Below are 71,086 nucleotides of genomic sequence, written 5' to 3' on the forward strand. Positions count from 1 at the left end.
TAAGCTTCACTTCTCCATTCATCTAGAGAACTCAATTGCAGCAATATTTTCTTACCGGCAAGTTTAGGATCTTTATTTAGTTCTCTTACAGCCCAATAAGCTTTGTGCTCTAGTTCTAAAGGTAAATGACAAGCTTTCCCATAAACCATTTTATACGGTGACATACCCATGGGATTTTTATAAGCAGTTCTATAAGCCCATAGTGCTTCTTTCAATTTAATAGCCCAGTTTCTTTCTAGATTTATTAACGAGTCTTTTGCAAGATAGATTTAATCTCTCTATTTGATAATTCTACTTGCCCACTAGTTTGAGGATGATAAGCGGAAGCAATTCTATGATTAATACCATATTTAGCAAGAGTTTTTCTAAAACCACCATGAATAAAATGAGAACCTCCATCAGTCATAATATATCTAGGAACTCCAAATCTAGGAAAAATAATATCTAAAAGCATTCTTAGAGAGGTCTCACCATCAGCACTTTTTGTAGGTATGGCTTCCACCCATTTAGTAACATAATCAACAGCAACAAGTATATGAGTGTTACCTTCTGAAGAAGGGAAAGGACCCATGAAGTCAAATCCCCAACAATCGAATGGTTCAATAACAAGAGTATAATTCATAGGCATTTCATTGCATCTGGAGATATTACCAACCCTTTGACATTCATCACAAGATAAAATAAACTTTCTTGCATCTTTGAAGAGAGTTGGCCAATAAAAACCTGATTGTAGAACCTTTTGCGCGGTTCTATCTCCGGCATGATGTCCTCCATAAACACTACCATGACACTTACTCAATATCTCTTGTTGTTCATATTCGGGAACACATCTTCGCAGAATACCATCCACTCCTTCTTTATATAAGTGTGGGTCATCCCAAAAATAATGCCTTAAGTCATAAAAGAATATCCTCCTTTGCTGACCTGAAAAGGTTGGAGGCAAGTACTTGGATACAATAAAGTTAGCATAATCAGCGTACCAAGGACTATCTCGCGAGTTCACCTTTATTACAGCCAATTGTTCATTTGGAAAACTATCATTAACAGGAACATGATCGTAAGCAATATTTTCCAATCTAGACAAATTATCAGCGGCAGGATTATCGGCACCTTTCCTATCTATAATATGTAAATCAAATTCTTGCAAAAGAAGTACCCATCTAATAAGCCTTGGCTTAGCATATTTCTTTTCCATAAGGTATCTAATTGCAGCATGATCAGTATGAATTGTAACTTTTGAATCAACAATATAGGATCTAAACTTGTCACAAGCAAAAACTACAGCTAATAATTCTTTTTCAGTTGTAGCATAATTTCTTTGAGCAGCATCAAGAGTTTTGCTAGCATAATGAATAACATTTAACTTTTTGTCTACTCTCTGTCCAAGAACAGCGCCTACAGCAAAATCACTAGCATCACACATAATTTCAAAAGGTAAATTCCAATCAGGAGGTTCAACTACAGGAGCAGTTGTTAAGGCTTTCTTTAGAGTTTCAAAAGCTTCCTTACAGTCATCATCAAAAACAAAAGGTACATCTTTTCGAATAAGATTAGTAAGAGGCTTTGAAATCTTAGAAAAATCTTTAATAAATCTCCTATAAAACCCAGCATGACCAAGAACACTACGAATACCTTTAACATCCCTAGGATAGGGCATCTTCTCAATAGCTTCAACTTTAGCTCTATCAACTTCAATACCTCTCTCAGAAATTTTATGTCCCAATACAATTCCTTCATTAACCATAAAGTGGCATTTCTCCCAATTAAGAACAAGGTTAGTTTCTTCACACCTCTGCAATACTTTATCAAGGTTTCACAAGCAATTATCAAAAGAATTCCCATAGACAGAAAAATCATCCATGAATACCTCTACAATATTCTCACAAAAGCCATGAAAAATAGCAGACATGCATCTTTGAAAAGTAGCAGGAGCATTACATAAACCAAAAGGCATACGCCTATAAGCATAAGTTCCATAGGGACAAGTGAAAGTGGTTTTCTCTTGATCTTTAGTTTTAACGACAATTTGTGAAAACCCAGAATAACCATCAAGAAAGCAAAAATGAGTATTTTTAGACAACCTTTCTGACATTTGATCAATAAAAGGTAAAGGGTAATGATCTTTCTTAGTAACTTCATTAACTTTTCGATAATCAATGCACATTCTATACCCTACAACTACTCTTTGAGGGATGAGCTCATCATTATCATTAGGCACAACAGTCATTCCTCCTTTCTTAGGAACACAATGCACAGTGCTAACCCATCTACTATTAGCAATAGGATATATAATACCAGCTTCAAGAAGTTTTAATACCTCATTCCTTACCACATCCTTCATCTTAGGAATTAGACAACGCTGATGTTCAACAACAGGCGTTGCATCATCTTCCATGTTGATAGCATGTTGGGAAATAGAGGGAGAAATCCCCTTCAAGTCATCAAGAGTGTAGCCAATAGCTCCTCGGTGTTTCTTCAATATTTTCAATAACCTTTCTTCCTCAATATCTGAAAGCTTAGAACTAATAATAACAAGATATATTTTCTTATCATCAATATGAGCATACTTAAGATTACCAGGCAATGGTTTTAAATCAAAAACAGGATCTTCCTTTGGTGGTGGTGTTGTACCTAAATCTTCAACCGACAAGTCATGTTTAAGAATAGGTTGACGAAGGAAAATTTCATCAAGCTCATTTATTTCTTCCCTAAAGACTTCACTCTCACTATCCTCCAAATGTTGCTGCAAAGGATTATTAGGAGCAAGAGCAATAGACGCACATTGTTCAACTCTAAAATCATTATTAGGCAAATCAGCTTTATAAGGAGTTTTGGCAAATTTAGAGAAATTAAACTCATAAGATTCACCAGCAAATTTAGTCATAATTTTTTCCTTGCAATCTATAACAGCTCCACAAGTATTTAGAAAAGGTCTACCAAAAATAATAGGACAATACTTACTAGCAGACGAGAACCAAGTACCAAAAAGTCAGCAGGATATTTAATCTTACCACATAGAACTTCCACATCTCGAACAATACCAATAGGAGAGATAGTTTCTCTATTAGCTAGCCGAATAACCACATCAATATCTTCAAGTTCACAAGAACCAATTTCATGCATGATCTCCGTATAAAGCTCATAAGGAATGACACTAATACTTGCACCAATGTCACATAAACCATAATAACAATGATCACCAATTCTAACGAGAGAGCATATGAACACTGGCTTTCCTAGACTTATTAGGATGCGAAACAATATTAGAAGCATCTTCACAGAAAATAATATGACCATCTTCTACATTTTCAGTCACAAGATCTTTAACTATTGCAATAGCAGGTTCAACCTTTATTTGTTCTTCAGGTTGTATAGGTTTCTTTGCACTTTTATTAACCGCACTAAATATAACAGAATACTCCTTCATTTTAGCAGGGAAATGAGTTTTTTCAATATAAGCTTCAGGAAGAATATGATCAACAGTTTCAATTATAGCACATTTATTTATAGATGGATCAGTTTGATCTTTATACGGTTCATGATACTTATCAAAATTCTTCCTAGGCAATTCAAAGTGAGAGGCAAAAGCTTTATAGAAATTTGCAACGACTTGAGAATCAAGACCATAAGTAGCACTCATATTACGAAATTTATCAGTATCCATAAAAACTTCAATGCATTTATAATCATAGTTTATACCCGACTCTCTATCTTTGTCGTTCTCCCATCCTTCAGTATTCTCCTGGATCCGATCAAGAAGGTCCCTTTTAAACTCTTCTTTGTTGCGTATAAATGATCCAGTATCCAGCAAAGTCTTATCTTGAAAAGACAATCTTGCATAGAAATTATCAATAATAATATTACCAGGAAGCTCATGAATGGGGCATTTGAGCATTAAAGACTTCAATCTCCCCCATGCTTGGGCAATACTCTCTCAATCATGAGGCCAGAAATTATATATGCGGTTCCGATCTTTGTGAATTTCACTTGGAGGATAGAATTTGGAATAAAATAAAGGCACAATGTCCTTCCAATCAAGAGAATCTCTATTCTTCAGCAATTTATACCAATGTGCTGCTTTACCAGACAGCGATATAGAGAATAGTTTCTTCCTAACTTCATCCATAGCAATACCTGCACATTTGAATAACCCGCATAATTCATGAAAAACAGTAAATGATCACCAGGATGGACAGTTCCATCCCCTTCATAGCGGTTATCCACAACACGTTCAATAATTTTCATAGGTATTTTGTATGGAACCTCTTTCTCACTCGGCGCCTCATCCACTATCTTTGCAGTAGTAGTAGATTTTCCAAAGAGGAATTCAAGAGAAGACCCCTCCATAATGAATTATAGCAAGCAAGCGAAATAAAAACAGCACGTACGATAAAAGTTTCCCTTACCAATTCCACTTACCAATAGCGCTTCACTCCCCGGCAACGGCGCCAGAAAATAGTCTTGATGACCCACAAGTATAGGGGGTGTATCGTAGTACTTTCGATAAATAAGAGTGTCAAACCCAACGAGGAGCAGAAGGTGTTGACAAGCAGTTTCAATGAAGGATTCACTGTAAATGCTCACAGACAAGTATTCAGGGGGTTTTGATATAGCAGATGAATAAAGTACAAGTAAGTAAAATGCGAGAGTAATAATTGCAGCAAGTGGCCCAATCTTTTTTTAGCACAAAGGACAAGCCGGTTTGTTTACTTATAATGACCAAACGTTCTTGAGGACACACAGGAATTTAGTATAGTGCTTTCGCTTCATATAGCCGATTAATCTTCATTGTTTTGATAATTGTTGTGTGGGTGAACCTATGCTAATGCACCGCCCTTCCTAGGACTAATACATACTTGTGATTATACCTCTTGCAAGCATCCGCAAATACAAGAAAGTAATTAAGATAAATCTAACCACAGACCTTAAACTGCGAGATCCTCGCTATCCCTCCCGCATCGATATACCAACGGGGGTTTAGGTTTCGTCACTCCAGGCAACCCCGCAATTAGCAAACGAATACAAGATGTATTCCCCTAGGCCCATAAATGGTGAAGTATCATGTAGTCGACGTTCACATGATACCACTAGAAGAATAACACCACAACTTAAATATCATAACATTGAATACTAACCAACATAATTCACTACTAACATTTAGACTTCACCCATGTCCTCAAGAACTAAACGAACTACTCACGAGACATCATATGGAACATGATCAGAGGTGATATGATGATGAATAACAATCTGAACATAATCCTTGGTTCAATGGTTTCACTCAATAGCATCAATAACAAATAGAAATCAATACCGGGAGAGTTTCCCCTATCAAACAATCAAGATCCAACCCTAATTGTTACAGCGGTGATGAGGTGCAGCAGTGGAGATGGCGGTGATGATGATGAAGATGATGGTGATGATGATGGAGATGATGTACAGCTCGATGACGGTGACGATGGCGTCGATTCCCCCCCCCGGGAGGGAATTTCCCGGCGGATTTCAGCCTGCCGGAGAGCTCTTTCTCTCCGGTGTTTTCCGCCCCGCGAGGCGGGCTGTGACTCTTCGCGACTATCATCTCGGAGCTTAGGTTTTCGGGACGAAGAAGTATGCGAAGGAGAGGAGGCCGAGAGGGGCCGTGGGCCCCCTCCCCACATGGCGGCGCGGCCGGGGCAGGGCCCGCGCCGGCCTATGAGGGGGCCCATGGCGGCCCTCCTCGGCTCCTCCTTTTGGCTACCTCCATCTTCCGGAAAAATAGGATTTTCGGTATAATTCCCGTCAATTGCTGATCTTCCGAAATATTGCATTACGACGAGTGCTTTTCCAGCAGAATCCCGACTCCGGTGCGCGATTCTCCAATAATCATGAAACATGCAAAATAGATGAAATAACATAAGTATCATCTCTAAATATGAAAAGATATCAATGAATAACAGTAAATTATGATATAAAATAGTGACGCAAAATGGACGTATCAGCGCGCACGACGGTCAAGCGAAATTCGACGGATCAATGATATTTAGCTCATGCCTCAACTCAATGAAACGCTTCTCATCCAAGGGCTTCGTGAAGATGTCCGCCAATTGCTCCTTGGTACCACTGAAGGATAGAACAATATCTCCTCGAGCAATGTGATCCCTAATGAAGTGGTTCCTTATCTCAATGTGCTTCGTCTTGCCATGAAGAACCGGATTGTAGGCGATCTTGATTGCGCTCTCATTGTCACACAAAAGAGGCACCTTGCTATACTCGAGTCCATAATCTCGCAAGGTTTGCCTCATCCATAAGATTTGAGCACAACTACTCACCGCGGCAACATACTTGGCTTCCGCGGTAGAGACGGAGACACAATTTTGCTTCTTCGAGGACCAACACACCAAGGATCTTCCAAGAAAGTGACAAGCTCCGGATGTAGACTTCCTATCAACCTTGTCGCCCGTCCAATCAGAGTCGGTGAAGCCAACCAAAGAGAAGTCCGTGTCCCTTGGGTACCATAGTCCGAAGTGTGGGCTATCAACTAAATATCGAAAGATCCTCTTTACCGCCACAATGTGGCTTTCCTTCGGACTTTGCTTGAAACCGTGCACACATACCTACGCTTAACATTATGTCCGGACGAGAAGCACAAAGGTAAAGAAGCGAACCTATCATTGAACGGTAGAGCTTGGGATCCACCGCCTTGCCGGTCTCATCAAGGGAGAGTTGACATTTGAGATGCATCGGGGTTCCAATGCCCTTGGCGTCCTTCATGTCGAAGCGCTTGAGCATGTCTTGAGGTACTTCGCTTGATTGATGAAGGTGCCTTGTCGCATTTGCTTGATCTCAAACCCGAGGAAGTACTTGAGTTCACCCATCATCGACATCTCAAACCTATTAGTCATCAACTTAGCAAACTCATCATTGAACTTTGTGTTAGTTGAGCCAAAAATGATGTCGTCTACATAAAGTTGGCATATGAAGAGATCCCCATTGACTTTCTTAGTAAAAAGAGTGGGATCGATTTTCCCAACTTCGAAACTACGGTCTACAAGTAGCTCCTTTAGATGCTCATACCAAGCTCTAGGAGCTTGTTTGAGACCATATAGGGCCTTTTTGAGCTTGAAGACATGGTCCGGGAAATGGGGATCCTCGAACCCCGGGGGTTGCTTCACATATACCTCCTCATGTAAAGGACCATTAAGAAAAGCACTCTTAACATCCATTTGTTGTAGCTTGAAGCCATGGTGAGTGGCAAAGGCCAAAAGGATACGGATGGACTCAAGCCTTGCAACGGGTGCAAAGGTTTCGCCAAAGTCCACGCCTTCAACTTGAGAATAGCCTTGTGCCACCAATCTTGCTTTGTTGCGGATGACGATGCCGTGTTCATCTTGCTTGTTCTTGAAAACCCATTTGGTGACGATAACATTGCGGATGATGATGCCGTGTTCATCTTGCTTGTTCTTGAAAACCCATTTGGTGACGATAACGCCCAATCAGATTTCTCCTGCCAACGTCGATCCAGGTTGGCTCGCTCCTTGGCCAGCCGAGAGCGATTCTTCTCGAAGATAGCGTGGTAGGCGTTGAGGGTGCATGCCAATACACTGACAGGGAGGCTGGTGTTGTTGACCATGGAGTCGCGTGCAGCGGCCCACTCCTCTATGGAAACAGAGAAAGTGCTGTTGATGTTGATGCCGCTGGCCTCGCCATCTCGCCGCCATTCGATGTTGGTGCGTGGGGTGTTACCACCCGCAGGGATTTCGACTCCAGTTTCAGGGCCGAAGGTGGCACAGACTTGGTAGCATGCCACCCTTGCCATGGACAAAGGGATGATGTTGCCGTGTTTGCTGAAGCTTTCCTCGTCAGAGGGGTATTTGATGCCACAAACGAAGCGAGGGGCGTCCGAAGCGAGCTCATGCCTGGTGTCACAGTCGATGCAGTACATAGTATGACGTCAGATCCGACGACTCAGAGTCATCAGACCCGACATACATTGTAGACGCGGTCCGGCGCAGCGACGATGCCGATGGTTACGACAGAGCCGACACGATCGGTATTTCTGATGCAGTAGTCGATGAAGTAGCAGCCGATAGTTTGGCCATGGTTGGTGAAGAAGCGGAGGACGTGGCAGTCGATGAAGTTGCGGCTGTTGCAGGGCCCGGAGTGATCGGGTCAGGAAAACGTAGAACGCCACCGACGCTCTGAGGTGGACGCTCCCAAACGCCATGTCCATCCCGCCGTGCAGGCCTGAGAAGGCCGAACGCGACACGAAGGCATGGGGGTGAACGCGAAGCAGATCGGATCCTCCAAGATCGGCGATTGTGGAGCCGATGATGACGATGCCGACGAGGATGTAGCTGGCGCGATCGAACAGTCGATGATGTGCCTTGAACGAGCAGTTTTCCCATAGACGGCGCCAATCAACGAGGGGCTCCTCGGCAATGCCCACCATGAGAGGCTTAGGGTTGATGGAATCCTGCAGGTTAGCAGTAGACATCAGATACCAAATGAGCAAGATGTGAGATTTACCCAGATTTAGGACCCTCGATGAGGTAAAACCCTTACTCCTGCTTATTTGATCTTGATTATCGATGAAAAAGGTTACAATGGAGCAGCCGATAAGCTGCGTGGTGGTGACCTCGCCGAGAGGCAGGGTTTCTAGGGTTAGGTGTATGCGTGATTGTGTAGATTCTATCCATGCAGGCCCTCTCATGGTCTTTATATAGGATTCGACTAGATTACAGGTGAGATCTAATCTATCTTTCCTTTAAATGATGTCTGCTTGCCTTGTTCACCAAGGAATCGTCTCCTTCCATATTTCCATTGTTGCAACCGACATGTTGATTCACCTCAGGCTGCGGTAATTCTCATGGGGCCTCTGTTAGGCCAAGGGAGGTAGGCCAATGTCGGGTACCCGTAAGGTAATACCCACATCAGCTGGCCCAGGTGGTTTGTCGCTGGCGTCGACATCCTTGGCATGGTGGCGGAGCTTGTCAACTCGCTGCGGTGGAGAATAACCTCGAGGACATGATCGTGTTTCCTTCATTTTTTCCGAGGGTCTAGTGCAAAAACTAACATACACCCTGGCTTGGGCTTCGGTTGCTGGTGTTGTACAATGGACTTTCCCTAGTTGTTCAACATGGAGAGGAATGAAAAAGGGCACACATCGAACTAAGCATAATTGAACTGAGCATCTTCGTCTCACATGGCTTCTTCCTCCTCTAGTCTAGATTTTCATCTTCTTCAGGTTCGGTGGCCACCAAAAAATCCTCCTTGTATCGATCTCACGTCTCAGCGATCGCCGGCAGCAACAACGTGTCATCTAGATGTAAAAGTTAAGGTCATCCTTGTAATTGTTGTTTTCTTGCTACACCTGTTTGTAAAATGTATGCCCACTCCTGAGTGCTGATGAATGAAATCTGGTTCGCCCGTCATCGTTCAAAAAAAAAAAAAACTGCTAATGCCCTTGTTTGGCAGCGACATTCTTGTGGACATTTCGCTCACGCCACATCCCACAAGTCTAAGAACAGTGTCACGGTGATAATAAACTAGACGTGTTGATGCGGTCATGAATTTATTGCAGATCGTCATAAGACAAAATTTGCAAAATACACTGCTGGTGTTGCGCCATGCTGATGTGTCCGGTTCTTCTACAACGGTGGTTGCGGTGACACGGAGCGACGTGAAGCTAATTGCACGTCGGCGGCGTGCAACTATTGAGACGCCGACCGGCCGACGACGTGTAACCAACCTACGGTTCTTTTGAGCGGCTCATGAAACGTGTGGTCTTTCGTTTCGTTTTATTCGACGCAAAGCCGATCGAGCCCAGTTCCATGCAAACGTGTGGGTTATGTACTAACGCGTGCTCATTTCATCTAGCTGTGTTTGGATGTTCGAAATTTAGCTCGGAATTGAATTGCCCTGAAAATTCCAAATCCAAGTTGGAAAGGAATTGGCCCCCATTTTCAATTCCCTTGTTTGGATGTACATAGAATCCGTTTGTTGGAATCATAGGGAAGCACCAATTCCAAATCCTGTTTGGATGGTCAAAACATGGAATTGAATGTTTTTTTTTTCAGTTTTGACAATGTAAACTTCTATACCTGTATGAAAATAGTATATTGTATATTTGATGTTAATATTATTATTTTTCACACATTATCTCATTAAAATATCAATGATTAATAATATGCTATCTAACAAACAGCAAACACATGCATATATCACAAATTCACAGCAGAAAACAAACTAGGAGTAGAGCAAACGAAATTAGTACCTTCAATTGCTCGCAGGGAATTATGCTACCTCTCCTCAATACTGCATTTCATCATGATTAGGCAAACAAAAAAATTGACAGAGAAGGGGAAGAGAAGGGACATGGAGAGGAAAAGCTTGGGGATGGATGGGGAGGGCTGGTGAGCCGCCGTCGTCCCACCATACCGCGGCCGCGGCCGCTTCCCCTGCCTCAGGCGGCCGCCGTTCTCCCCATCCCATGCTCGATCTAAGGTTAGCAGGGTCGGGGCGGGTGCGGGGGCGTGGAGGGAAAGCAGCGAGGGAGTGCCATGGGCGAGGGGCACGGCGGCGGTGACTACTGCGGGGAGGGAATATGAACGGCGGCGGGGAAGGGAGAGAGGATGGAACTCACCGCTGGTCGCCTCGAGTGAGAGCAACAGAGCCAGGAGCGAGAGCGAAAAGGTACGGGGCCAAGTTTCCGAGCAATTCCGACCTCCTCAGCTCGGAAACTCTCGAGGGCGAAAAGGTACGCGGGGGGACTCGCCTCGGAAAGTTTTTACGTTTCCGCGTTATATTTCCAGGGCCACCCCAAACAACGGAATTCGGGCTGGCAATTCCAAACGAGCGATTCCGAGGTGTGTTTCCGACATCCAAACACAGGGTTAGAGAAAATTCTTTATTGCACAAATTAATTATTTTATGTGTCTTGATAACATGTCGTCCACGTTACTGTGGTGACCCGGCATACCACTGCATGGTGTAGTATGCAAGTCTGATATAACACCAATGAAACACCGTTCCACTAGTATTATATCGCTCAGAGTGGTACAACAGAAACATATGCGGGTCCAAGGCATGTTTATAGAATTACAACATTGACTCTGTTACATAAGATCATCACAGCCTCCTACTTTACAATGAGGTAAAACTGCAAATAAACTCCAGAAGAACGACTCGTAGTCTAATCTTATCACGGACTCTATTTGTAGAGTATTTAACTAACTATAGAGGCTATGAATAGATTCTAACTAAGTAGGAGCTAGGTTCACGGAGCTAGTCCCCTTCTACTGCTAATCTAGGTTTTCTCCTTGTCGGATGTGGTATCTGACTCCTCTGACATGGTCCTGTCTCTTGAAGTAGTTGTTGACTCCTCGGCCTTTGAGTTGCACTGTAGATCCTCCTTCTATGCCTCCCTATCTAAGCAGGGGATTTAAGAGTGGGATGACTACGAGCATACTCAACAAGTTCATTATAGGGAAGGGGTGTTTAATGCACTAGCTACGACATTAGACCAGAAAGTCTAATACCAATGCAGGTTTTCATAACCATTTCTTCAAAAGGTTGCTTTTATTCAGAAGAACTATGTCCGTCAGCCTTCACCGGTTTACTAGAACTTCATGGAGTTCCTTTCCGGCCGCGTTCGCGAGTTCCATATCCCGGAACGAGGAGTGACAGGTCACGATTCATTACACTCTGCAGAGGTGTGTTGCTTTACCCATAAGAGATCTTAACCTTGGTGCCAACCGGGCAATTTCCCCGTCCACACTTCCTTTGGTGTGAGGCCCGGTATAAGGTCTAGCCAATCATGTTCCTCCGCTACCTCGCACACCCACCCTTTGTTGCATACCCCGACCCTGGGTCCTCGCCGGTCCTCTTATACCAATTAAGGATGGACCCCGACCACGACAACAGTTTGGGACTCGTTAACCAAACTCCTTCGCCGATAGCTGCAACCCATCATAGACCACTTACCGTGGGGAATTAGAATGGGATCCCCACCCCACCGCTTGCCCAACCTGGGTCAAGTGTCTACGGTAAGCGCATCCGTTGATGTACGAGAGGTGGAAACACTTTTGACTACTCCGTCCCACTCCGGATCTTATGGTTAACACGGGTATTACGGCACAAGAATCACTGGCGACATTTGTTGTTTAATCCTAGATGGATGTTAACCCTTGCAATGGAACCTCCACCATATCAACACAATCCATGGTTCCATTGCCCACCACATAGTCATATTCATAGTTATGAAAATAGTGGTTTTGGTTTTTATGCCATAGTGATAACCATAGTACTTTGCAAGTAATTTGATAGAAGTACTCAAATGACATGAGCAAGCGATGAACTTGCTTTTCTTGACTGCAAGATTATGCAGACAAGGTCTTCGATACGCAATAACTCCAAATTCTGAAATAGCATCATCGTCCGGTAAGGACGATGTTTAAAAGATTGCCAAGGATGCAATAATGCATAAGTATGAGATGCAATCGCTCTAAGCGTGACCTAACCCCGATGATTTAGATTTAGTGAATGGTAATGATTAGTTTAGGGTGTGTTGTACTTTTAGAGTGATTCACAAACAAGGTTCTTATTCGGGGTTGTGTTGTTTTAGAATCATAAGCGAGGTGGTAAAATGCATATTAACAATCATACACACCCAGGAATAGTAGTTGTATAATAAGTAAAAAGTAGTTGTTAGTTTTAAGTCCTATATTGCATGGTTGATGATTACTTATTATATATTTCAAAAGAATAACTTTTGAAGAACATGTTCTTGAATGAAGAACAAGTATGATAATTAGATTGGTGGGGTTCTATGGTTGACTATGGTTTTATCTAGTTTACGGAGTAAGTATTAGATGGATCACAACCTAGTTGGATTCATCAACACCAAGGGCTTGTAAGGTTGAGTTAAGCCTAGGCATCTTGAGCAATTGATTATAAATAGGTGCTATCAAAGTTTGTTATATCTTATTGGTGATAGATAGCTAGGGTTTATAGATCCTATTAGGCGGGGTTGTTGGCTACTTCATATCTTCTTCAAAAGAATAACTTTTGAAGAACATGCTTCTTAATTAATAAGAAGTGTAACAATTAGGGTTGAGGTGGTCTAGTCTTTATTATGGAATCCACTTAAATAGGGTATAGTTGACTCCTGGATACTATGGTTCAGAAGTGTCTAGTATTAATAGGGTTTAGTGGAATATGGTTAGGTAATGCACAATATTTGGCATAGTTGTTGTTAGGGTTCATCACAATGGTGTGATGTTAGTCAAGGTTAATTAAGGATGAAATCCTAGGTAATAGGATCTAGGGTTTACACCTGGCTGACCCTACTTGATTGTCTAGGTCTGATGAAGATGAACACATGGGGTACCCATATATTAGTGATAGGTCTTCTACATTTTATGTGGCTATGACAAGTATCTAGGTTCTAAATGGTTGTATGATTTAAAAGAAAATAGGATGATCACATGGTATAACCTAGGGTTTAGGTTAGTGGTAATTTAGGGTTCAAATGGATTAGTGGAGCTAGGGTTCCTAATGAATTAGGGTTTTAGAATTCCACATAAAATTATGAGGTTGTGTTCTTTATTGAATATGGAACTAGGTTTTCCTAATTGTGATGCAATTCTTTATGTAACCATTTGATTATGGAGTTGAAGTTGTTAAAAACTTTGAATTGAAAATAATATTGGACTATGGCATTTTATTATTTTTAAAGAATCAATAATTAAGATAATTGTTAATTAGGGTTTAAATCCCTCTAATAAGGATTTAATAACAAATAAAGAAAATTTAGTTTTCAGGTTTTCTTTATTTGTTTACTGGTTTTTATTTATTTCGGAACTTTTCTTAATTATTGAATTTTAATTGAATTTTGAATTAAAATAAAAGACTTAATTAATAGGTATTTAAGTAATTAGATTTTTGTTTAAAATAAAAATTTCATATTATATTTTTATTGGATAGGATTTTCTTTTATAAGAATTTTGATATCTTATTTTCATTTTTCTAAGTTCATATGAATTTCCTACAAATTTGCAAAGTTTCGGATATTAATGGAATTTGAATTTGAAATGAAATGGTTAAACACACCGGGCTAGTCTACACATAGACACCGACTGGTGGGCCTTAGCCATGTCAGCTGCCACGTGGTGCCGATGTGGCAACCATGTGCTCTGCCGGCGGCCAGTGGGACGTCGCCGGCGATACAGGGTTCCCGCGGGGCCGTATGGATGTGCGTCGGAAAGAGGACAACGAGGCGAACACGATGGTGGTGGCGCCGCTCCAAATTGGTCACCGGAGCATGCACGGCGGCGAGGGGCGGTGGTAGTGCTCACGGGCTAACGACGCAGCGGTGCTACGGCATGCAATCGAACGAGCCAAGTACTCCTCGAGGTTCAGTAGCTCACCAGGAGCACGATGAGCTTGGTGGCGAGGCGAGAGGAGGTCGCAGTCGCCGGGATTGCTCGATGCCGGCGTCGGAGAAGACGACCTGGCGCGGTCGATGGGAGGCGCGTCAGCTCGATTCCTCGCGTACGGTGACCATGTCGAGGACAGCGGTCCCAACGGTGCGCACGGCGAGGCCTGGGGCTTCCCCAATCGACGGCGATAGTCGGAGTCCGAGCGCGTTAGGGTTTCGGTTTGGGAAGGAATTGGGCGAAGAGAGGGGAATTGGAGGTTCTCTATGCCTTTTATAGGTGCTCCGACGTGTGCTGGCGGTCAGCAACAGCGGCGGCGACCGCGGGAAGTGGCGTTGGCGTCGCGGTGGCGAGCTCCCGCGCGTCCAGTGACGAAGACGAAGACAACGACGTCTCCTCGTCTTTATCCACGCGAAACGGTAGGCCGGGCCGCGATGGGCTGTGCTTGGGTTGAGGCTGCTGGGCCATTTGGCGGGCTACACGGCCGGGTAAGGTCCGGGTAAGTCTTTTTCCTCTCCTTTTCTTTTTTCTGTTTTTATTTCTTGTTTTCAATTCGGTTTTAATTCAAATTTGAATTCTTGTACTGATTTTGCGGGTTTTTTACAATTTGGTTTTCATGAGGTCTAATACAAGGATCATTGTATTACTGTGTTGTTTTTGAATAAACATGAATATATGTGAGCCTTGTTGAAATTTTTAATTAGACAAGAATTTAGGTATTCATTTTAATTGTTTTTTCTCATTTGTAATATAACTCCCTGTTGGATAATTAGAGTTGATGATTCTTATTCCAAATGTTTAGGAAGTTATTTATTAGGACTTGGCTTCATATTGGAGGAATTGGTCAATTGCACATGATTTTATGTGAGCTCAATTGTATTAGGGTTTTATAGTTTCTATCATAACCCCCCTTATTAAGGTTAATACTATCATTATATTTGAAAGTATCTAAGTAGTTATTGTTTCCATCATGGTTTATCTGGTTGCAAAGATAATGGGTTGATCACTCCACATATGGTTTAATTATAGGACTTAGCATTAGGTGGCTCTTATGTTTTAATTGAAGCATAGGATTTAATTAATGAACCATTAGAGTTCAAATGCTATTTACCTAATGACACATGGGTTGGATCTCAAAGATGGTTTAGGTTTCTTAGTTATAATCACTTAAGTGATACACAAACTAGAGTTGAGATATAATTCTAGGTTGTAGATATGAGATGATACCATATTGCATTGACTAGGTTTACTCTCCCCAATGCATGATAAAAATGGTTACTTGCTTAATATTTCATGTGCTTCTTTAGTTACTAAGGATCTATGAATTGGTTTTATCTTCTACCAATATACTTCTTTTATTATCCTTAATTTATCATTTAGAGTAACTAAAATGTTTATGGTTCTTTTTATAGTTAACTTTGGTTATAAGGATGAATGGTTTCTCACACTACCTTAAATATAGGGTTTATCTTATGGCTTATTCTTCTATTTCCCCAAAGCATGGTCATGGCATCATCATGAGCAACTTATTCTTACTGTTTATCTTCTACTCCCAATTCTTATTTTGGAATGGATTATTCTAGGTTTCTACTCAAGGAATGATGATGTGATTAACTAAATATGTGGTTTGCCTAAGAATTCTACCTTGCTAGCTTCGTAGCTTGTCCTTCAGGAAATCGATAAACCTGCATCTTGTGGCATGCCTCCACCTCCTAGTCTGCTTCATCTTGATCCTAACTATTTTATGGAGTGGCTCAATGTGTTGGTCTTCTTGCATCAAGGTGCAAGATGATGAAATGGATGAAGTGTGAGGCTCCTTTTATAGGTTTGGGCATGCTCTAGTAACATGACACATGGGTGGATGACTCTTGCTTTCATTTGATGAGTAAGGTGCTTGGTTGTCATGCTCTCATCCATAGCAATCCTTTAAGCATGAGGTGGCATAGCTTAGGATTCAAGCAATGTAGATATTTTCATCCTATGTGGCATTGAGATTATCCTCTCATGTGATTTATTTTTGGATAGCCAAGTGGCTTTTGTTACTAAATATCTTGTGAATGATTTTATGCTTGTGGTTGAGTCACTATATCATATGTGATTGTATTTATATTATTATTGGGATCAAAATGTCAAAGATAAGGATTATACCCCAATTTTGAATGGTGATGTTTGATTTCACCGAGGCATGATCATATGAGTTTCAAAATACTCATAGTTTATTTTATTCAAATAGTTTGAACTATAATTAGTAATGTAAACGAATTTAGTTTTGTGATATTCCACATATTTAATAAGTTATGATTGAAATCAGAAGGTGTGGCTTTTATGCACTTAGGTCCTTATGTTTTGCTATATTTGGTATTTAGTTTTAAAGTGAATTCAATTGTACCTCAAGGTAGTTGCTTAACTTTTAAGTGTTAATAATTTAGAGTGTGCTTCTTATCTCTTTAATGATTATATACCTCTCCCATCTCTAGGGTTTAATGATAAACTTTTGTTGGTGTTAAGTTCAAGAATTACCATGAGGTTCATGGTAAGAACATGGGTTAGTTTAAGACATGGAAAAGATAAGTGAAGAATGGGTTCTCCATTATTGTTACTTGATTTCCAATTGAATAGATGTTCTTATGTTATGGCAAGGAATACCATGTTATGATCTTTTATAAGATCAAGTAGTTGATCCTTGATTAAAGGGTTGTTGTGTTAGTTTTAATTCCATTTGATCTAACCCCTTAGATCAAATTATCTCTACCCAAAACAAGGTTTTAGCAAAGTCACATTGAGGTTTATAGCGCTTGACTTGATGAGCTACTTCAATTCCACCAAGGTCAAGTGAAACTTCGATTCTTGTGATTGTTTTACTTTAAGGCGCGAAAATTCCCAGATTTTCTATGCATGAATGCAATGCACACATACTGTTTCCTCTATTTTGTAACCCCAATACCGGGATATTACGGTCTCTACCCCTTAAACTAAACTTCGTCTTCGAAGTTTGATCTCTCTCACGTTTCCGAAGTGTGGATCGACTTGTGCGGACCAAATCTTTTCTCGAACTCCATGGTGATCTTCTTGGATATAATTGAATATATCCCTTGTCCAGATTCTTCCCGGAATCCGGTAGGGTTTGTCTCCGAACATTAGTTTCTTACTCCAGTTCTCCGATACCTATCTACGAGCCATGGCTTCTAACTTTAATTATTTAATATCTTTCAACTCTATAAGCTTGTTTCCTTTTTCATTGAAGAATCAATGATGGGACTTCTTCTGGTCTTGCTAGTCTTAGCTGAAGACTAATTGGATAACATTCTCCTCTTTGATAAAATAGGTCTTTGTTTTCCCTTAGTACCAAAAGCTGCAATAATGGTACTAAGTAAGGTATTAAACATGGAAATGATCATGATGGTTTATTCCTCTAAGAATGGATTAGACTAATATAATCCATCCAATCATGGTTTATAGTTGATACCTATAACTATTTTGGTTTCTTTAGGTTCCATGAAAGGAATCTTTCAAATAGACTTTAGTTTTGGTATGGTCAATCTACTTCAGTCTTTGGTCTTCTTGAGCTGTATTTGGTCTATGGTATTTTCTTCGTCCAACTTCTTTATGCTTAACTTACTTGAGCTTTCGTACTTCTGAGTAAATACTACCCACTTTCTCAAGTTATAGTCCACTTCTTACTTCCTCAAGGTATGAATCTCTGCTTTTGGTCGACATCTTTACGAAGGTAGTGTTCAATAATCTTATGAAAATAAGATCGAACTTCCTCTTAGTTCAGACCTTCTTCTATCTTGCTTAAAGTATTGAGTCATTTTACATCCAACTCAATCTTTACTCTACCCCTTTAAGTTTTCTTATGGTCTTCAACTCCTTTTCTTCCAACTAGTAGACTATGGTTGGAATATTGGTCTGGTTCTAACTTATGGGCTTTACTTCTTCTAAGGTCTCGCGAAGAATGTTTGTGGTGTATCCACTCAATTGTGGACATCCAATGTGAATCCTTCGACTACATGTTTATAGATCTAGCTATTTTGCTGACAAGAGTTTTATTTGGTCACAAACTTTTGATACAAATAATTAAATCGTGGACTACTTGTAATACCCACTGATACCAGCTGTGGTTATTATACCAACTGTGGCTATTTGATATCTAAAAATGGATTCTATTATAGGTTCTGATCAACTGGACGAGACATCTTCTACTTTATCTTGCAGTATTAATATTATACCAATTGTGGTCTTCTGATATCGACTATGGTCTTCTTATGTCTGCTATGATTTCATATGTCATCTTCCTTTCTTCGAGGGTTTATTGTTGCAAGAAAACCACTAGCTGACACTATGAATATAGTATCCTAAGTGATTTCCCATGCATTCCCTCTTCCATGCTGACTATGGATCTGCTTCAGCTTCACCATAATCATTATATTTCTCACCTTCATGCTTCTCATGTACTAAAGTACTCCTCTGTTGAGGTAAAGCATGAGTTTTGGTTGGTACTTCCTTCTGAATATTGTGGTTGCTTTTCACAACTTTACTTCTTTCTGCTGATGGACCTTCCTCATGTCTTTAAGACCTTCAGAATTCGTCACTTCCTCACACGAATACCATAACCCTCTAGATCTATAGCATCAAGTAGGAACTTGATATTGCAACATGCATTTGCATATCGAAGTCAAACTTCATGTATGGATCTAGTCAAACAATGAAAATCCAATAAAATCCAAGAAGATCCAGCTTTGTGTTTATAATACACACCATCATAAGCCTGAATATGATTGTTGAGTAAGACATCTCTAAACATTAGGCTCTGATGTGTAGTATAGAACACCACATAATATAGGTTTATATCGTGATACTTAGCACGAATATAGGGAATTCTACTATTTGTCTCAACCTTTACCTTAATTGCACATTTGCAATGAGATAAACTTGAAACAAAGTGGTCTAGGATAGTTGTGGTTAACCTAATTTTCTTTGGAAGTACTAACAAAGTATTATACCATATATAAGTGTTATTGAGGACTATTTCCTATGATATGTCTAGGTTCTAACATTGCTACTCTAAACACATAACTATGAAAATATAGCTCTTATACTTCCAAGTGTTTATACTATCACGAGACTATGGACATGATGTGCTTGGCACACTTCCCATATTTTTGGAACATAATTCTTACACTATTGTTTAGCACTTGGCTTCTTATTGTACTCCTCCAAAATACTTATAATGTTCTATTCCATCACATAATGATTCTCAGGTGAATCATATATGATTAACAACTCTACCATGTAAGTAATCATATTTTATTCATATCTCTCTTCCTTATCTCCCATGATTGACTCATCATGGTCTATGCTACCTCACATGGCTCATAGTTCTCACTTGTTATCAATTGTTTTACAAGTTTAGATATTTTACTTACTCATTACTTAGCTTGGTCTACATTCTCTATTAGGGTATCTTAATTATATTCATCACTTGATATTACTCCTATTACAGGTCTGGATAACTCGTACTTAACAATAACATATGTTGGTATACATCTTCCAATAGGATATCTTCCTTATGGTTGTATCCTCTCTTTGGACTACCATGTATTGTATACCAACTGTGATCTACTCATCTATTATTTTAAGGACTTATTGATGTGCTACATGTTTTGCATTAGCTAACTAACTTCACTTAGGAAGGATAGGTAGGAAATGTTGACTCAAGTGTGTCGGGATTATTCTCAAGTGAATATCCATCTCAAGTCATAAGAAATATTTGGTTTACCTAGGACAACTTCCTATAGACACTACCAATCCTATAGGTCTCCTTTAAAGGGTTTTAATCCTAGGGTCAAAGCATTTGCTCTGATACCAACTGTGGTGACCCGGCATACCACTGCATGGTGTAGTATGCAAGTCTGATATAACACCAATGAAACACCGTTCCACTAGTATTATATCGCTCGAGTGGTACAACGAGAAACATATGCGGGTCCAAGGCATGTCTATAGAATTACAACATTGACTACGTTACATAAGATCATCACAGACCTCCTACTTTACAATGAGGTAAAGCTGCAAATAAACTCCGGAAGAACGACTCGTAGTCTAATCTTATCACGGACTCTATTTGTAGAGTATTTAACTAACTATAGAGGCTATGAATAGATTCTAGCTAAGTAGGAGCTAGGTTCACGGAGCTAGTCCCCTTCTACTGCTAATCTAGGTTTTCTCCTTGTCGGATGTGGTATCTGACTCCTCTGACATGGTCCTGTCTCTTGAAGTAGTTGTTGACTCCTCGGCCTTTGAGTTGCACTGTAGATCCTCCTTATATGCCTCCCTATCTAAGCAGGGGATTTAAGAGTGGGATGAGTACGAGCGTACTCAACAAGTTCATTATAGGGAAGGGGTGTTTAATGCACTAGCTACGACATTAGACCAGAAAGTCTAATACCAATGCAGGTTTTCATAACCATTTCTTCAAAAGGTTGCTTTTATTCAGAAGAACTATGTCCGTCGGCCTTCACCGGTTTACTAGAACTTCATGGAGTTCCTTTCCGGCCGCGTTCGCAGTTCCATATCCGGAACAGGGAGTGACGGGTCACGATTCATTACACTCTGCGAGAGGTGTGTTGCTTTACCCATAAGAGATCTTAACCTTGGTGCCAACCGGGCAATTTCCCCGTCCACACTTCCTTTGGTGTGAGGCCCGGTATAAGGTCTAGCCAATCATGTTCCTCCGCTACCTCGCACACCCACCCTTTGTTGCATACCCCGACCCTGGGTCCTCGTCGGTCCTCTTATACCAATTAAGGATGGACCCCGACCACGACAACAGTTTGGGACTCGTTAACCAAACTCCTTCGCCGGTAGCTGCAACCCATCATAGACCACTTACCGTGGGGAATTAGAATGGGATCCCCACCCCACCGCTTGCCCAACCTGGGTCAAGTGTCTACGGTAAGCGCATCCGTTGATGTACGAGAGGTGGAAACACTTTTGACTACTCCGTCCCACTCCGGATCTTATGGTTAACACGGGTATTACGGCACAAGAATCACTGGCGACATTTGTTGTTTAATCCTAGATGGATGTTAACCCTTGCAATGGAACCTCCACCATATCAACACAATCCATGGTTCCATTGTCCACCACATAGTCATATTCATAGTTATGAAAATAGTGGTTTTGGTTTTTATGCCATAGTGATAACCATAGTACTTTGCAAGTAATTTTTTTGAGGGTAAAACAGTGGGGTAAAACCCCACTGCAATTTTTATTATTTAATAAAATATATACAAAGGTACAAAGGTACTAAGAAACTACAAACTGTACAAGGTGTACAGAGAGGAAAAAGAGAAAGAAAAAACTAAACTAGAGAAGAAAGGAAAAAGTCTAGCCAAGCTTTGTAAGCAGTAGCATGTTTTTTCTTCATCCTGAAAGAAAGGAGAATGAGTTCCTGTCTGAAAACTGCCTTCCAAGCACCTAAGGAAGGAGCCTGATCTTCAAAATTTTTCCTATTTCTAATAATCCAAATGGCCCATGCTGCAAGAATGATGATCTCTACTGCAAAAGGAGTAGATAAGTGCTCTTTTATTTCATATAGTGCCTCCAGAACTGAAAGTTGATTTATGACTTGGGGGCAAACCAGGGCCCAACACGATTGTGCAAAAGGGCAGCTCCAGAATAGATGTGCTAAAGTTTCTTCCTGAATACATTCCAAGGTGGCACAGTTAAAAGTTGGCAAATGCATATTCTTTCGCCTAAGAAGATTCCTTGTATTCAGTCTGTCATGTAGTAAGAGCCAGAAAAAGAACTTGTGCTTGGGTTGACAAGAGGAATCCCAAAGCCAAGTGAAGAATTTTGGAGCATGTTGTTCCCCAATCATGAATTTATAAGCACTTATAGTTGAAAACTTGTCTGAACCCCATATGTATGTCCAAGAATCTGATTGTTGTGCCTCAGTTTGCACATTATCACATAATGATTCCAACTGTTCAAACTCATCAAAAGCTTGTTGTGAGAGGGGGAGATGGAAAAGATCCTATAGAAATTCCATGTGTATGACCTTGCTCACTGAAATATCAGTTCTCTTGGCAAAGGAAAGGAGATGTGGGAATCTTTGATGTAAACAAGAATCTCCCCAGAGATCAGTCCAAAACAGCACAGTTCTACCATTACCCAGGTTGCATCTTGCCATTGCTTTGTAAGTATCAATAAGCTTAAGATGTGCTTTCCACCAGAATGATCCTTCCAATTTAATACCAGGTGGTTTATCTTCATTATAGTAAGAATCTCTTATTAGATGTACCCAGGGAATATCCAAGTTATTGTAAAACTTATCCAGGTTTTTGAGTAGAAGTGCTTTATTTTGGATGTCAAGGTTAAGTACTCCCAAACCACCCTGATCTTTAGGTCTGCAAATTTTCTTCCAAGAAATAAGAGCACTTCCTTTGGCCTGGACATCAGAGGTCTTTTTCCTCCAAAGACAATGTCTCATGTATTTTATCACTTGGTCTTTAATAGTAATAGGGACATCAAGGCAGCACATGAAGAAAATAGGCAGAGAAGCAAGTACAGATTTGACCATTTGTAGTTTCCCTCCATAATTTAGGAAATCTGCAATACCACCAAGTCTTGTTTGAACTCTTTGTACAATGGGGAGGAAATATTCCAATGATGGCTTTGTGATACTAAGAGGCGAGTCCCAAGTAAGTGAAAGGGAGAGTTCCCACTTTACAGTTCAGGGTAGCAGCAAAATGAGCCAGTCTTTCAGGAGTCATGTTAATTGGCATCATGCTAGATTTGTGATAATTAACTTTAAGCCCAGTGGAAACAGCAAAAGATTGTAGTATGGATTTCAAGCAAAGCAATTGAATAGCATCTGCCTTCATGACAAGAAGGGTGTCATCGACATACTTGAATCACGGGGAAGTCCGGGCATGGTGGGCATGGTATTGGCTTTGAGAGAAGATTCGACTCATAGCTTTGTTTAAGACTGATTGAAGAAAATCAGTTGCAAGAACAAACAACGGGGGAGATAGAGGATCTCCCTGTCCGACCCCTCTACGCAATAAAATTTCTTCCCGGGAACCCCATTGAGCATAACAGCGAAGTCCCGAATTCAGTATCATAGCAATCCAGCTAATCCATTTATCTCCAAAACCTTTAGCCTTAAGGATTTGGAGAATAGTTTTGTGTTCAATTTTGTCAAAAGCTTTTTCAAAGTCCAATTTAAGAATAAGAATCTCTTCCCTTGATTGATGACATTGAAAAAGATATTCAAAAGCCCATCCCGAGCAATCTTGGATAGATCTTTTCTTCAGGAATCCATATTGATTTTTATGTACCACAGAAAGAATGATACTTTGGAGCCTATTAGCCAAAAGCTTGGTGATTATTTTGAGAACACAGTTAAGCAGAGATATAGGCCTAAAGTCTCCAGGTGAGCTTGGGCTATCTATTTTTGGAACCAAAGTAATGAAAGAAGAGTTTATGGATTCCAGGTTGATGTTCCCAGAGTGAAAATCTCTTATCGGTTGCTTGACATCAGCGAGCAATAATAGACCAACGAGTTTTTGACAAATTCATTGTTGAACCCATCGAGGCCCAGGAGATTTATCATTTGGTAAAAGTTTGACCACCTCATCAATCTCTTTGTACGAAAAAGGGGCCTCCAACATCAGGTTCATTTCTTCGAGAGATGCTTGATTCAAGGATGGTTTCTAGATTAAATTGCATCTCCGGGTGATCCGATTGGCCCATTCTATCCTTGAATGCCTTCCACAGAATTGCTGCCTTTCCTTCATGATCACGAGACTTCCACTTGATCCGAATTTTGAAGCATAGGAATGTAGTTGTTCCTGTAATTTATAGTGGCTTTGGTGTGAAAGAATTTGGTATTTGCATCTCCTAACTTGACCCATTTAATTTTTCCTCTCTGCTTCCAGTAAGAATTTTGGTTCTGTAAAAGACTAATAAGATGAGTTTTGAGAGTGTCTCTGAGATCCCATTCTGTTAGAGACAAGGTTCTGAATTCTTCTAACTGATCAAGCCAGGAAATGACTTCATTTACTTTCTCAATAAGATGTTTTAAGCAAGGCAGATTCTTTGCCCAGAGCTTGAGACTCCTTCTTAGGATTTTAAATTTAGCATTAATCTTTTTAGCACTATCCATATGTCCCACGGGAATATTCCAAGCATTCTGAACCACTTGTTTGAATTCACTATGTTGCATCCAATGATTCTCAATTCTGAAAATCTTTGCTTTAGGAATTTTTGTATTGAAAACCACAACACATGGTACATGGTCAGATGTGGGCTTCACAAGAGGATAAACAAAAGAGGCTGGGTATGAGAGTGTCCAGGAAGGTGATGTGAAAACCCAATCTAATTTTTCCATAAGGGGGTCTTTCTGCATGTTACTCCAAGTAAATTTTCTTCCTTTCAAAGGTAACTCAATAATACCCAAATTACGATTGCTTCATTGAACAAAAGCATATCATTTAAATCCCCACCAGAGTTTGTTTCTATCCGAGGGACTTCGATGAAGTTAAAGTCCCCCATTATGAGCCAATCGGTGTCTTGTGGCATGTCAATGTTGGCAAACCAGATCTATGAAAATGGCTTTCCTATCGGCTTAGCGGGGCCCATAAATATTAGTAAGAATCCATGAATCATTAGACAGGTTACTCTTGAATTTTATTGAAAGTGAAAACTCATTGTGGAAAGCCGAGTTCACCATTGAAAAGAGATCCATTCCAAATAATAATTAAGCCACCGAAGCTCCCACTGAAGGAACATACTCAAACTTATTAAATCTCTTGGGACAGAAATTTTTGATGTATGCCAAATCAAATAACTCTCTCTTAGTTTCTTGGAGGCAAATAATATCACAACCAGATTCTTCAATTTTGTTAGAGAGAGCCAACCATTTCTTTTCTGAATTAATACCTCTCAAGTTCCAGTTTATAATTTTCCAAGATTTGCAATTATCCATAGACATCATAAAGGTTGTTGCATAAATAGCCCTTAGTAAAATATACTTTAGGCAGCCATCTTAACAGTAACATACTTATTACATCACAGGTAGCAAAGGAACTTAGCAAGTGCAAATAGGACTGGTACAACTTGCCAAAAGCAATCTTTACAGGGTCCAGAAAGTGCAAAGAAATCAGCCCAACCCTAAAACCAGCAAAAGCACAACCAAAGCTTAACATTGGGAACTAATTGGCTGTCTTCTTCTTGGCCAGCTGCTCCATGGCAGCAGGTTTGTTCTTCCCTTTCTTCTCTATGGGCTTGGCCTTTGAAGTAGAGGGGACATTGCATGTTTTCTTCTGACCAATAACTCCAGGTGTCACTGTAGAATTGCTGCCACCACCAGCATCCTTATTCTTCTTCAGGATTTTCTTATCAACAACATCTTCAGGGACCTTGCAAAAGGATGTTGCCAAATTTTTAACCACTCTGGGGTTGATCATAGGTGGGGCAGCATTACAAGTAAGGCAGTGTTTATCTGAGCAGTTAGCATGGCTTTTAAAACCCTCATTTAACAGCACAAGTCTGGGACTTCTCCTTACCTCGAGACTCAACCAGGCATCCCTTTTCCTTCCCTCCTTTTCCTTTTAGGAGTTGTGGGGGTCCCGGTAGTGGGTGCAGGAGAAGAAATTCCTTCATCTCGTTCGGACAAAGTAATGCAAACAGGGGCCTTAGAGGTGACACAAGAATCTGGAATAACAAATTGGATAGTGTCCTCTGTAATCATTGGTTCTTTAAGAATATCCCAAAGTTGTGATGAGAGAAAATGCTTTGCCCAAACAAATTTTTCTGGAGTTGTAAGCATAAGGGTAACAAAGTTAAACCAACTCACAGGAATGTTTACAGTTGGTTTGCTTGACCTGTCAGCACCATGCAAGTGTGGGGCAAAGAACTGTTCCCAGAGAAGAATTCCAGTTGAAGACATCCTTCTGGTCAAATCATGCTCCTCAGGAATGGGTAGGAAATGAGTTTGCACTCTTCCAAGTGTCAGCTGTAGGTGGGCTTCATTTGGAGGGACCATTTGCACATTGTCAGGTAGAAAAAGACTGTCCTCCATGAGATGCATCCCTTGAGATTCAGAGGTGGCCAAGGAAGGATCAAAACTGTCAGTCTGAACTGGGGGCTCTTCATTATCCACATCAGCAGGGTAGGCTTGCAGAATATTCATCAGTCCTTCCCCAAGTGTGGGAACAGGGTGAGCAACATGTGGTAAAGCTAAGGGAACAGATGAAACAGCTTCATTGTCTGCATGACCCTGTGAAGCAAGACCTTCAGAACTGGAAGAGGATAGCTGAACAAAGCTAGTTGCATCTGGTAAAGGTGGTCCCTGATCCTCATTGCCCATATCCACTTCAAATTGCTGTTCAGGTTCAGGTTGCTGTTCCACTTCCATGGGTTGAGGAGGTTCCTGAATTGGACCCATGGCCCAATGACCCCAGCCATCAACAGGGGCAGCATCATTCTGGTCAGCATCATTCTGGTCAAGAGGCTGTGGTGGTCCTGGGTGCACCAAAGGTACAGGTAGAGCATGACCTGGCATGGGGTGAGGGTCCACCCCTTCATCGGGAACAGGGTCTTCATCCGGAGGTCCTCCACCAAGCGAGGTTTTGCTGCAACACTTCAACAAGGAAAGTCCAAGACTGTGCTTCTGGCCTAGAACTTTCAGTCATTCTGATGCTTCTTGGTATATCTTGTAAGTCAGTAACCCTCACCTTGACAAGGATTCTTCCTTTTCTATTTGGGTCTCTTTCCCACAACAACAAAGATCCAATATCAGAGAAGCAGGCGTTCAAATCATCAGTTTTCATGTGATCTAGAGGGGGGCCAACCAGTAGCAACCAGACATCTCTATTGAAAGAAACTCCTCTCCAGTTAATACCCTCATCATGATTAACAAAAGAGATAGTAACATCACCAAACTGGTTGGGGCTCGAGGAAATGAGTCTATCTTTGTCACTGACATTGCGAAACTGAACATATGCTGCCCCAAAAGGACAGGGCTGCAGGGCCACAAAACCAACTCTAGCAACTTCATTGAAATATTCTCCTAGAACATCACTGACATTGTCGAAAGGGACCAAACCTTCTGGGAAAGGGTGAATGGTGGCGATTGCATATTGCTCATGCTCTTTAGGGCGACGAGGCACCACCACCCGCTTCCATCGCAAGCCTGCCCTCGATGTGCTGAATCCGGTAGCCGGGAGGGACGAAAGGCCTTGGATCGATTGGTATATTCGCCATTGCTTGATCTTGGGGCGCCGATGGCGCCGCGGTGGAGGTTTGCAGCAACTGCGGCTGCGGAGAGAGCGAGGGTGGCGAATGCGAGGAGGCAGAGACGACAAAGGCAGGGGATATTTTTTCCCCAGGAAGGAAACCAGTGAAATCACTAAAAGAGGTAACTTCCTGAATCAAAGGGGCCGGCCCATGGGCCTTGAACCATGTATGGTAACTGTCGTTCGGCCATTGAATGGGATTAAAAGAAGGAAATTTGAAGAAAGGAATGAGGCCCGGTAAGACTTGGTGAGGAGTTGCACCATTTGATGAGCTAACCGTTGGCAACGTGGAGGAAATTTCGGGCGCCAAATTAGGGTGGCAGGAGGTAAATTGCATGCGTTTAAAGACCGACAAACGCTGAGAATTGGAATTCTTCCTTTTGACCACTTGCCATTCTGAATCAGATTCCTTATAAAATTTTCTTTCTTCAACCAACCAATTTGGGCCACCATTTCCCCAGAGATTAATGAAAAGTTCAAACATTGTGGTGCAAACTTTAGATTTGTTGTAAATTTCAAACCCAACAGACGTTGAAGCCACAGAGAATTGGAAGCTTCTATCTCTAAGATGTTTAACTCTAAAGGAACAAGCAAGGCCCCCAAAGCAGGACTGAAGAGCAATGGCCACAGTATGAATATCAAGCTTAAAACTGGCCCTCCCAAAAGAAGCCACAAGTAAAAAAGCTCTTCTATGAGAATTAATGGCAGGAGTAACATCATGACCAAATTTTCTTTTGCAATTTGCTTGAAATGAAACTCCAATAGAGAAGTCCAAAGCAGGGGCATGACTTGTACCTTGAGGAGGATTTTGTTGTGCTGTGCTGTCCAGCTTTGGTGGTGAAGACTTCAAAAAATCCACTCCAAGAGCCAGGGAATCAGAGATGATGCGCTCACCCACAACAACAGTGTGGGATTGGAGATCAATAATCAGACCAGAATGAACCCTTTCATTTTCCAAAAGGAACCTAGCATCCAAAATTTGCTCATCCGTGCTAAGCAGAACCAGCCTCTTAGCATGTGGTCTCAAGAGAAGAAAAGCTTGGAATGATTTAGATCCATCCTGAAAAGAGGAGCAAGATGCTTTCCATCTAACCAGGGGTGCTTCTGGCAAAGAAGATGACCGAGGGATAGCATGAGATTTAACCACTTGTGCAAAACTTCTTGATAGATTAATCCCTTTTGGGTCAGAGGGTGAAAAATCCACCTGGTGTGTACTGACACGTTCACCCACTAGAATAGAGTGATCTTTGAAATCCAAGATAGAACCAGTAATGATTTGCTCATCTTTAAGTAAAAACCTAGCAGCAATCACCTGCTCTTTAGAATCAACCAGGAAAATCCGTTTTGCCAAAGGCTTCAAAAGAAGGAAACCCGATCTACCCATAGGTAGTTTTGAATTCATAAGCCCTATGGAAGAGAAAGTAATCCTCCATCTCGATGGGGAAGGTTCCGAAAAAGAAGAAAATCCAGGTGGAGAAACCAAACATTCTTGCACAAACACCAGATGAGAAGGGAATCTAATAGAAGATCCAGGGTAGAAAACCTCCCCATTAGCCAACGTTTTACCAACCAGAGGAGAGTCTTTGTGATTAACAAGAGCCAGCCAGTTCTTCGGCCAGAGAAGGAGGAAACCAGAGGCCTTGAGACAAGAACCATCGTCGAGAATAGACTCAAAAGAAACTTTCCAACGGCCAAGAGGAGAGGGAGGAGGAGCCATGAGAGAGATCACCTTGAAGATCCACGTGAGATGGTCGGAGGAGATTGATGAGATCACCGGAGATCAGGGAGAACGGCGGTGGTGGTGGAGGAGCTCCATCCAACTCTAACCAGCCATGCTTGCTTTTCCGGTTCTGAGCCAACTGCAGGAGCTCGCGCTTTGCAAGTAATTTGATAGAAGTACTCAAATGACATGAGCAAGCGATGAACTTGCCTTTCTTGACTGCAAGATTATGCAGACAAGGTCTTCGATACGCAATAACTCCAAATTCTGAAATAGCATCATCGTCCGGTAAGGACGATGTTTAAAAGATTGCCAAGGATGCAATAATGCATAAGTATGAGATGCAATCGCTCTAAGCGTGACCTAACCCCGATGATTTAGATTTAGTGAATGGTAATGATTAGTTTAGGGTGTGTTGTACTTTTAGAGTGATTCACAAACAAGGTTCTTATTCGGGGTTGTGTTGTTTTAGAATCATAAGCGGGTGGTAAAATGCATATTAACAATCATACACACCCGGGAATAGTAGTTGTATAATAAGTAAAAAGTAGTTGTCGAGTTTTAAGTCCTATATTGCATGGTTGATGATTACTTATTATATATTTCAAAAGAATAACTTTTGAAGAACATGTTCTTGAATGAAGAACAAGTATGATAATTAGATTGGTGGGGTTCTATGGTTGACTATGGTTTTATCTAGTTTCTGGAGTAAGTATTAGATGGATCACAACCTAGTTGGATTCATCAAAACCAAGGGCTTGTAAGGTTGAGTTAAGCCTAGGCATCTTGAGCAATTGATTATAAATAGGTGCTATCAAAGTTTGTTATATCTTATTGGTGATAGATAGCTAGGGTTTATAGATCCTATTAGGCGGGGTTGTTGGCTACTTCATATCTTCTTCAAAAGAATAACTTTTGAAGAACATGCTTCTTAATTAATAAGAAGTGTAACAATTAGGGTTGAGGTGGTCTAGTCTTTATTATGGAATCCACTTAAATAGGGTATAGTTGACTCCTGGATACTATGGTTCGAAGTGTCTAGTATTAATAGGGTTTAGTGGAATATGGTTAGGTAATGCACAATATTTGGCATAGTTGTTGTTAGGGTTCATCACAATGGTGTGATGTTAGTCAAGGTTAATTAAGGATGAAATCCTAGGTAATAGGATCTAGGGTTTACACCTGGTCGACCCTACTTGATTGTCTAGGTCTGATGAAGATGAACACATGGGGTACCCATACATTAGTGATAGGTCTTCTACATTTTATGTGGCTATGACAAGTATCTAGGTTCTAAATGGTTGTATGATTTAAAAGAAAATAGGATGATCACATGGTATAACCTAGGGTTTAGGTTAGTGGTAATTTAGGGTTCAAATGGATTAGTGGAGCTAGGGTTCCTAATGAATTAGGGTTTTAGAATTCCACATAAAATTATGAGGTTGTGTTCTTTATTGAATATGGAACTAGGTTTTCCTAATTGTGATGCAATTCTTTATGTAACCATTTGATTATGGAGTTGAAGTTGTTAAAAACTTTGAATTGAAAATAATATTGGACTATGGCATTTTATTATTTTTAAAGAATCAATAATTAAGATAATTGTTAATTAGGGTTTAAATCCCTCTAATAAGGATTTAATAACAAATAAAGAAAATTTAGTTTTCAGGTTTTCTTTATTTGTTTACTGGTTTTTATTTATTTCAGAACTTTTCTTAATTATTGAATTTTAATTGAATTTTGAATTAAAATAAAAGACTTAATTAATAGGTATTTAAGTAATTAGATTTTTGTTTAAAATAAAAATTTCATATTATATTTTTATTGGATAGGATTTTCTTTTATAAGAATTTTGATATCTTATTTTCATTTTTCTAAGTTCATATGAATTTCCTACAAATTTGCAAAGTTTCGGATATTAATGGAATTTGAATTTGAAATGAAATGGTTAAACACACCCGGGCTAGTCTACACATAGACACCGACCGGTGGGCCTTAGCCATGTCAGCTGCCACGTGGTGCCGATGTGGCAACCATGTGCTCTGCCGGCGGCCAGTGGTGGACGTCGCCGGCGATACAGGGTTCCCGCGGGGCCGTATGGATGTGCGTCGGAAAGAGGACAACGAGGCGAACACGATGGTGGTGGCGCCGCTCCAAATTGGTCACCGGAGCATGCACGGCGGCGAGGGGCGGTGGCAGTGCTCACGGGCTAACGACGCGGCGGTGCTACGGCATGCAATCGAACGATCCAAGTACTCCTCGAGGTTCAGTAGCTCACCAGGAGCACGATGAGCTTGGTGGCGAGGCGAGAGGAGGTCGCAGTCGCCGGGATTGCTCGATGCCGGCGTCGGAGAAGACGACCTGGCGCGGTCGATGGGAGGCGCGTCAGCTCGATTCCTCGCGTACGGTGACCATGTCGAGGACGGCGGTCCCAACGGTGCGCACGGCGAGGCCTGGGGCTTCCCCAATCGACGGCGGTAGTCGGGGTCCGAGCGCGTTAGGGTTTCGGTTTGGGAAGGAATTGGGCGAAGAGAGGGGAATTGGAGGTTCTCTATGCCTTTTATAGGTGCTCCGACGTGTGCTGGCGGTCAGCAACAGCGGCGGCGGCCGCGGGAAGTGGCGTTGGCGTCGCGGTGGCGAGCTCCCGCGCGTCCAGTGACGAAGACGAAGACGACGACGTCTCCTCGTCTTTATCCACGCGAAACGGTAGCTGGGCCGCGATGGGCTGTGCTGGGCTGGGGCTGCTGAGCCGTTTGGCGGGCTACACGGCCAGGTAAGGTCCAGGTAAGTCTTTTTCCTCTCCTTTTCTTTTTTCTGTTTTTATTTCTTGTTTTCAATTCTGGTTTTAATTCAAATTTGAATTCTTGTCTGTTTTGCAGGTTTTTTACAATTTGGTTTTCATGAGGTCTAATACAAGGATCATTGTATTACTGTGTTGTTTTTGAATAAACATGAATATATGTGAGCCTTGTTGCAATTTTTAATTAGACAAGAATTTAGGTATTCATTTTAATTTTTTTTCTCATTCGTAATATAACTCCCTGTTGGATAATTAGAGTTGATGATTCTTATTCCAAATGTTTAGGAAGTTATTTATTAGGACTTGGCTTCATATTGGAGGAATTGGTCAATTGCACATGATTTTATGTGAGCTCAATTGTATTAGGGTTTTATAGTTTCTATCATAACCCCCTTATTAAGGTTAATACTATCATTATATTTGAAAGTATCTAAGTAGTTATTGTTTCCATCATGGTTTATCTGGTTACAAAGATAATGGGTTGATCACTACACATATGGTTTAATTATAGGACTTAGCATTAGGTGCTCTTATGTTTTAATTGAAGCATAGGATTTAATTAATGAACCATTAGAGTTCAAATGCTATTTACCTAATGACACATGGGTTGGATCTCAAATATGGTTTAGGTTTCTTAGTTATAATCACTTAAGTGATACACAAACTAGAGTTGAGATATAATTCTAGGTTGTAGATATGAGATGATACCATATTGCATTGACTAGGTTTACTCTCCCCAATGCATGATAAAAATGGTTACTTGCTTAATATTTCATGTGCTTCTTTAGTTACTAAGGATCTATGAATTGGTTTTATCTTCTACCAATATACTTCTTTTATTATCCTTAATTTATCATTTAGAGTAACTAAAATGTTTATGGTTCTTTTTATAGTTAACTTTGGTTATAAGGATGAATGGTTTCTCACACTACCTTAAATATAGGGTTTATCTTATGGCTTATTCTTCTATTTCCCCAAAGCATGATCATGGCATCATCATGAGCAACTTATTCTTAATGTTTATCTTCTACTCCCAATTCTTATTTTGGAATGGATTATTCTAGGTTTCTACTCAAGGAATGATGATGTGATTAACTAAATATGTGGTTTGCCTAAAAATTCTACCTTGCTAGCTTCTGTAGCTTGTCCTTCAGGAAATCTGATAAACCTGCATCTTGTGGCATGCCTCCACCTCCTAGCTGCTTCATCTTGATCCTAACTATTTTATGGAGTGGCTCAATGTGTTGGTCTTCTTGCATCAAGGTGCAAGATGATGAAATGGATGAAGTGTGAGGCTCCTTTTATAGGTTTGGGCATGCTCTAGTAACATGACACATGGGTGGATGACTCTTGCTTTCATTTGATGAGTAAGGTGCTTGGTTGTCATGCTCTCATCCATAGCAATCCTTTAAGCATGAGGTGGCATAGCTTAGGATTCAAGCTATGTAGATATTTTCATCCTATGTGGCATTGAGATTATCCTCTCATGTGATTTATTTTTGGATAGCCAAGTGGCTTTTATTACTAAATATCTTGTGAATGATTTTATGCTTGTGGTTGAGTCACTATATCATATGTGATTGTATTTATATTATTATTGGGATCAAAATGTCAAAGATAAGGATTATACCCCAATTTTGAATGGTGATGTTTGATTTCACCGAGGCATGATCATATGAGTTTCAAAATACTCATAGTTTATTTTATTCAAATAGTTTGAACTATAATTCGTAATGTAAACGAATTTAGTTTTGTGATATTCCACATATTTAATAAGTTATGATTGAAATCAGAAGGTGTGGCTTTTATGCACTTAGGTCCTTGTGTTTTGCTATATTTGGTATTTAGTTTTAAAGTGAATTCACCTCAAGGTAGTTGCTTAACTTTTAAGTGTTAATAATTTAGAGTGTGCTTCTTATCTCTTTAATGATTATATACCTCTCCCATCTCTAGGGTTTAATGATAAACTTTTGTTGGTGTTAAGTTCAAGAATTACCATGAGGTTCATGGTAAGAACATGGGTTAGTTTAAGACATGGAAAAGATAAGTGAAGAATGGGTTCTCCATTATTGTTACTTGATTTCCAATTGAATAGATGTTCTTATGTTATGGCAAGGAATACCATGTTATGATCTTTTATAAGATCAAGTAGTTGATCCTTGATTAAAGGGTTGTTGTGTTAGTTTTAATTCCATTTGATCTAACCCCTTAGATCAAATTATCTCTACCCAAAACAAGGTTTTAGCAAAGTCACATTGATAGCGCTTGACTTGATGAGCTACTTCAATTCCACCAAGGTCAAGTGAAACTTCAGTTACTGTGACTGTTTTACTTTAAGGCGCGAAAATTCCCCAGATTTTCTATGCATGAATGCAATGCACACATATGTTTCCTCTATTTTGTAACCCCAATACCTGGGATATTATAGTTACTTTACAATTTTTTTCTTATCTCACAGATAAATATTTTAAACAGATGATCTAAACTGTTTTTTTAGATATTAAGTTTATTGTTTCAAATTTTAGGAATTTTTATATTTTTGAAAATGTTTGAATAAAGTGGCTATGTTTTTTTAATAAAAAGCTACTACCTCCGCTTCGGTTTAATATGCACGCACGCAGTTTAAGATAAATTTTAACCATTGATTTGGTTAACAAATTATAACTTTTATGTCTACAAAATTTATATTATTAGATTCGTATGCAAAAAACTTTCCAATGATATAGTTTTTATGATATATATTTCATATTTTATTGACTAAAATAATGATCAAATTAATTTATTAAACTACGTGTGCGTCTGTTAAACTGAGACGGAGGGAGTAATTGATAGACGTGGACACCGCATCATTACTGACATGTGGACCCTGCCATCAGATTTGTTATTAATTAGCTTAATCCTAGATTTAGGCCTCCCATTACATATATGTGGGCTTTGTAAAGAACTTAATCCTAGATATGAACCTTTGTATAACGCATTACACGGATAATCGATTTGGTTTGTACAAATAACTCGTAAATTCAGTAGTTCGTGCACCCGAGATGGCAACGGTTAGTGATTTTTGCAAATTTTCCCAACATCCCACCCAATTGCCCAGAAACTAAGAGCATCTCCAGCCGCGTCCCCCAAAGCGTCCTCCAAACCACGCCGGATTGAGCATTTGGGGGACGTGTTTTGTTCGTGCCGCGTTTGGGGGACGTCGCTCCCCAGCCGCGTCCCCCAAACGCCGCCCCCAAACATTTAAAATACTTCTTTTTAACACATAACCATTTATCAAATATAGCATATGAATAAAAATGTTTGCGAGGATTGTTTTCAAATTAAATTACAACAAACAATAAAACAACTAAACAAATATAATAAATAGGGCTAGATGCTAGATCAAGGTGCCACAATATTTCCTTTGATCCTCCACAAATGCTCAACGAGATCAGCTTGAAGTTGATCATGAAAATTGTTGTCACGGATCTCTGCGTGCATGGCGAGAAAATCAGCAAAATCTGCAGACAACTCATGATCAACCTCCGCAAGAGGGCCCTGACACTCATAGGGACCAACATGTGTCCTGGCATGATTCTTGCGGTCATCTTCGATGATCATATTGTGCATGATCACACAAGCCTGCATCACCTCCCACACTGCAATATCCATGACGCCCTTTGTATATACCTTGCCAAGCAAACGGGCAGTTCTTCCATGCCCAGTGCATGCAATCGATGCTTTCAAGCATTCCAGGGAATCCTCTGGCAGCATTTTGTGCCATGATCCTTGCAGTCTCTTCCTCAGTTGGCCCTCTCAAGTACTATTTGCCAAACTTTCCCACCACAGCTCGACAAAATTTGTACATGCACTCAATGGCAGTAGACTCACTCATGCGAAGGTAGTCGTCCTGTGTATCGGCAGGTGCTCCGTATGCAAGCATCCTCATGGCGGCGGTGCACTTCTGAATGGACGAGAACCCGACAACGCCTACATCGTCGAGCTTGAGCTTGAAGTAGGGGTCGAACTCTCGAACGCCGTGGAGGATATTCATGAACAGGCCCTTGCTCATCCTGTACCGGCGCCGAAAATTGTCTTCATGTGTTGCACTGTCTGCAAAGTAGTCGTTGTGCAACATGGTATGCCCCTCCATCCTCTGCCGGGGCTTGGACTTCCTTCTCACCCGCCTTGATCCTCCGCGGCGCGGCCTCTTCCTCTTCCCCGCCTCAGCGTCAACCATGTCCTGGAGGGACGCGATGATTAGCAAATGTCCCCGCAGGTCGTCATCGAAGGCTTGCTCGTCCTCCAGCAGCAGGGCAAGCATCTCATCGTCACTGTCCATGGCTAAAGCAAAATCAATGGTTAAAATTGCACCGAGGCAGATGACGCAACGAACAGCGGCCAATCGCGCCTACCTGGCAAGTCGTCGAGCACCTTGTGTGCGTGAAGGTGGGGCGGATTTGACCGCGCGTTCTGGGACGCGCTGGCGAAGCGGCGGCGGCGGCACGACCGGCGGGAGCCCCAGCCGCGACGACGGTGCCGACTCTCAGCAGAGATCAGACGTCCAAACTGGAAATCCAGCGGTGGCGGAAGGGTGGGAGGCGCGGGAAGGAAGGAGCGACGAGAAAAAAGGCGCGACCAACGGTTTATGCAAATAGTTGCCAACATGTGGGAGCCCGCCTCACTTTTCGTTGTGTCCGGCGTGCCCGGAGCGTTCCTTATGGGACGGGGACGGGCTCGGGAGGCCGGACACCGTATCGGATCGCGCCGGACAAAAATGGGCTTTGGGGGCCACGGCTAGAACGGTTTTTTTTATCCGGCGCGCCCCAAATTACTTTGGGGACGCTTTGGGAAACGCGGCTGAAGATGCTCTAAAACCAAAACGTTTAATGTAAACTCACGCGAAATTTCTTCTTCATTACCGTGCCGCATACCCGACGAAATCTCATCCGCTAGCGACAGCTTTGAGGTTTGACTTGATGGAAGCGCCGTCCGTCCGGCACGGCGGACAGATGGATGGACATACGAAACCGGTGCCCCTCGTTTCCCTTGTCTGCAAGTACAGGACGGACGCATTAAAACGGTGCAGTGGAAGGATGAATATTTTCTCACCGGGCTTCGTCATGTCTATCGTTAGCTTCTGCTGGATGTACTTTGCTGCCCGTTATTTCGCCCTTAACACGAACAGTGCTAATTATGTTAGACTGTTGTTAGTCCACTCCGGCTTTTCGAACTCACTCGTTTTCATCAAGTTAAAAGAGAAGAAACCCCCCACAGTTCGCAGCAAATCACCATCCATCTGAACAAAAACCCCCTAAAATAAAAAAAGTCAACACAAGTATAAACTGAAATAGGGCAACGTTTGCAAGTCCCCACAAAAAAAATACACCTGCAGCATTGAAGCAAGATCTGCAGCCGACGCCCATCTCATTCGTGGGTTCGCAACAAAACCCACAAGAGGTTTGCAGCATGCGAGAAGTGCCCATGCAACATTGAAAATCTGCGAAAAAGCTAACCTTGATTTTGACCTCTGATCTCGCCGCCCGGGAGCGAATCCGGCTCGCCAGAGGCCCGTCGGTGATGGACCGGGCTAGCCCATACCCGTTACCATATTCCTTGTTGTCTTTCGAGTAGCTTGGCGCGATAGAGGACAAGCTTCACACCAACATCCTTGGCAGGAGGTCTTTCCCTAGAGGTAGGCGGCGGAGGAGCATGGGGGAGGGATGGAGAGCCCGGAGACAAGGCAATGGAGGAGCACTGGTCTACAACTTTGTTTCGCGAGAACCCAACATTTTTTGTATACTGCGCGAAAAAACGAAAAAAAAAATGTTTCTAGCACCAAATTTTGTCTTCTTATAGCTGACACAAAAAAACCGATTTTTCATGAAATGACTTTGAGAGCACACACAAAACAGGATGTGCGCGGGGCATTTTTGGTCAGAATTTTTAACAGTTTGAAATGTGTATAAACTCATTTAAAAGAGAGGAAATAGGATAAGAGAGTGGGAGACGGGTTGAGAGCGACCGAATTGTATCATTTTCGAAAAACAAATCACCCATTTATTTTTATTTTCAGGGGTTCTTTGCGCTGCTCTAGATGATCGGTTGAATTTCTCGCAAAGAAAAAAACAAACACAAGGTCGTTTTCGTAGCTTTACTGGTCTTTCTACTTTTGCATCTAGATGTTGGTTAGTAAGTACGCGTTTTTGAATCGGCTCGCACGATTTTCCATTGTTATCCGCATTGCGGAGAGGAAAGTATACCGAGTATGTTTTAACTGACTACAGTAGTTTACGACCACACGCACAGGGTGAGTGGATCGGGATTCGGGAAACAGTGAGCAGCGAAGCAGTACCGACCGACGCGGTGGCTAGAATAGACCCAGGGTGCGGGCGGAGGCGTTTCCCACCCATCCCGAATAAATCCATCCATCCGTCCACCATTACGGCATCGACCAACCACTCCCCCTCCCCAGCGAGCAACACAACACAACCGAACCAATACAGCCCCGCCCAAAATCCAAGCGGCAGCGCGCACACGCTCCAGCTGACCAGCTCCCTCTCCGCTTCAAAGCCTCGCCAGTCGCCACAGCACAATCCAAACGCCAGCCAAGCCAACCACCACCGCCCCGCTCCAGGCTCCCAGCTCCCCGGATCTGCCGCCCGACAAACGGCGATGCGCGGCCGGTGATCAGCCTGCAACGGAGAGCACGGGGACGCGCAAGAGGATCGATGAAGTGCAAGCTCCACCCGTACGCGAACGCGGTCGGCGTCTGCGCGCCCTGCCTCCGCGACCGCCTGCTCGTGCTCGCCGCCGAGCGCGACCGGGCGGGCGCCACCGCCGCCTGCAGCAGCAGCGGCGCCAGCAGCCAGGCCAGCTCGCCCACGCGCGGCCGCTCCGCGTCGCCGTACGCAGCGACCGCCGCCGCCCCGCAGCAGCAGCACCGGCGCTCCGACGCCTGCGCGTACGCCTCGTCCCGCCACGGCCACAGCCACCGGCCGGAGCTCCTCTTCTTCAGCACGCCGCAGGTAGGGCCCTCCACGCGCGCGGCGGACGACGAGCCCGGCGGGGGCGAGCGGAAGAAGTCCGCCCACCGGCGGCGCTCCTTCCTGGCGGCGCTCTTCGGGGCCGGCCGGCGCCGCGCGCGGCAGCAAGAGGTGTCGGCGGTGCACGAGGATCGGAGCAGGAAGGAGGAGGACGACCCTCCGCGGCGGTCCACCTCGTGGCTGTCGGCCATAGTGCGGCGCAAGCGGAGGCCGGCGTCGTCGCTGCCGCGGCCGCTGGACGAGGAGCCCGGGTCGCCCGTGGGCAGCACCAGCAGCAGCTGGTGGTTCCCCTCGCCGTCCCCGGCCAGGCACCACCAGCACCAGCAGCACCGCCGCGGCCGGCCCGGCGGATCGGCCGCCAGCGGGGACGGGATCTCGGGCTTCGCGGTGTGCCTCAGCCCGCTCGTCCGCCCCAGCAGCGGCGGCCGCCGGCGCTGCCAGCCGTCGGACGCGTCGTCGCAGGGCGAGGCCCACCGGCGGCACATGTCGGCAGGCGGCGCCACGTCGTTCGATCGCAACACCTCCCGGAAGCTCGCCGACATGGGCAGGTTCCGATGACTTCCGCCGGCCGCCAAATCGCTAGTCCTCTTTTCTCCGTCAAAATTAGCCGTCGTTACTCCGCAAAATTGACCTTTTCGGCTGATCCCGTCGTCGGCGACGACGATGATGCTACGCTTGTCACTACTCGGAGATAGACAAAAATTAAATGAGGGTCGAATCGGCTCGTTTTGTTATTTTGATTTCTTGTGTGAATGGGAGCGGCGCACAGCTCACCTCAGCTAGCTTGTGTCAATTACGACCAGCTCAGCTCAGCTCATTATTACTTTTGTTTGAACTTGAACGCTTGATCGCTGACTTCTGACCTACGACTTCAATTTTGTTCCTCTCTGCCCACCATCCCATCTGTCTACGTGCAGCTCTATTGCTTCGAGAACTCGTGGCACTCTGCCTCCTGCTGCTACTACTAGTATGTCTTAATGTTTCGAATTCTTGGGCGATGAGCAACGTGTACACTGCCCTGCCAGCGGCATTGTTTAGTTCATGAGCAAGACAAAGAAGCTTCTCCCTGGCAATGCTTGTGTCAGCTGTGTAACATGCATCAGACATGTATAGCAACCACACTTGTGGCTCCGACGGCCGCTCCTCTCCGACGTGGATGTCATCTTCTGCCAATGCAAAACATGAAACTGTTTGGTTGCCACTCCTCTGAAAATTTTAGTGTCACGAAGGGAGAGTATAAAATCTTGTCCTGGCCATTGGGAATTGAGATGGCATCAAGCTTTAGGAGCTGAGAGAAGCTCGAGATGATGAACGAGCGCGCATGCGTTGCCGGCGGTGGGATCATCATGAGCATAAACAGGATGGAAAAGAAAACAACTGAGATCAATGCCTCGCGTTGGCCGCACGGCACATGCACCCAAATTGCCATGATCATACTCACATAACGAACAAAAAGAACCAAATTTCCCTTGCCTCCTCGACGTGGCGCCCCTGGCTACAACCATGCTCCCAGATACTACTACGTTCTACTCCAGGCAGCACAAAACACCACAAAGCGCGCGTCCCTTTCTAGTCTTTCCGTGTGACCACGAGTGCAAATTCCCACGCCTTCTTTGTCGAACAAGCGATGCCAAAAAGAGCCCGCGGAGCACGCTGCGGCATCGCTGATGACTGAACTGGTCCGAGAAATGGACCCAATACTCATCACAAAACAACTGCCAGTAAAAACAGACGACTGTCATCTCCTAGCCCGGCACCACACCACCATCCAGCCTAGCCCTCACTCACATTGTCGATTCAAGTGCTATGATAACACTACCAGCAAGGAGTAACAAAAGGTAGATCCAGCATCCAGGCAAAATAACAAGCGTGGCTACCCAGCAAGTAAAAGATCACAATCCTTCTTCCAATGAGTTTTATGCATGACCTGAGGTTAAGGTGCTGCTTTCCTTCAGTGCTATGGACACATGGACAGCGATGGCTGATTCACCCTAAACAAATAGACGACCAAAGATTTGACAGCATCTGAAAGCAAAAGATGACCCGGTCATACACATTTATGCACTCTCTCTGACAAGTGCCGATCATATTTAAAAACCATACGCGTAAAGTGTATAGTGTATTTTCTACACCCTGTCCAGGAAACATCGCCCTCAAGAAAATCAATGGGAAATGCCCAGCAACTTGCTGATCTCGTTAGGCTTTTATTTTCTTTTATTAGTATACTGGCATATAAGTCAACTATGCAGACAGTGTGCACTGGGCAAAACAGGTAAGTGCTCAGCTTTAGGGCGCTGAAAGAAACTTCCATCGAGCAGGAGAGGGCCTACTGCGAAACAATCACTAGTGGCTGGTGCTCGATGGCATGCTCGGAAATGGAGGTCGCTCCATTTTACAGGCTACCAAGTGTGAAAATCATTCGTCTAAAAGATCACTACGAAATAATGAAGTATAAATACAAGAGGCAGCCACCTTGTCGTGTCAAAAAGAATATATTATAGCTGCTGATTGCCATCTTTCCACACAGGGGAACCACCCTTCATACACACGCGAAAGTGGGGGGCCAGAATTCCTAGTTGGTGTTTGTCAGATACCAAATTTTAGGGGGACTACAAGCTAATCTATCAGTGGAGGTTCGACAGTGACGACAGTAGATGGCTCAAGCAAGCAGATTGGCAACTGTCGAAAGCTCTGCTCAGTGTCATGGTATAGTTAGTCAAAGAGGTGCAGCATCTTGATGTTGTCACTTGCCCCTTTGTTAGGTTGCAAACTTGATTCTTCAACATTATAAAGAATCAATCTAGGCGTCCCACCACTCGCAGTCCAAACTAAAATCCCTTCTCCATATGTAAAAGATTCAAGTGGTAAGCTTTCCTTCTGATTTAAGCAACACCTAATATGCATCTGATTAGCGTTCTAAGTGGTAGTTGCTAGGCAGGCGGGTGATGGTGTCTAGTCTCCGACTAGTGTTGAGTTAAGCGGATGCCTGGCGGTCTACATAGGTGAGCCTAGGCAGCCCAGTGTCCTGATTCCAACCAAAAGTACTAGCAGTGAAACACAGTTCAGACCAGGTGCTGACTAGCAATGGCCTATGGGTTTCAGTTTGCGTTGCTGCCAAGAGTTTACTGTGCCTAGATACATCCAAATTTAGACAAATACAAGACATCCATCACAGAACTTGTAACCATGAACAGAACGACGCAGCTGTGTAATATTTGGTAATCAGGTCCAGATTCGTTGACCTATATCAAGATGATTTTTATAGGGACTAAACAAAAACAATTGTGAAAAGCTACAACAGGTCTTTTAATTGGGACATACCTGACAGGCTTGGGCCTGTGGGTCAGGTCTCACAAGTGCTTCTCGTCGGCCTTTAGTGGGAAACAAAATGATGTCTACCATATCCATTGGCACAACAGAAGGGTAGCGGTGCTAAATGATTGGCATAACTCAGGGTGCTCTATGGGACCCATGTTTCACGTCGAGATCCATACTTCCATTTAGATCTGAAAGGCACTCACAAGATCGATGTTAGACAGATTTTGATACAGCACTAGGATACTTTGCTACAAAAAGAATCATAGAAAAACCAACTGGAAAACGGCAACAGGAAGCACAAGCAATGGCATGCAGGCACCAGTCTTCTGTAGTGTACAATTTAAATACGACACAAGAGAATTATAAACAAGACATAATTTCCATGAAAAAAGAGTAATCAAAATTTAACTCCACGATACCCTGCATGAAAAAAGTCAACGCCTACTATTCAAACTCATTTACAAATGCCTGTAAATAGGAAACAAGAAATGGGGTTAGGGGGTCTAAAGCTTGATTGACTCGCTCTGGCGTTTCAGTTTGCCTACATGATACTAAAGATTGATATCTGAAGAAAACTGGAGCACAAGGACTATTATGTCATATAGAAAAAGTAAACTACCACAAACATGCTTTCCCAACCACATACCCCGGATCACAAAATACTAGTAGACCTTCTTTTGAGAATAACAACAGATAATCGAACTTCTAAGGACATAGTCTTGGACTATTTATAGAATTCATCAGAGGATTATTCATGCAGGTCGTAGACAAGGAGAGAGGCGATAGAATGCAACAAGAATAATCACTTATGGGTCTGGATGAATATCCTAAATATTAGACATACCATAAAGAAGAAGCTTTAGCATTACTTGTTCAAGATCCTTTGCTTTAACTTCCACTTCTCTTCTCTCTTGCTCTCTTCCAATTATATTATAGAGCAAGTTTGAAGTATCAAGAAAGGCCCAATGTAGTTCCAGACTGCATAAGATACAAGAACCCTAAACAATCTTTGCAATCAAAACGAGGGGAAATGAAGGATGTGAAATCGAATAAGTTAAAATTGTAACAGACTACTCTAAATAGTGATGAAACAATGTTTTTTTGCAGTTGTTTCCAATGCTCAGACTACAAACAACAGCCCACCAACAACTCAACAGGAAACAGGTTCTGTTGACATCTAATAGCAACAAGCCATCGTGCATGGTAAGCATGTGATAAGCAGAGGGGTAATTCTTTTAGGAGGAAATACGTTCAAAAGTAATTGAAGTTCTAGTTTTGTCCAAACATAAAGTAGTTTGACTAAGTTTATAGAAAAATATATAAACATCTAGACCACTTATTAAGTTTCATCGGATTCATTATAAAGTATATTTTCTTACCATATTGATTGATGTTGTAGATATTAACATATATTTCTGTAAATATGGTCAAACTTAGAGACGTTTGACTTAGGACAAAACAAAAACTTAAATTATTTTGGAACATGAGTATTTTGCAGGATTAGCACATACCTTGCAACGCGAGTATTTACACAATCCAACATATGTAAGGATATACAAGAAAACAATGCCAAAATCTATGTCAGAAACTTGCCCATTGTTTTACCAATGCAAATGATGCTGCCTATGTTAAGTTTATGTACTACATTAACAACAATGTGTCGACTTCAAAATTATGCACTGCATACTACAAGTGTCCAAGGAAAGCTAGGAAAAAATCAATAAACTTAAACATAAAGATTTTGGGACAGCTTAGGAAACAGTACATCTGACTAGCAAAGTTTATACTAGCAGCTTACTGTTGACAAATTTCTCAAAAACACAAGCAAGTAGTACATATATAGGCACAAATTGAACAAAAAAATACACATAAAATATGCGAGCAATGTAGGGTTTTCCACCTTTATAATATGGCTCACACACTGCAATACCCATCAAGTAAGCTACCTTACTAAAACAGGGAAACAAGTTAACATGGACAAGCTTCCAAAAGGCTAAGGAAATTTATTATCCTTTAGTAGTAACCTCAGCGAGTTCAGTACTTGACATGAGATTATATAGATGACCGTTTGGACAAGTAGGATGCTCTAACAGAATGTGTATCCAATTAATTCATATATAACTTTGAATAAATTGGCTTGATAAAGTCTTACTAAAAGACATGCACGATGACGAGCAGCTGGACTTGCAGCAGATGCACTGTTTGGCACCAAAATGATCCCGAGTTGAACCGCTGAAGTTCATGTTCGTGCACCATGCACTGAGAATTAAGAAATGGTATTGAAGGATACAACCAGACAATATGTCATGTCCTTGAGTAGTAGTAAGTAGCCATCTAGCTAGATAGTTATGAACCAGCCAGCATAATGCTAGAAATTCTACAGAACAATATTACACATTTGTATCAGTCTATGCAGTCCATCAGTGAGTTGGTCTCATGTAAATTCAAAGGCACCAACCAACTTTCATGTTCATTAATCCTTGGCGATTTTACAGAAATTATCGACACTCATGACATTTCAGCAGGTTGTGAAAAAACCTGATTGCTGCCATGCCCTAGCTCACTGTTATTCAATTCATCTGTATCTGAACCAGGGTCTTCTATGGATCCTTGGACATCACTTTCTTTTGAAGAAGGTAGTAAAGCAGCATTTTTCTTGTAGCTCCATACGAGCATTGAAATTTGGTCCTGTGGCGTTATAAGCCCTTCCTCTCTAATGCAGCTTCGTTGCTCTTCCAATGTCTGTGGATCTGTGAGTTTTATATACTCCATCAGAAACTTCTCATGGTCTGGGCGCCATCCACTTGGTAATGGTGTATAGTCGGGGTCAGGAACCATGGACATCCTTGTATACTGAAGTCCATCAACTGAGTCCACAAGACCCATTCTCAGCAAATTGGTGTATTCTGGTGACTGCCCTTTCTTATCCTTCAATGGTCGACTAAGATTCCTTGATGCAATCTTATAAACCTTTGCCCTTGAGCGCAGCTTATACTTGGCAGCATATAACTTTGCCAAGGACCCCCTTATAATGTAAGAGCAAAAGTTGACAACCTTTTTGCGGTTATCAGCGTAGCGATACCATTCTGCCATCGTCATCAAAAGCTTATTCATCTGTGAGTTTGTGTGGGCCTGTGTGGCATGGAACATCCTGAAGCATGGCTGTGGGTCTGGTTCACGATCTCCCTTCAAAAACTCTAGCTTCCGGAACTGCCTGATGCACTGCTTCAAACTGGCTGTAACCGAGAGCAGAGTACCAACCCCCTTCTCACTAATGATCTTGCCTCCAGTGGCTGTGTAACGGAGGGTTGGGTACACAACACGACGACACAGGACATGATCGAGGAACATGATCCCTTTAGTGATGTGCTCAATTGGGAGGGTCTCATTGTCAAGCTTGATCCTGAACCGCTGGTCGCAGAACTCAATGAGCTGCTTCCGGATCACTGCAGCGTCGGCTCTAGGGCCCCTAACCCCAATCAGGAAATGCCCACCAAAGCGAATGTAATCCACCTTCCTTGTTTTGTCAGGCCCGCTCGTGGGAACAAACTCCGGCCATGATGTATTCCCCTGCTCGATGCCATCCTCCCCTCCCACGACATCGGACTTGGACGGCTTGTAAAACTCCTTGATCTTCTCATCCATCCATTTATCAAACTCATCCAGGCACACATTGGCGAGCAACGGGCTGAGCACCCCACAATGCCCCCAATCCGGCTGGGTCAGCGCCTCCTCCGGTGCGAACCCAAAGAAGGTCTGCAGCCAGTAGGGGTCAGGCTTCGGCTCCCCTTCCGGCAGCACCTTCTTTTTCTGGTACTTCCTCTTCTTCTTCTTCTTCGATGCATCATCGTCACCCGGCCTTGCTGTCACCACTGGAGTAAGCAGCGCGGAGCGGACCAAATCGACAACCTTCTTGTCGCGCACATCACGGATGAGCGCGCCGACCACGAGCGCAGGGTCAGGGGAGTCGAGCAGCGGGGACAGATCCCCCCTGATGTACCAGAGGTAGGGCGCCCAGGTCCGGCGGATGCTGCGGAGCGCGGCGTGCGGGGACCGGCCGGGGCGGAAGGCGAAGGACTTGGGCGAGAAGCGCGACTCGTAGACGGGCTCGAGCAGCAGCAGGAGCAGCTCCTGCACGACGCGGTCCTGGAAGGGGGCCGGGCCCGGGGTGGTGAGGAGGGCGCGGAGCTTGCGCTTGGAGAGCGTGCTGGGGTCCGGGGAGGCCGCGGCGCGCGGGGACTGGAGGTAGGGGGTGAGGCGGTTGCCGAAGCGGAAGCGGGCGTCGATGACGGCGTTGCGGAGCGTGAGGAGGGAGGCGAGCGTGGAGGCCGGGATGGAGGAGCGGGGCAGGTAGGAGCCCGTCTCGTCGGCGTAGGCCTTCTGGTAGGCGAGCACCCAGAGCTCGAGGCGCGTGAGGAAGGGCGCGAGCGAGGGCGGGGGAGGCGGCGGCGCGGCGTCGTTGCCTGGTGCGGCGGCGCGGAAGGAGGAGACCCACAGCGACGCGGTGATGGAGACCGGGTCGTCGCGGAGGAGCTGCGCCGGGTCCAAGGGATTGCTTCCGACGCCGAGGCCGAGGCCGGTTCGAGCTGTGGTGGCGGCGGCGGCGTTGGGGTCGGCGACGAACTGGTGGCGGCGCGAGGAAGGCGGCGGCGGCCGCGGTGGGTGGTAGGCAAGGGAGGAGCAGGCGCGGAGGCGGAGGAGGGAGGAGAGGAGCGAGCGGCGGGGTGGAGGCATCGGGCGGAGGCGGCGCGGATGGGCAAAACCCTCGCGTCGCGCAGGCCGCCGGCGTCCTGGGTTTTGGCTGGGGAAGTGGACGCTGGTAGTGGAGGCGGCCACGGCCACGGCGGCGCGGCGAGGTTGGAGGGCTTCGGCCACGCTAACTGTCACAGCCCAATGGGCTTTGGAGCATCTTGCTATAGGACCTAGGAGACTGATGCCGAGACACACTGAAACCAGAAAGCTCTGAATTAATAAAGCTCAGGCTCCGCTAAGAAACTCCACTTAAAAAAAACTCAGGCATCACGCTAAACTCTAAACTGTTATTCTTTGGAAGCTGAAATAGAGCAATTTAAAAGAAAAATTAAGATGAAATACTCCGTAGGAGAGTTTCAAATAAACAAGAAGTTCAATCAAAACGACTTTCTGAAAAAGAAACATGATTTGCAACTAGTCTAAGGAGGTGCCGCCCATTTCCAGTTTGCCACAACGTTGAAGTTTCAAACAAGATTTTTAAAAACATGGATGTAGCACGTGCTATAACATGCCAGCTTCCAAAGAAAATCAGGAGAAATTATGAAAATTCATCAAATTTATCTTTGTGTGTGGCACAGAGATAGCCCCTCTTACTATCCTGGATACCATATGCTACACCCATGAATTTTATCAAGAGAATCAACTTCGACATGAGAATGGGATGTGCAGGCAACTTTGCAAAAATAATCTACATTCCAGACTGTCAGCTTGTATACATGAACTACAACATATCAAACCTTCAAGTTTGACTTACATCATGCCTAACTCTACAGTAGGATCATCTGTTTCAGATAAATCGCTACATTTACACATTTGTGCAGGCAAAAAATCTAACAGGAAACCGACTAACTGCTCTTGTGGCCGCCTTTGCCCCTTCGGAAGCATGCCATCAACTATTCACCTTCTCCGACAACAGATAACTTCACCTTGCTGCATTGCCTCCCATAGCACACTGGGTTAATTTCTCATGGCAGTTGGTAGGCGATCAACCCTGCACTCAAGTTGAGTAAGAATGAGAATGATGATATCTTCAACTATTCAGAAAACATTAAGTTCAGTGTGCTTGCCTGCCTAGCTGGAGTAATTCAGGTTCCTGCAGCAGCAAATCTTGTAGGCTCCCAGCCCTAGCAGCGCTGTATCCAGTAAACAATGGCTTTCAGCAACATCACAACAAAGACGAACCTAAGTATGAGATAAATCATCACGGATTGATATTACTGATCGGAGCGCACCTGAAATCTAGGGAGAGAAGTCTGTGATGAATTGAGTTATCAAAGCCAACATAGGTCACAACAAGGCTTCCAGCATCGGGATGTGGCCAACTTCGTGTTGTAGGGAATCTGAGAATGAATGTTCCCGGCTTCCTGATCAGTTCCCTCGAACTTCTTAGCGCATTTTCAGCTTCCTCTTTAGTAATCAATCCATCTATCCATACAGGTTCTGTGCAAGCCCACAGGTTGTTGATTTTATCTTTGGAAAGAGAAGCAGCCACTGGGTATAGCCAATACCATAGCCTATCAAATTCGTCCCTTCCAAGATCATCACCACAGCCGGCAATTCCTCTTAGAACCTCCAAATCCTATAAGTGTGCATGGGGTATGGAATCAAACATCTATTTCTGTACTACTCACACGGAATTGAAAAACCAACCCTCCTAATATTTTAACCTCATACAGAAGTAAATGGATCTACCTGTTCTGACAAACCTCTATTTGCAGAACGGGAAATGTCCATAAATTTTGCCACGATTTCAGGAACCGCAGATGACCACAGAGCACGCTCCTTGTTCTTTGAAATTATGCTCCAAGTGTCAGCGCCCTCTTCGAGCAATTGCTTTGAAATAATTATTTGGTATCTTCGAAAAAAAGTGCAAATGGATGTTAGTGATGATGGAGAGGAACCTACTAATACAACATAGGGTATAGGACTACCTGTGATGGGAGCATCCACTATACAAAGAGACCTGATTTGCAAGTGCTATCAAGTCATCCACATTGATAGAAGAAGCTGCACCTTTAAGAAAAGTTGACCGCTCACATGTGCCTTCTAGACAATATCTGAAGACCATAGCATCCGAAAAAGTTTCAACTTCATCCCTATCTGATCCACTCCAAGAACTCCCCCCGTCAATGCTGTCGGAGTCAGATGTTGTAGAGTCAGTTCTGGTGACACTTGGTGTTTCCAACACCAATTTTCTGTCCTGCTCACTCTGCAAACAGACCAGTAACTGTTAAATCAAGTCTATTAAGCATTATTTTCAGGGTTACTGCAATCTATCAGATTGAATACCTGGGTTGCTATTTTGTGAGTCTCTATGCCATCAACTTCTACCTTGAGAAACTTGGACGGATGCAAACACGCCAGATCATGAGACTGTAAGCAAGCGTTTACTTTGCCATCACGACCAAACCCTTGATGATTGTTGACTGATTGAATTTCACCAACTGTTGCAGAACTTGTCCGTTTTCGAGGACCCATTGGACGGTTGGGACGGCCTCGAGATATACAGCGAACTGGTTTGGAAGATGCCTCCAGAAAAGGATATTTTTGCACGTGAAGTGTAGAGAAATAAATGCGAAACAGCTTGTTGTCACATTTAGAAGATAGCTGGAACAACCAGATCAAATGTCACGGACAAAGATCAGCCAAGAAAAAATGCAGCATAGAATTGTAGATGTAGGCTCATTGAGACAAAGGTGGTGCGTCCGACATCAGGCTACAGTACAGCTGTTATAAAGAATGGTGCTTCACTTCAGTGGCGGAGCTTGAAAGAAAAAGCTGGGCGGGCCAACTAAAGGATAGCGCAAAAAAATAAAATTGACAAGCAATTTTTGGAGAAAATAGAGTGAAACATCCCGACACGACGAGTTATGGCTCTTGAATGCATATGCTCTGTGTTTTAAACACATTTTGAAATGAAATGTCAAAAATCCTGAAAAAATATTGGCGCGTATATCTCTGTGTTATAGGTGCATACAGTCGTCTCAGGATCAACAAATATCGTGTTTTCGTGAAACTTTATGTGGAGCTGGACCCGCAAATATTTTTTTGGAATTTTTTAACAATTTAAAATGTGTTCTTTTAGTAAATGCAGAGTAAATTTCCGGAAAATTTTAATTTATCCATCAAATGACTAAATAGGAATTTGAAAGAAGAAAAAATCATTCCAGCCAAGATAAATGATCTTCTAAATTGACTAACCGCTAGATTGTTTTATATATAGAATTGATTAACAAAGCTAGCTACGTAGCTTAGATAGGAACGACAATAATTTTATTGAAGAAGAATGAACAAGCAGTGAAAGAAACGTGAGCATTCTTCTGAGTACCTAGAAGCTCTCGGTGCATGCTCGCTGCGAGTTTGCTGGCCTGCTTGCTTGTTAACTACTTTAGTTTGCTACTGCCAATGGGTTGGGCCACCAATTATGCTTAGGTATAAATACTTTTGCAGAAATGCTGGGCGGGCCACGGCCCGGTTCGGCCCCTGAGTAGCTCCGCCAGTGCTTCACTTGTACATAGCACCTGCTGCTGCGACTGCAAGTATGTGCAGCCCCAGGGCTACATAGGGCCGTAGAATGGCTTCTATACACTTTTCAGTCCTTTTTTCCTTTTTGGCACATATATATTTCATATTCAAGTTGCCAAACATTTTGTTACACCTTCAACTCAAGTGAATTTTGCATAAATAATTAGTTAATCCAGGAGATGAATGGAATATTTAAGGCCTGTGTCCTAAATACCAATCTTATTTGTATTCATTTCTGCTGGAAAACTAGGGGCTATACCTCTGTTCAAAATAGCCAGCTATAGCCTGGCTATAGCCTTTCGCAAGGCCTGCGGCTACGGCTAGAGTCTTCAAAGGCTAAATGGAAATAGCCGCTAATAGCCCGGCTATAGCTATTAGGCCTCAATTTAGCTCAATAGCGGCTATCTTCCCGCTCAACGGGCCCAAAAAATTTTGACCCAAAATTTTCAGAGCGGCCCAATTTATGGACACCACTATGTCATGAATTGCTTCTACTTAATGGTATTGTAATATTTGGACATAACTACTCCCTCCGATCTCTTTTAATTGACTCAGATTTGGTACCAAATCTGAGTCAATTAAAAGAGACCGGAGGGAGTATATCCTTAACTATCTGTGAACTATGTTTTGGTTATGTGCATCTCTTATGTGACTATGTTACTATATTATGCATCTGTGAATTATTGATGTATATATATGATTAGATGCTGCCGAAATATTAAATTTTTTCCCTATTATTTAGCGAATCGGCTATACAGTCTTAGGCCGCTATAGCCCGGCTACAGCCTTTTATAGCTTTAGAAATCACCGCGGCCACTGGCGGAGGCAGGGGGGACCAGCAGGGGCCCCGGTTCCCCCTAACCTGCAGAAAATTTTCTACCACCCTGGATCATTTATGCAAAAACATATGTGTGGCTGATTGAAATACTTGTATGATGCTCACAGAAGATCCTGAGTCCATCTCTCAAACATGCTTTTTGACTTTTCTTCTCATTTCTTGGCCACCAGCTGCATGCTGCATGACGCATGTGCTTTTCTCCTCCCTATAGTTTCTCTCCGGGTCTCATCTATCTATTGTTCGAAGCACCCAAGCACAACCAAGCCCACAGAACCACCTCAGCTTATTTCTTCTCCGTTTTAAAATAAATCGATATCGTAATAGGCATGTGGAAGACTGATTTCTACATATTGCAAATGTATAACGCACATCGGGGAAAGCTATTTCTATGAATTCTCAAGGATTAAATTATTTATGAATTCAATACGACGACACGCTGTGTGAAATTCGACTGAAAATTGTTAGTTTGCTTGTATATTCTGACTCCAAGCTACATTTTGTGTAGATGTAATAATATGTTATCAATGTTTAATGTGGCGCAATGGTAACATATTTTGGTATTGTCGCCATAAAAATCTATATATTCTCTACATTTTTTTCTTACAATTTAGAGTTGTGCTGTATTTCCTGGCTCCGCCATTGGCTGCGGCTATAAGCTATGGCCCGCTATTTTAACCAGAGGGCTATACACACACACACAAAAAGGCTTTTATTAAGTGTTTAACTAAGATAAAAACCCAAAACACTCTTGTACATATCCAAGAATTACACACAACAGACTATAGCAATTGTGTGGCAGCCCGCTTCAGCATCACAACTGCTGAAGTGTTATAGATACGGCCTCTGGAACACTACAATGCTGCTACAGAGCAATAATCATACTGAAGTAATCTCTATTTGTACTAAAGCAATTCATCATATGGAGAATAAGACCTGAGATATCTTGAGCTTAAATAGTGCACGCCCACGGAGAATTGGAAGAGGCCTGCTTTTAGCTGGGTATTCAAGTCCTTCAAAGGCAATCAGCAGGGGAGGTTCTGCATCATCCCTTGATTTTTCGACTACTGCTCCATTGTCAGCATAGACAAGTGAAGCAACAATCTAAAAGAGCAAGAAATTTCGAAAGTTATACAGATATAATAGCACATTTACTCACAGTAAGAAAGAAGGTAAATCAAGAACCTGTGTATCCTTGTTCACAGGTTCACCAAAAGCATTTGTTAGTACTACTTCCATAATGAAGTTCCTCCGACAAGAAGCCTGAAAAAAAAAACAAATTCAATGATTACGATAGCATTTCAGGGTTATTTAGACTTATTATGTGATTTGTCATATAGAATGAATCAACGAACATAGTTCAGCATTATTTTCTGCGGCTCAACTGCAGCTCTCAGGTTATATTCACATTTTTACAGGTTAAACTTTACTGAAACACAAAAATATTCCTCGTAGCACATGAAACAGTAGAAATAAACATAGGATAAGTAATTAGGGGACAGAGTCTGGTTTACCTTTCCACCCACAATGCACCAAATGCCGTCATCGCCCACCTCGATTCCATCGCAGCATGAGTAGTCAATAGATAACTTAGATGGTGTATTCTGCAAGAAAATATCATTAGTTTTCACCTTTACAGAAGAAAACGATGTGATGCCATCAGCTAATATAAGTTGTGTCACCTCTGTATATTGCTTGTGTATGGTTCCTAGCATAGATAGCACTTGAATATTGTAGACATAGCCTTCGACCTTGTCACTATTTCCAACTAAGCAAATTTGGTATGCATCATCTTGATTGTCTGGCTCGCTAGGGAGCGCACAAAGATGGGTCTCGGAAACTAGATCACCATCAATGTGGAGGCGCATAACATTTTCAGTAACCTGACACAGGTGGACAATTTTACAGAACAGATTTTACATAACATAAAAGGAAGATATCCATTTGGAGAAACATCGATCAAATGCATAATTCTGCTGAATGAACCACTGCACGGATATTCAGCAACGGAAAAGGCATGCTACAACATACACAGTAGCAAGCATACCTCGCATCCAATGTGTACCCACTTCTCAAGAGGGCATTCATTTACAGCCGATATATTGGTCGTGTCAGTCCATGGATAGGAACTAGCGCCAGGAGCTTCTTTATGCAACCTCAGCAATGGGAAGAGAAGCAGCCTATTTCCTTCGCTTAAAGCGAGAAATGGCAGCTTGTTGTCACCCCCTGCAGTTATCTGCAAAAATTGAGCATCCCAATCAGTCCATGGGCGTACGTAGCATCCCTGCAGCCCGGGCGCTTGCCCGGGCTTCGCTGCCGCTCGCACAAAGAGGTTGCTGATTTTCTTTCACGAGTTAGAGTCAAATCGACCGGCTTGCCCGGGCTTCGTTGTGTTATTTCCGGCTTAGCAGCCCATCAGTTCAGAGACCACGAACGACCAACAAAACAGCGAACAGGTCGTTTCTTTTTTTCCCCGTCCCGAACTCGGCGCTAGTTTGGCCATGGGCAAATAGCAAACAGCTTACCACCCCATCAGCGAACAGGTCCACGTGAAGGGGCACTAGGCAGCAACAACTCAGCGCTAGATTTATTCATCGCTTTTAAAGCAACTCTATCAGATATGCTATAGTGGTCACGGTAAAAAAGTATAGAAGCCGTTTTGCATTTTTGGGCATAAAAGTTGATCAGAATAAACACATCTAAAACGTCCCATATGCAAAAAAAAAGGGAAAAAAGCGTATATTCCCTCCGTTCTGATTTATGCTACATTAATAGAAAAAATGAGATAAACTAATATTGCATTTATTAATACTACTTAGATATGTGAACATCCAATGCAAACTATATTGAAAATAGGGAAATGATACTGGAAAGCGCCGCACCTACGTCTCATTGTGCGACGGTTACGTCAAGATTTGTGCGACTGCATCTAAGGGGCGCGCGCAAAGACAACAAGACAACAGGACCAGTCAAATCAGCTGCTCACGCACGTTATCTCCCCGATCCCTGTGAGCCTTATCCTCCCGCTAAATGCTCTCAGCCACGCAAATCTCTCTCTCTCTCTCTCTCTCTCTCTCATCAAACCACCGCTCAGAGCCTCGCCGGAACGTTCGAGTAGAATATTTTAGAACAAATTTTGAAATTAGAATGTAGACTATTTCAGAACGGAGAGAGTACGTAAAAACAGCCCGTTTGACAAAAATTGCAATACACGCAAAACAAAGAAATGCTTGGCGCGAGGGAAGTTTCAGTTTTCTAGACTCCCGCCCTCGTCCACCGCTGCCACACATGGTTGATTCCGGTCATGCCCGGTGTTGTCGCTTAGAAATATTCACCTTCCAACCGTCGCCGCGCTAGTAGACCCTCCCGTGATTGCCTTATGCCGCCCCACGCAACTCAACGCCACCTCCGCTGCTATGTCACCTCCGAGCCCCCCGCCCCACCCGCAGTCGCACCATCAACCCCAACCCCAACTCCTTCAGTCGCCATAGTCGAATAAGAAACTCACCACCCATCCTAATATATTACTCGCTTCCGTCACCAACAACACCACATCCAGCGCATCGTTTCCGTCTCCAGCAGGGTCCATGTGATGCTTATATTTATCAAAAAAAAATTAGTTGCCTTACGGCGCGCCCAGGCTTCGATAATTTCCTGGGTCCGCCACTGAATCAGTCCAACGCAAGTCTTGCCATTCACACGGAGGAACATATGGATCTGCATAATATAACTGCAGTAGCCACCTCCTACTGCAGCATCCAAACCTAAATCATACTAACAGCCGCAAGCACCGCCGCTTTACTGCAGAGGTAAACTCCCCCCAAAAGACAGAATCCGCTCCTCAAACGCACCCACACAATCAAAATCCGTACAGCAACGAAACCACCTAACGGCCGCCTAAAACGGGGGAAGAAAAAAGGCGGGTCGAATCAATTCGAACCTGGTGGAGGATCACGGAGGAAGGTCTCGCGGGGCCGGAGAGGTAGAGCCAGAAGCAGACGGTGAAGCCGCCGCCCCCGCTCGAACCTCCTTCTCCGCCGCCTCGTGCCGCTCCTAGGTTAAGCTCGACCCGCACGTCGCGTAGGCCGAGGTAGCCGTCCATCCCGCAGGGTTCCGCCGGCGGCGCCGCCATCGCCGGGGCCCGCCGCGCCGAGGGTTTTCAGTTCGGTCCCGCTCCCGTTCCGAAATGGTGTGGGTTATTTAACGGTTTGCTGGGTGATCTGATCTGGACCGTCCGTCCCAGCCAGTTCACGTTGGTACCATCTCAGCCACAGACACTCAGACCGGTCTTCCGTGATTCCATTTCCTTCCATAAATAAAAGCAGACAATGGGGATGCACGGAGGAGGGAGCTAGCTCGCCCCACCGCCGGCCAGCCACGACCGTCGCCTCCGCCGGCCGCCGCCTTCTCCGCGCGACAACAACGCCGCCGCCATCCCGTCTCAGCTCCGAGCGGAATTCAGGTTCTTTCCACCATCTCCCTCTCGCAGCCTGCCTTCGGGCGTCCAAATCGTCAGGCACGATCCCTCGAGCTCAGATGGGCAGAGGCAGGCGCGCGTCTTCCGAGACAGTGAAAAACGGACGGCCGGCGGCGGGTATAAGCAGGCGCGTGGGGTCCCGCCGATCTCCCACCTTTCTTGACCCGGCGAGTGCGCTTCGGTAGCAGCTAAAGGCGCCGGGGATTAGACTGGTTCACAATTAGTTTACTGCCCAAACCAAAAAGGCCGGCACCTTTCACTAGCTTTTCCTTCTGAAATTTCATTTGTTTATCCAGTAGCAGCCTAATTAGCGAACGCCACATGTTTCCCTTGGACATGTTGTCTGTATCTACTAATCGTTTCACTGGGTTTCGTTGGCTCTTTTATCCGGTTCTGTTGGTTATTCAACAATTTCGCTCTTCTTTTGGACTTTGACCCCACAAAGTTTTTTCTATGGGTTAGGTGAGTTGTATTTCACACCTATTATTGTCTTGGCTCGTCGTTGCTGCTTTCCGCTGGTGCACACTGTGTGTGATCATTGATCAGTTGTTGGTCCATTACCCCCATGTGTTTGTGCTAGGAAAAAGTTTATCATATATATTTCTGTACCTTCAGAAAACCTCAAGTATTAACAGCATGTAGTAACCAGCTATATGCTATTCTTTCTTTCTTTTTTAGCATTCTGAACTTTGGTGGACACTGTTCATACTTTTGGAGCTAGTTGATATTGACTAGAGAAAGGAATATATGAATTTTAAAATGATTTTCCACGGCCTTGTGCAGTTGTATGTTGTGATGTGATTGGTCCAGCTGCAGCCTACAAATATACCTCCAAAAACCTATCTCTTGTCCTGCTTGTTGTCTGGTTCCTAAGCTTCCTGATTTTATATGGCGTGGATCGGTGGCAGTTGATTTTGAAAAGTTGCTCTCTTTTTTCTGGCAGAGCTGTTGCATCACTTGTAGCCGGACAATCACACTTGCAAGATGATGGACGAGTCTTCAACCAGGAGCCATGTTTCCGAGGGAAATCGTATAGGCTATGTAAGAAGCGAATCCATGGATTCGACTGGTCATCCTTCAGCTGCTATCTCCAGTTCACTGCTAAGCAGGAGAAGCAGCAGGCTCAGTTCAAGGGGATCCATCAGCCTATCCCGTGAGATGGGTGACTCGATCCTGAACTCTATGAGGCATTCCCTTCAGTCGGCAGACCAGTTGCTAGGTGACGCCGATAGCTCGGCTTTGGCTCAAGTCATTGACAGTGGTGACCGAGTGCTAGCGTTGGAAGATAATGCCGATGAAGATACAGCAAATACCTTAGATCAACAAAAGGCTGGTACTCTCCGGGATAATCGAATCCATGGCTACAGCTCACATGGCACAGGTGTGCCAGCACCTGAATCTTCTGTGGAGCCAAAGGAGGAGAGCTCATCAGCCAAGGTACAATATTGTAGTTTGAGTTGAGTGGTTGCTTGCTATTATGAATCAAATGATTATACTGTCTGGCGCTGTTCAAAGGTTCTATGTTCTGCTATAGATGCTAACACAAACATGCCTATGCTTGCCTGCAGGTTGAACAGTATATGCTTTCTCGAAGGCTTGACTATGCTTCATACTTGATCCATTTAGCTACCTTCGGGATTTTTGGGGTAACTCTCCAACAGTGTCTGGTGCTGTTTGTATTAAGTATATTAATAACTAAATAATCTGTGTTAGTGTAAATAAATGTGTAGAGAGATTGTATCATTGAAAGCTCAGGGGACATTTATTTTATTTTTGTATTAGTCCATTCATGCGTTGGAAAACCAGATAGCGTTTTAGTCCATGGAGTTTCTACTTGAGTGGTTGTCATTACCAAATTATGATGCTTATTCTCAGATTGGAAATTTGCATTAGTACTCGCTAATATTTAAGATTGAGTGTTTATCTTGTATCATCCTTTCCGGTAATTATGTTTTCGATGTCCAAATCAGGTATTTACAAGGTACGGGCTCCAAAAGTTGTTTGGCCCAGGCTGTCTTGCACTCACCTCAAACCAGAGCCCATTATACCTTGATCTTCCATCGAACATGGTATGTGCCATTCTGTACCTGCTCAAGTCTACAAGGAGATTTTTTTAGGCAAACTACTAGGGATTTTTCTATAATGGCTAAATGTTGTGTATCAGCTAGGATCCTTCCTGATGGCCTGGTTTGGGATCATCTTCAAGACTGACATTCGGCACATATCTGATCATCTCATTGTTGGAATCACAACTGGGTACATGGGAAGCCTTACCACCTTTAGCGGGTGGAACCAGGCAGTGGTTAGCATGTCTTCCAAAGACCATTGGGCATATGCTATAGCCGGCATAGTATTAGGTACCTCATCATCATTTTCTATGAAGTGTTGTTAGTCCAAAAACAGTTATGGTTGATTAAAACAAAAGATAAATCATTCTTTTGATGGTTAACAACACTAATGTACTCAGGAATGTTCATCGTCAATGAGTCCATCAGGGTGGGTGCTGAAACAGGTGAGCGCCTACGAAGCTGGATCGTGAAATGCATCAAGGAAAATAGTTCAATAGGAACAAAATGTGACTGGGAGCACTTGCGGGTGGACACTAGGACTAAACATTATGTCCTCATAGCAGTTATGTTGATTTTGCTTTCTTTCTTGTGGGTTCTGAGCATCACGTTGGCCATAATAAAGGTGCGCAGTCTTGCTGACGGCGCTGTACTCTGGTTGGGGTGCTCGGTCGCGCCTCCAGGCGTTTGGTTACGCTGGTACCTGGCAAGGCTGAACGGTCAGGGAATTGGCAAAAAGAGATCCCTCAAATGGCTGCCAATTGGGACACTTGCAGCCAATGTTCTTGCTGCAGGCATCATGGCATCGCTCGCTGTGACCGCCAAAGCGGTATGGTAGCTAAAGCATGTGTTAATACAGTTTATGTAAATCAACTTGTACTCTCTGATTGGTTTGATTTTTTGTAGGTGAATACAAAGCGATCAGCAACTGTTCTTAATAGCATTCAGTTCGGATTCCTTGGTTGCCTGAGCACAGTGTCTACTTTTGCTGCTGAAATCTATGCCATGAGAAGCAGCGGACAGATCGGTAGGGCCTTTGTTTATGCCTCGGCGACCTTCATGTTGTCCTTCGTACTGGGAACTCTGATATACTCAGTGCCAGTATGGGTCAAGCATTACCAATAGCTTCATCAACTATTACGGACTTGAGTATTTTTGTGTCATGCTGCAGTTTGCAAATTTGCAACATTCAAGCACACAATGCAATTTGCAACATTCAAGCAGACAGTGCAATTCGCAACACTCAAGCAGGCAGTGCGATTTAAGACATACCAAGTTATGCATTCGAAGGATATCTGACTGCTTCTTTCAGACATTTGATGTACATAGAAGAGCCTGATCACTTTTACATCACAAACATGCGATACACTCCGGTCCCAAAATGTCCTGTATATCTGGGATATTTATGAAATGTATGTATCATTTGTAACAAAAGAAAAACAACGATCATATTTTGGGAGTAGCTTTGTCACACCTGTTTGTACAGACAACACGTAAGATTTATTCACCAGCAGCGGAAATATTATTGCTAAATTTGCAATAACCAGTGTTTATTTGTTTCATCTGCCATGTAATCCTTTAAATACAACTACATGGTGCGTTGGTAACCAGACAGTTACATGTTCTTGCTGTAATGTGAGTATCTGTACGGCATTTTCTAAAATTGGACATAGATTCAGGTACAGTATGGATGATGAAATATTGTACATACAAAATTTGAAGTGAATGAAGCAATCTTAAGAAGGCCAGTAGAAAAATAATGCTGAGTTTCCTGCTTCTTGTGTCCAATGGCATATCTTGTAACAGCGCACAATTGCTTGAAAATATTTGTGAAATAGCTTCTTCACTATTACCTGGTATGCCAAACCACAATTGTAGCTGTTCACTATTACTTGGTATGCCAAACCGCAATGCATTAGCTCCAGAATGATCATCCGCTCTTTCTTCAATTGTACCGCACCCAATGGAGTTCACATGTTCACTGGTCCCGTCAGCAGCAATTATTTCTGATCCACTACTAGTCTGCTACATTGCACTTGTTCAGGGATGAACTTGTCCTGTCTCTGTTCTCAATGAATGCCTCCTGTGAAGAGAAGAAATAGCTTTCACTATGTCAAAGTTCTACACAAATCGTTGTCTGTATGTGCGTTCTTCAACGAGGGAGATAGCCTCACAAAACAAACTTCAAAAAGCAATCATCCGTTTATTTTGGACTGTCCAATTCAGCCAGGTGTTCCTCTACCTTACTCATCAGCTCTGCGTTCCCATTTATCGCGCATTTCCCAACCAAAGTTTCTAAAGCTTGTTTGCTAGAACCAAATGGAGAACTTCTGATCCACTCGACTACTTCATCACATGAACGGGATGAACAGCTGATCAAATCCACCATACATGCATGATGGTCTTCTCCTGGAACAATCCTGTATCTCTTACTCATCAACTCAAAGAAATTCATGCCTTCATCAACCAGGCCACAATGGCTACAAACTGTCAAAACTAGCAAGAATGAGATAGCATCAGGTTTCAGTTTCTCCCGGATCATCTGAACAAACAATCCTACTGCCTCCTGCCCATGCCCATGATGACATAGTGCAGATAACATGGCATTCCACAACGCAATATCCCTCCTGTCCTGACATGTTAGATCGAAAATCTGCCTAGCACCAGCTAAATAGCCACATTTTGAGTACATCTCAATGAGTGAGCTCGGAATAATCACGTTTGGATCAAAACCAGTTTGTAGCAACCTGCCGTGGATCTGCTTACCCCGTGTGATTGAACCAATAGCTGCACAAGCAGACAAAGCGCTACTGAAGGTGAGCTGATCTGGATGAAAACCATCTTTGATCAATTGCTGAAAAATATTCAATGCTTCTACTGCCTGTCCGTGACGAACATATCCCCCCATGAGAGCATTCCATGAAAGGATACTCTTTTCTTGCATCTGATCGAAGAGCCGGCGAGCAGCAGTCAACTGGCCATCCTCTGCGTAGCCGCAAACTACTGCAGTCCACATGCGCATGTCCTTTGCAGGCATCTCGTCGAACAGCCTATGTGCATCAGTAATGCGACCACATTTCCTGTACACATCGATAAGGGCACTGGAGATGTTGATATCAGACAGGAACCCGAGATGAGACAAATGGGCATGGAGCTGCCTGGCAAGCTCCCCGTCCATGAGACTAGCGCACGCCACAAGGAGCGCCGAGAATGTCTGATGGTTGTAGCCAAGGGGAGGAGACGTGTGCCTGAGCTCCGAGTACAGCGCCACACCTTCCCGCATCTCACCACCGCTTGCGAGCGCGAGCATAGCAGCATTATAGGAGGTGAGATCACGGTGTGGCATGGCAGCCAAGAGGTCCGCCGCCGGGGCCGCGAGGGCGAGGTGGGCGTACCCAGTGAGCATGGCGTTGTAGGAGTAGACGGTGGGTTGGGGCATTCTAGCGAACAGGCGACGGGCGTCGCGCGGGCGGCCGAGGAGCAGATGCAGAGACAGGAGCTGGTTAGCGAGCGGGGTGGAAGAAGCGACGAGATGCTTGAGGCCGGCGAGGCGGATGTAGAGGAGAAGGCGGCCGGCCAATGTGGGGAACGACGGTGCGGCGCGGCGGAGCAGGAGGAGGCGGGCGAGCGAGCAGAGGAGCGGGAAGGGCGGGCGCAGGCCGGCGCGGGAGAGGGTGGGCAGGAGGGAGACGGCGGCGGCGGCTTGGCCTCCTGATACGCTGCAGTGGAGGGCGCCGAGGAGGCCGGAGTAGGGCGGCGATGTCGGCGACGGCGATCGTCGGGCGATGGACATCGGGTGGGGGAATGGGAGGCCGGGTGTGGGCCGAGCGCACGACGGAAAGACGCTGACTGTGTCCTGTGATTGCTGCCAATGTGGGCCGTCCAATTCAAAATCCGACGGATGGGATGAACCCCGAATCCCCGATGGTTGATTCAGATCTGAAAACCCAAAAACTACCCCTACCTTTCAAAAAAGAGACAATTCAGATTAAAAAAGAGAGACAAATTATACTGCCCAAATTATCGCGTCAGTAAGTCAGTGACACGAAATAACTCCTGCAGGGCCTGGAGTTTCTTGATCAATTAGGGCATGTACAAAGCCCGACACTACTATAGACGCTTAGATTGAGAAAAATAACAAAATAAAATCAGATTATATTCTAAAGGCTTTAGTCCCCAACGGCGGACGCTAATCACGGGCGCTAACTACTTGGCCACTTGGTCCGTTTCGTCCAGGCTACACTCGATAGAAAGGGAAAAACAGCAGACGCTAATCACGGGCGCTCGACTTTTTTTCTTGCGTCGATGCCGCACAGACGCCAGGAATTAAAAACCAAACTACCGATCTACCAGGAATCTGATCCTAGCGTCGATGTCTAAGCGTCCGCATTGTACTTGCCCTTAGGCTGCTCCCATGTGATTATTGAGTCTAATTCTTCACTGGAACTCATTCATCAAGTGTAATGAGGTCATAGAAGTTTGGAGCCCTTAGGGCATCAATAATGGTTGATAATACCGTCTTATCTTAATTTCTTCATGTAGTCTAGATATGACAATAAAATATGACGTATAATGTATTATGTTTAAGTCTCATCTCTTGTAATAAAATTCTCGAAAATATATGGTGAGAAACATTGTTGTTAAGAGATCATCTCTTATCTCTTAGCTATGAGAAGATAAACCTCTTTTTCTATTTCTCTTCTCCACATCGTTAATTGTCGTATGTGATATTGCTAAGATATAACCATTCTACATGCCTAAGCGGTCATGGCGGAATGCTTTCCAAAAGGAAGTTCGGTGGATTCAGTTTTCAGCATTGTCCAAGGGAGAGTAATGTAGTGGCACGCTAAGCATACTCCGGTTGCACCTGTCCATTTTTTGGCTTCTCCTGTCTTAGCTTATTGTCTGAGTTATATGATGAAAAGTTTGTAATGCCCTGTGAACGAATTTGTGTTATGACAAACTATTTTGTACCGTTTTTTCGCGTAAGTGATCACAAAATAATTTTCCAAACATCAAAAGTGCTAAATAATACAATAATAATAGGAGGTTGTTTTTTACTTTATAAAGTGCAAAACATTACAACTCAAATAGGTGGTCGTTGGAAAGTTTTTGAAGTGGTAAATAGTACAATTGAAATTTGAAATAGAAGGAAGAATATAGTGTTTTCTTCCAAACAAACAACACAATAGTCTAATAATATAAGGAAACACTCTTCACGATGTCGTCACGGATCCCTTTCATGTAGGTAAACATGTCGAAATGTTGATCACTGAGGTTGCTATCGCGAATGTAGTTATGTAGATACATGCAAGCAGTAATCATCATCTTTTGGCGCACGGGTTTCCTACGAGGTATGGCTTGAAGAATACCCTATTTCATCTTGAGACAACCAAATCCTCGTTCGATGGAGTTTCGCGCTGCCAAATGCTTATGGTTGAATGGCTCCTCTCTTTCCCTTGGAGGGTTATTCTGGAAGGCAGGTGCATCATACCGAGTAGTTTTGTATGGCGCTAGATAGCCTATTCTATTTGGATATCCCGAGTCCAGAAGATAGTACTTTCCTACAATGATATGAAATAGGAATTAACAAATATATTAAGCATGAGACAAGAATCAAATAGAAAATACGCACACAAAAGATTACATGCTGGACGGTGTGGTTAGTGAGCATATGACACTTGAGCATCAGACCATACACATGTGTCATGAACTGATCCGGACCATCCGGGAACAACAAAAGTGAACCTCAAATCAATCTTCTCAGACCATACACATTGGAGGAGCCCTAGCGCTAGCGCTTGGTATCTATGGGGAGAGGAAAAGAAAAATGGGAGTTTGCTCAGGCCCATCGCAAGGGTGCGTGGGCAGGTGGCATGTGCGGGTCGCGAATGGCGAGTGAAAATATTTCGGTCAACAACAATCCAATGCAGTGGCATTTGCCTGTAAAATACTGGAAACAACAGGGCAAAGGCACATACCGCTTCGCTGGAACTCAGGAAGCTGGGGTACCCTGGTTTTTCCCCACTACACACGAATGACCGAAGCCGGTTGTTGCCCACGACGGTTTACAATCCAGTTCTTTTTGGCTTAGGCTTCTCTTCACCACTAAGCTGCCTAGAAGCTCCAAAAGAACTGGGCCTTATGATTTTAAAGAATTTTTATGATTTAAAGAATTTTTAGTCTGGAATGGAGACCTCAAAAAGAATGTGACAATGAAACGATGAGCGTGCAGAAAAAGATAGAATGTGACCATGAAACGATGAGCGTGCAGAAATTTGGCCAGATTGGCAACAGTACGAACCAGGGCTGGGGAGCTTTGCAAAAAAATAAAGTTCAATATGCAAACTAACGCAATTGCAGTGTTCATTTGTACTCAAGATTTGCATTCCATCTCACTTATGAATTATGATTAGATTTTCGTTCACTCAGCTGCAAATTGATTCTCCAGAATGAAGAATGAATCCGCTATTGTTTCTCCCAAGATCATGTTCTACCTCCAAGTATCCTACGACAGATTTTGAAATGGCAGCTTGTAAGATATTTTTCCCTCTTAGGCAAACAAAACAACTTGATGACAGAAATCCCAGCCAAAAATTTCCATTTATCTTCGATAATTTACAGGTGCGCCGTACAGGAGAAGCTTGCAGACCTGCCAAGCTGCCTAGTGTGAAAGAAACCAAACAAACGACTAATCTCAATGCATGATACCACGCAACAGAGAACAAACGGGTAGAGACGCAAAGGTAAGTCAAAATCATCCTCACTCTGACAACTTCACAGCAAACTCCTAGCCTAATATATGTTGAAACCCACTCTGGGCCTACTTGCAGGTTTTACAAGCTAAGATGGTTCTGTAAATAAATTCCAGCTTCCTCATGGTGCTACAGCAATTGGGCTCATTAAACCTGAAAGTGTGGCGGCCTTCATGCTTTGCCTCAATAGGCAGGTAGAACAAAAAAAAGTGGCTTCAACATGACTGCATTTAACAAATTTCATCTGCAAATATAATGTCGAAAATAGATTGCACTGCAAAATGAACAAGATAGTGTCATTGTCAGATACAATATTAGGTGGAACCACTACTAAAATCCATATTTTCAATTCTATTATTTCATTCCTTACCTTCATCTTTTGGTATGTTTGGTTGGTCTACAATGAGTTGACGCATTGCAGCAAGGTCACTTGAACTGTAAAGAAAGAGCACCAAAAGCCAATCAAGAAAGATGAAAATGCAAGGACTGAGATATGGCCGTCTCTAATTCTAAGGCAGGGAGGGGCAGAATTACATAATTACAGGAACAAATCTAAGGACCTCATAAGAGAACGTAGTGGTCAGAATGTATGCACTTACCTGCTCTTCCATGTCAACAAAGAGATGATCGATGATTTTACAGCATACCTAGCAATAGAATGCATATCATTTCAGATGACCTTAAAACGAAGTAGCTTTTGCTATGAAACATAATTAAGATGTGTATCGATGTATACTCAGAACAGAAGGCGTATGGCATCTTAGCATATGAAAACAGCAAAATAAAAATGTTATAAGAGATGACAACATTGGTGACTGGAAAACACTTTGAAAGTAGGTCTGTTGCCAATCTGTGAAATGACAAACGTAAACATTGACACTAACGCCATAACCTTCAATTCACCCAGAAGGAATGTGGTCAAGCAAGTTAAGCTTCATAGTAGTAGTTCATAATTAAAAAGTTTGAGGATATCCAAATAAAACATCAGGTTCAGGTAAGGAATTTTCATTTGGTACTTACTCAGCCTGGTGCATGTCAGCCAGCTTTTGTAGTCCATCCAAGCAGTCCGCAATAGTTGGCAAGATTCCCACTTGTAACTGCAACTGTTTTGCTGTGAGCGCCGATCCACCCCTAACCATCTGCTTAGTATTAAGCAGCGCCTTGCTGAAACCTTTGGCAAGGCCACTGAACTCCTCCCTGAGAAATCACACCACCATTGTCAGACGCATCAACTAAAAAATTCTACACATAACATTCTAGAGTCGCGCCAGAACAAAAAAAAAAAACTGGTTGCAACAACAGCTTACAGTGTCGCCCTCATCGAAACAAAGATGAGCTCCAGGCTCTCCATCTGCTTCCCCAGGAGATCCTCCCTAATCTTGGGCACGCACCGCAGGACACCATAATTTTTAGCATCTCCAAGCACCTTGTTGCACGATAACACATGGCATAGAGTAAGGTTATAATTCCTCCAGAGAGTTGAGAACCCACAACATCACAATGCAGGTACTAATTCAGGTGAGGGCAGATTAGGAGCAGTATCAGGGATCACTATTCCTGAAATTCGGTACTATCTTTAACTGAAGACGAGAAAAACTGCTACTGTAAGCGCCCCCTAAAGTGAATTGTGCAGAACAATTACTAGATTTCTCAATCCCCAGTGCTGCTGCGGAATGGATCATGTGTGAAGCTGCTATATACAAGCAGAAGAAGATGAAAGGAAGGAGATGAGGAAGGATGCGAGGAGAATGAAGGTACCGGAAGGCGGCCGATGATGATGGCGGCGTTGGAGAACTGGGTGAGGAGGCGGGCGTTGAGGTCGTCCCACCGCTCCATCTCCTCCCGCACCTTCCTCACCCGCTGCTGCACCTTCCGCACCACCGCCTCCATCCAGATGGACCGCTCGTGTCGTTTCTCTTCCCCACCCCGGTGCTCAAACCCCGGCTAGGAAAGATTTCTCGGCGGCGCTTGAATAATTTTTTTTTCCTAAGATTTGTCCCCGGAGGTGATGCGGTCATCGGACGCGCTGCAGTTCCCAAACGCGCCGCTGCTATTCCCGGTCGGGCCGGCCCTCAGCGCCGTCGCAAGACGCAAGGGACCTAGCCAGTAGCGGCGCGTCGCGGCGGAGGTAACGCAGCATCCGTCTTCGAGGGCGTGAACTAGGCGCTGGTCAGGAGCGCCGGCGCCTACGTGCCCGTCGGTGGAGCGGGCTGAGGCGGCAAAGGGTGGGCGCGTGCACGGGGGCGCCGCCGCGGTGGTGGAGCGGGGGATTTCGGCGGCAGTGGAATCTGAGCCCGCTCCTCTTACCAAGACGGCAAGACACGACCCTAACATAAGAGCATCTCCACTCGTGCCCCCGTCGAGGCCCCCGGCGAGCGTTTTTTCCATCCGCACGGCGTAATTCGGCCCAGTCGCGCCTCCGGTTCCTCGTTTTCGCCCGGATTTGGCCCTTCATCCATCCGGCGAGCCCACGCCACCCGGCCCCCGGGAGCGCTCGGGGACTCCGGACGAGTGAAAGCGGGGAAGGGCCGATCTCGTCGGTGACTCGACGCACGAACCCCACCGCCACGTCGCTCAAAATCTCCCCCACCCCTCGTATCTCTCTCGCCGCCGGCACCACCCCGCCGGCTTGTTGCCCAGATTCCGCCGCCCCTCCTTTCCCACCTGCCTATATTCCGCCGTCTTTGGACGACGGCCTATCTGGCTGCTCTTCCGCCGGCCTGTTTTCCGGCCTGCTTGCTCGTCGTCGCCATCATGGGCCGCCTTCTTTGCTATGCGCCAGGAGATTCGAGACTCTACAATGCATCAGCTGCTGCAAGATGATCTGGTGGAGCACATATGGAGGCTCCGAGGCAACGCCAACGCCGATGCCAACTAGTCTGTCTTAATTTGTTTGAAAAATTGTGAAATTGTGTGCTTCATTTGTTTCAGCACTTGTTAAACATTGTACTGTTATCGCCGAATTTGTTTCAGCAATTTTCGTACTCTTGTTTGCCGAACTTGTTAAATTTTATGTTGAATTTGTTTGAAATATGTCAAATGATCGAGGTTGGGGGTTTCCTGCCGGGGGGACGGCTGGAACTTCGGCGCTCCCCACGCCAAATCTTCATCCAATCCGGACGAAAATTTCGCCGGATTTGGGCGTGGGGAGCGCCAAAGAGTGGGGATGCTCTAACCTATATATCCATCACACAAATCTCATCCAACGTCTCTCCTCTGCTCAGTACAGTTACAGCCAGTGCTGCTCAACTGAGCTGTACAACAACTGTGGCTTGCACTCTGAATGTTCCTCCCGTCGCCGGTGACTTGCCGCCATGGCCAGGCCACCGTGCCGCTGCTCGCCACCCCACGGCGGAGCTTCCTCCCCAAGAAGATTCTGCCCTCCCGCGGTACTCGAACTCTTCAAGCGCTCCGGTTGATTGATTGTCAAGACGAGTCAAGTAAATGGCTAGAACGGACCGCACGACTGATGTTTGGTTTCGTTCGGGACCAAGTTTGATACCTAGACTTTGTAGCGAGGACTGTAATTCTGAGGCTTAAGTAATACAATTTCTATTCGCAAAAAAAAAAGTACAAGATGAACATGCTTACATGCACAAGCGAAACGGCACACATGGCTGCCATTTATTTGCACAAAGAACATGCAGCAAGCACAAAAGCCCTATGTATTGAACTGGTCCTCCATTAGAAGTTGAAAGTGCACACAGCTCCCATTTCTTTAGGTTGGGACAGATTTTAGCTTTTTTATATTTTTCCTTAGAATATGGGCTGGGCCAAATCTTAGGGTGGAGCGCCCCACCCTTCCAGCATGTTGGCTCCCACACTGCTCTCGAGGATCGATATAAGGATTCAACACGAATCCTAGATACAATCGGTATCACACCGAGATAGAATCCTCATTGGCGAGAGGAGAAAGAGAGAGACCCAACCGAGATTCAATTCACAATTTAATGTATGTCCTTGGCGAGAAGCACATCTAAAGTAACGTGCGCCACCACTGTTCACACTTGGGTCTTGGTCGTCATCCCACGAGCTAGATGGGCCTCGCGGATCCTTTGGCGAGCATCGGTTCGCTGCTTGGCCTTGATAGCTCCGGTCAGTCTCGAAGTCGTGAGGGGATCCTATACCCCGCCGAGCAGCGCGCCGAGCTAACCATCGGTTGAAGGCTATCTCGGGGTGGGCCGGGCCATTTGTTTGTTCGCTGGCTCAAATCAGGTACTATACTTTTCTATATTTTAAGGCTAGTGGTTGCAAAATCATTTTTCGAGTTTCCAGTTCTGAGCAAAATTTAAATTTGAAAAAATTTCAAATCTGAGCAAACTTTTAAATTACAATTCTAAGTAAAAATTATATTGAACAAATTTCAAATCTAAGAAAAATTTCAAATTCTAAATCTGAGCAAAAAAATATTTTGAACCAATTTCGAATCTGAGCATAAAATAATTTCGAACAAAATTCAAAATTAAGAAAAAACTAATTTTGAATCTGAGAAAAATTTAAATTTGAACAACAATTTTAGAAAACGATCGAAAACCAAACAGACAGTCAAAAACCCGGAAAAAAGAAAAAACTGAACCAAAAGATAACCGGCCGAACTAGAAAAAAATGAAAAAACGCAAAACCGAATTAGATGGGCTGCAACCTACTCACTCCAGCACGCGGGCGGCGGTTAATCCGCCCCGTAGCTAGACGATGTATAGGATTTTGCAAGTCGTGACACTACATTGGCATGGCAGCCCAGCCAAGATGGTCCCGATGCGACTCTGGTCGTGGAAGATGAGGCGATCCGCACCGCATCCGGGTTGGAAGATTGAAAAAGTTTCCAAACCTCCTTAGCAGAAGGATATGCTAGAGAGAAGAACCTCCTAAATTTTGAGCCCGAAGTTTGGGCCGATCTCGGGCCTAAATTTTGAGTCTGAAGGTCGGGCCGGTTCGGGCTTACTAACGCTATTTAGGCAAGGATAGGGCTAGACCTCTTGGGCTGGGCTTTTCCTTGTTCGGGCTAGTCTTGAGCCTGATTTATAGGCCAACGGTCAGGCAGATCAGGGTTCAGGCCTATGTTTTTAGCATCTGAATTTTTCAGGCTTGACCTGGACCTGGCCCGACCTGAGTTTTGCCAAGTTGTACTCCTAGTTAGACATTATCGTGAGTGACTTACGATATTTTTCTGCTTGCATACACAACTCAGGTGACTGATTTTTTGCTCCTTTCTAGACCTGGTTATTCTAATTTGGAAGATCATATTGTGAGGAGCAAAGGGGAAGGAGAAAAATGGTGTCTCATTTTGGTGGTAAATTGACCAGATTTGTTTTGCGGGCGTGGTAAATTAAGCAAATGCATTGCCTTTTCCCTCCAAAACTAAGAAATAGCGGTAATAGTAGAGGCAACAATAGGAATGGTCAAAGGAGAGGGTTGTATTTGTGGTGACCCTGCTTACCACTGCATGTTGTAGTATGCCAGTTATTGATATAACATTCGCGAAGTACCAATCCGCAAATATTACATCCCTCAGAGTAGTACAACATAACATAGCTGGTCCATAACTCATTCATACATTATTACAAACTAAATATATACATCATCTTGGAGTTCCTCCTGGGTCCAGAGAGGAATACTCCTGGGTTCGACGTGAACCCGACTTAGCTTACAATATAAAAGTCTGAGCAAGTTATACATTTTATTTCCTTCCAAGCAGCTAAATACTAAGGAGTTCGTACTGCTCGGTTACTACTAACTCTAAGGTATTTTAGGCTTGGTTTCCTTCTGATGTCTCCCCGTTTCCGTAGAAAATGAGATAGTCTACGCCTTCTATTCCGCATGAGAGGTCAGGCTCCTCATAGCAGATCTCCTCGGCTCCACCTTGTCCTTGAGATGCCTCCTCAAGGTGGTTCAGACATTCTAAGTAAGGGATTATAAGAGGTATGAGTACGAGTGTACTCAACAAGTTCATATTAGGAAAGAGGTGTTTAATGCACTAGCTACGATACTAGACCAGAAAGTCTAATACCAATGCGTGTTTTTATAACCATTTCTTCAAAAGATTGCTTTTATTCAGAAGAACTATGTCCGTCAGCCTTCACCGGTTTACTAGAACT

General features: G+C 43.6%; 5 protein-coding genes across 6 annotated transcripts; 2 read left to right on the plus strand and 3 right to left on the minus strand.

Moving 5' to 3' along the window:
• Window positions 1–38,948: 38,948 nt before the first annotated feature.
• Window positions 38,949–39,821, plus strand: LOC124705438. Its single transcript, XM_047237160.1, has 2 exons — window positions 38,949–39,383; window positions 39,414–39,821. Exons 1-2 carry the CDS (start codon window positions 38,949–38,951, stop codon window positions 39,819–39,821), a joined length of 843 nt encoding a protein of 280 aa, XP_047093116.1.
• Window positions 39,822–45,020: 5,199 nt separating this feature from the next.
• Window positions 45,021–47,321, minus strand: LOC124708927 (nuclear intron maturase 2, mitochondrial). The gene has a single exon (XM_047240568.1). It carries the CDS (start codon window positions 47,313–47,315, stop codon window positions 45,090–45,092), a length of 2,226 nt encoding a protein of 741 aa, XP_047096524.1. The 5' UTR covers window positions 47,316–47,321; the 3' UTR covers window positions 45,021–45,089.
• A 656-nt stretch (window positions 47,322–47,977) lies between these two features.
• On the minus strand, window positions 47,978–55,825 carry LOC124647782 (SH2 domain-containing protein A-like). Its single transcript, XM_047187659.1, has 12 exons — window positions 55,634–55,825; window positions 53,741–53,929; window positions 53,376–53,576; window positions 53,208–53,297; window positions 52,879–52,956; window positions 52,630–52,797; window positions 49,623–49,940; window positions 49,265–49,542; window positions 49,026–49,188; window positions 48,566–48,912; window positions 48,401–48,466; window positions 47,978–48,324 (listed from the first exon to the last, which is right to left on the minus strand). Exons 1-12 carry the CDS (start codon window positions 55,823–55,825, stop codon window positions 48,291–48,293), a joined length of 2,124 nt encoding a protein of 707 aa, XP_047043615.1. The 3' UTR covers window positions 47,978–48,290.
• Window positions 55,826–57,039: 1,214 nt separating this feature from the next.
• On the plus strand, window positions 57,040–59,846 carry LOC124706302. Of its 2 annotated transcripts, none has more exons than XM_047237955.1 (6): window positions 57,040–57,607; window positions 57,739–57,816; window positions 58,141–58,239; window positions 58,335–58,527; window positions 58,638–58,682; window positions 58,862–59,003. In XM_047237955.1, exons 1-6 carry the CDS (start codon window positions 57,155–57,157, stop codon window positions 58,876–58,878), a joined length of 885 nt encoding a protein of 294 aa, XP_047093911.1. In that variant the 5' UTR covers window positions 57,040–57,154; the 3' UTR covers window positions 58,879–59,003. The 2 variants fall into 2 exon arrangements, with proteins under 2 accessions (XP_047093911.1, XP_047093909.1); XM_047237953.1 differs by adding an exon at window positions 59,143–59,846 and having other exon boundaries at window positions 57,041–57,607; window positions 58,638–59,065.
• Window positions 59,847–65,042: 5,196 nt separating this feature from the next.
• Window positions 65,043–66,978, minus strand: LOC124649222 (uncharacterized protein At5g43822). The gene is made up of 6 exons (XM_047188878.1): window positions 66,750–66,978; window positions 66,299–66,417; window positions 66,012–66,188; window positions 65,591–65,638; window positions 65,362–65,426; window positions 65,043–65,265 (listed from the first exon to the last, which is right to left on the minus strand). Exons 1-6 carry the CDS (start codon window positions 66,879–66,881, stop codon window positions 65,222–65,224), a joined length of 585 nt encoding a protein of 194 aa, XP_047044834.1. The 5' UTR covers window positions 66,882–66,978; the 3' UTR covers window positions 65,043–65,221.
• Between the last annotated feature and the right edge of the window lie 4,108 nt (window positions 66,979–71,086).

Source organism: Lolium rigidum, chromosome 4 (genome assembly GCF_022539505.1).
Source record: "Lolium rigidum isolate FL_2022 chromosome 4, APGP_CSIRO_Lrig_0.1, whole genome shotgun sequence".
NCBI classification, from domain to species: Eukaryota; Viridiplantae; Streptophyta; class Magnoliopsida; order Poales; family Poaceae; genus Lolium; species Lolium rigidum.

Coding starts and splice junctions, on each gene's coding strand:
- LOC124705438 (XM_047237160.1), top strand. CDS start 38,949: ATGAAGTGCAAGCTCCACCCGTACGCGAACGCGGTCGGCGTCTGCGCG. Junction 39,384..39,413: donor GGCAGCAAGAGGTGTCGGCG/GTGCACGAGGAT, acceptor AGGAAGGAGGAG/GACGACCCTCCGCGGCGGTC.
- LOC124708927 (XM_047240568.1), bottom strand. CDS start 47,315: ATGCCTCCACCCCGCCGCTCGCTCCTCTCCTCCCTCCTCCGCCTCCGC.
- LOC124647782 (XM_047187659.1), bottom strand. CDS start 55,825: ATGGCGGCGCCGCCGGCGGAACCCTGCGGGATGGACGGCTACCTCGGC. Junction 53,298..53,375: donor TACACAAGCAATATACAGAG/GTGACACAACTT, acceptor ATTTTCTTGCAG/AATACACCATCTAAGTTATC. Junction 49,941..52,629: donor TTAAGCTCAAGATATCTCAG/GTCTTATTCTCC, acceptor TGGTTGTTCCAG/CTATCTTCTAAATGTGACAA.
- LOC124706302 (XM_047237953.1), top strand. CDS start 57,155: ATGATGGACGAGTCTTCAACCAGGAGCCATGTTTCCGAGGGAAATCGT. Junction 57,608..57,738: donor AGGAGAGCTCATCAGCCAAG/GTACAATATTGT, acceptor GCTTGCCTGCAG/GTTGAACAGTATATGCTTTC. Junction 57,817..58,140: donor CTACCTTCGGGATTTTTGGG/GTAACTCTCCAA, acceptor TGTCCAAATCAG/GTATTTACAAGGTACGGGCT.
- LOC124649222 (XM_047188878.1), bottom strand. CDS start 66,881: ATGGAGGCGGTGGTGCGGAAGGTGCAGCAGCGGGTGAGGAAGGTGCGG. Junction 66,418..66,749: donor TCATCATCGGCCGCCTTCCG/GTACCTTCATTC, acceptor TCGTGCAACAAG/GTGCTTGGAGATGCTAAAAA. Junction 65,639..66,011: donor GCTGACATGCACCAGGCTGA/GTAAGTACCAAA, acceptor TTCTATTGCTAG/GTATGCTGTAAAATCATCGA.